This window comes from Carassius auratus, chromosome 19, assembly GCF_003368295.1.
Source record: "Carassius auratus strain Wakin chromosome 19, ASM336829v1, whole genome shotgun sequence".
NCBI classification, from domain to species: Eukaryota; Metazoa; Chordata; class Actinopteri; order Cypriniformes; family Cyprinidae; genus Carassius; species Carassius auratus.
The window spans coordinates 4,768,669-4,837,600 of record NC_039261.1 but is presented as its reverse complement, the minus strand read 5'-3'; the positions used below and the strand labels follow the sequence as shown (position 1 = coordinate 4,837,600).

Below are 68,932 nucleotides of genomic sequence, written 5' to 3'. Positions count from 1 at the left end.
GTGTGTATATGTGTTTTAATGCACACTAATTGCGTCTCTCAATATGAACGTCGCTCAGTACATCAAAACATTCTCAGATGTGGGGGAGGAACCCGAGCTTGACACAAGAGGAAGTTCTTTTGATCCATCCTGTCAGTCACTTCCTCTGTTTCCCACTGACATCCAACCATATTGAAAACAATATGTGTCAATGGACAGGTTCCACGTTCACCACAATGGCAGAAGTACCGACAAATACACCAGTGACCCTTGTGACAAAAAATACTTAACTGCATTGAAAACACACTTGTAGTGTACTTCAAATCTTAGAAGTATATTAAACAAAACTTACATTTGCATATTATATAATATTAATGAAAAAAAAAAAGCCACTTACCTGACTTAAAGAGAGATACTTTCATGACTGTTTCTTTACACACTTAAGTAGTCTTTTAAAAAGAGCACTTTGTAATAATGTCAAATTTCAAATCCTACCTTAAAGTATTTTATGTAAAGTAATTCTGAAATTTAAACTTTAATAGGCCTACATTTAATTTGATTGCAATTAATAAGTAATTAAGTTAAGTAATTACATTCAGTATGTCATATCCATATTGTCCTTTTTTTTAAGTTTGCACAAGTGCACTTCTTTGTTTATAAGGTATGTCAAGTCAAAAAAACTAAACAAACAAACATTATCGACTCATTTCATTCTCCTGAGAGCTTCCTATGAAGGTCAACCGAAGCGTGACTTGCTGCCGCCAATGCAAATGCCTGAGAACAGTGCTGTGTAATACAGATTCATCATTGTCGACTACAGAGCCGCAGAGACAGGTTTATGGTGCTGATGCAAAGAGAATCATCTCCTTCACCCAACCTGTTCAGCAGCTTCCCACAGGATAGGTTTGGAGTCAAGACATCCTGGCATGTGAAGAGAAAATGCTGCTGTCCCTTTAAGGGCCACTGGAATGTGCATGTCCCCTCCACCACCCCCTAAAAAGCTGGCGGAGCGCTGATTACAAACCTGTGCAAGAGCTGTCCGGGGCCTCCACCTACTACATTCCTGCCTCTACAGTCCCACAGTCCCACTGCATGCTGGGACGTACCTGCCAAACGGGAACACGGCAGCAGTCAGGCAGGTCCCTACAGGCATCCTATTCCCATCTCAGAAATCCCTGGTATGCGGCATATCTCCCTGTCTTTCTTATAGCAGCCCTGCATGTGCTTTCAGAGGAATGTGATGGACAGAAAAAATCTTTGTGCCTGAACCTGCCCCACACTGTCAGGTTACAACTTCAGCTGTCAAAGCATTGTAGACACCAACAGCAAAAAAGATATAGGCCTATACTTTAAGATACTTTTAAAAAGAGTACATATTAAGAAAATAATACACTCAATATACTTAACTGAATGCAATGTTTTAGGATACTTAATTGCATGTTATTTACAATGCAGTAAAGAAAATATTATAGTTTAAATTACATTTATCATTATACATACCCCTCCCCATATGTGTGTGTGTGTGTGTGTGTGTATATATATATATATATATATATATATATATACAGTATTGTTCAAAATAATAGCAGTACAATGTGACTAACCAGAATAATCAAGGTTTTTAGTATATTTTTTATTGCTACGTGGCAAACAAGTTACCAGTAGGTTCAGTAGATTGTCAGAAAACAAACAAGACCCAGCATTCATGATATGCACGCTCTTAAGGCTGTGCAATTGGGCAATTAGTTGAAAGGGGGGTGTTCAAAAAAATAGCAGTGTCTACCTTTGACTGTACAAACTCAAAACTATTTTGTACAAACATTTTTTTTTTCTGGGATTTAGCAATCCTGTGAATCACTAAACTAATATTTAGTTGTATGACCACAGTTTTTTAAAACTGCTTGACATCTGTGTGGCATGGAGTCAACCAACTTGTGGCACCTCTCAGCTGTTATTCCACTCCATGATTCTTTAACAACATTCCACAATTCATTCACATTTCTTGGTTTTGCTTCAGAAACAGCATTTTTGATATCACCCCACAAGTTCTCAATTGGATTAAGGTCTGGAGATTGGGCTGGCCACTCCATAACATTAATTTTGTTGGTTTGGAACCAAGACTTTGCCCGTTTACTAGTGTGTTTTGGGTCATTGTCTTGTTGAAACAACCATTTCAAGGGCATGTCCTCTTCAGCATAGGGCAACATGACCTCTTCTATTTATTTTAACATATGCAAACTGATCCATGATCCCTGGTATGCGATAAATAGGCCCAACACCATAGTAGGAGAAACATGCCCATATCATGATGCTTGCACCTCCATGCTTCACGGTCTTCACTGTGTACTGTGGCTTGAATTCAGAGTTTGGGGGTCGTCTCACAAACTGCCTGTGGCCCTTGGACCCAAAAAGAACAATTTTACTCTCATCAGTTCACAAAATGTTCCTCCATTTCTCTTTAGGCCAGTTGATGTGTTCTTTGGCAAATTGTAACCTCTTCTGCACATGCCTTTTTTTTAACAGAGGGACTTTGCGGGGGATTCTTGAAAATAGATTAGCTTCACACAGACGTCTTCTAACTGTCACAGTACTTACAGGTAACTCCAGACTGTCTTTGATCATCCTGGAGGTGATCATTGGCTGAGCCTTTGCCATTCTGGTTATTCTTCTATCCATTTTGATGGTTGTCTTCCGTTTTCTTCCACGTCTCTCTGGTTTTGCTCTCCATTTTAAGGCATTGGAGATCATTTTAGCTGAACAGCCTATCATTTTTTGCACCTCTTTATAGGTTTTCCCCTCTCTAATCAACTTTTTAATCAAAGTACGCTGTTCTTCTGAACAATGTCTTGAACGACCCATTTTCCTCAGCTTTCAAATGCATGTTCAACAAGTGTTGGCTTCATCCTTAAATAGGGGCCACCTGATTCACACCTGTTTCTTCACAAAATTGATGACCTCAGTGATTGAATGCCACACTGCTATTTTTTTGAACACACCCCTTTCAACTAATTCAACTAATTGCCCAATTGCACAGTCTTAAGAGCGTGCATATCATGAATGCTGGGTCTCATTTGTTTTCTGAGAATCTACTGAACCTACTGGTAACTTGTTTGCCACGTAGCAATAAAAAAATATACGAAAAACCTTGATTATTCTGGTTAGTTACATTGTACTGCTATTATTTTGAACAATACTGTATATATATATACATTAGTGTTGTCCAACGATAAATCGCAATTGATTGCATCAAAGTTTTTGTTTACATAATATATGTGTGTGTACTGTGTATATTTATTATGTATAAATACACACACATACAGCATATACTTGAAAATATTTACATGTATTTATACGTATATATTTATATTCATAAAAATGATATCATTATAAAGAAATATATAAACGTAAAATTGTTCTTAAATATATACATGTGTGTATTTGCATATACATAATAAATATACACAGTACACACACATATATTATGTAAATGAAAACTTTTTGTTTTGATGCAATCAATCGCGATTAATCATTAGACAACACTAACACACACACACACACACACACACACACACACACACACACACACACACACACACACACATATTTACATTTAATCATTTAGCAGAAGCTTTTATCCAAAGCAACGTACAAATGAGGACATTAGAAGCAATCAAAATCAACAAAAGAGCAACTATATGTATGTGCAATTGACAAGTCTCTTTTAGCCTAACGCAGTACACGCAGCAAGGTATATATAGGCTACATATATATATTATAACAATATAAACTTCACAATCATCGGGAAAAAGGAGGCGGGAACTGGCGGACATTCAAATGAAGAGTTTAATAATCAAATAAACACAAAACACAAGACTGTCACGCACAAAAAAAAACCAAACACGAAATAAAGTCCAGGCCTGGTCCTCTCTCGTCCTTCACTGTCGTCGCTCCTCTTTTGTATCCTTCCGATCTCCTCTGTGGGACTCGAGACCGGTGACTGGAGCAGGTGTCACTCTTTTCCCAATCACTCCACCGGCTTCGCTTCGTGTCCATGGTGGCTCTCGGCCCCGCCCCACTCGCCACACACACACACACACACACACACACACACACACACACACACACACACACACACACACACATATAATTTGTAGCACAAACACAAACAAAAAAGTTGTGACCTTGGAACCAATTCATATGATCTTTTATTATATTATATTATATTATATTATATTATATTATATTATATTATATTATATTATATTATATTATATTATATTATATTATATTAAATTATATTATATTATATTATATTATATTATATTATATTATGTTATTATTATATTATATTATATTATATAACTAAAATATAATTTACTGCATTTAATAAAACTATATTATGGATTTATTCATGTATGTAATGATAAAGCTGCAATTTAGTACAATTTAGTACACTTATTAAAAGTTGACTTAAGTGTGTTAACAAACAGCTATGAAAGTCTCTCTCTTTGAGTACACTTACGTGGACTTTTATTTCATTTCAGTTTAAAAATAGACTTTTAACATTCCAAGTGACTTCTAGTGTAATACTTATTTTCTACAAGGGTTGGCTGGGGACGTTTAGATTTATTAAGTACACGCTAAATAGTAACCTGATTTAAACTAGCAGACGTTTCAATAGAAGACCTTGACTTTTGTTATGGGTTACAAAATTTTGCACAAGTAGTCTTAAAGGAGCCCTGTCTGCTATAGGTTTCTCTTGTGTATACATACAGACTATAATCCAGTCCTATTGTTGCGTTCTGGCTCTCTGTACATCCTGTTTTACTGTGGGCAGTCCAGGCAAGGTGAGACAGGCTTGCGGTTTTTCTGCATTAGCCATAAGCCTTCGGGCAAAGCTCTGAGAATATCATTTTGAGACCCCACCTGTATTTATTTAGTAACTTCATTTGTACTCAGTAGTGAAAACACCAGGTGCTCTCAAAGTGAGATTAGAAAAGATGGGCTGTAATCATGAAGACATGCTAAACACTCATATCAAGATCAAAAACATGGTCTAAGTGGATCTACAGTACTGTGATGCTTGATCTGATTTTATCTATTTAGTCCATGCTAATTTTGCCAAAAGCAATTTTATTAGTGGTGTGGTGTCTGCCAAGCCGAGGATCACTGTTATTATTGCTCATACACTTGAGGTTCGTGATTTCAACCTCTAAGCCTATTAAACTTTGGCACATGACTCATCTCGTACCTTTGTGCTACAGACATGAATGAGACCTGAAATAATGCTAAAAAGCACAACTTATCAGTTAGGATTTAGCAAAGGAAAAGCCCTGGCAACTTTTGCATGGATCAAATTTTCTTTGTAAATGTAAATTTTTGGCTATATTGCAGTGTAGTTACTGTTACCTGAAAAACTAAAGCTGTTTGGCCTAAAAATACAAAATCATTTTTGGTCATTGAAATGAAATAAAATATAAGTGAAATTTAGAAAGTGAAAAATGTAAGTTGTTAAAATATAATTTGTTCATATATTGTATTTTTTTTGTGTGCAAATATTTTTTTTTTAAATAATTTAGCTTTAATTCATTTTTTATAGACATTTTCATGAATTTTGGGTGACCAAAAGTCCTCTTTTTACCAGACATCTCCTGATCTTAGTTTAAAGTTTGAGTAATTTTGTCATGTGCTTTTGTCATTTTTATTCTCTTTTTTTATTTTTATTTAGCTTCATTTATTTTTTATTTGAGCTTATGTTTTAGTAATTTTATGGTGACCATATGTCCTCATTTTCCTTGACATATGCTGGACTTTTGTCCACATCCTGTTATTTTAGTTTAAGTTTTAGTAATTTTGTCATTTGCTTTTCTTTTCTTTTTTAAAAAAAAAATGTATTTAGCTTTAATAAATGTTTTATTTAGTAATTTTAAGGTGACCATATGACTTAATTTTAATGGACATATCCTGGACATTTGTCCATGTCCTGTAATTTTAGTTTTTTTGTATTTTTTGTAAAATTGTAGTTTTAGTAATTTTGTCCTGTGCTTGTCCTGTGTCTTTTGCTTTTGACCTTTTTTATTTTACCTGTATATTTATTTGGATTATATATATATATATATATATATATATATATATATATATATATATATATATATATATATATATATATATATATATATATATATATATTACATTCATACATCCTTGTTTTCCCGCAGATGTCCTGGCCAGGATTTATAAATTACCAGAAATGTCCAGGTTTTGTCTTTGCTCTCTTATTGACGTTCTCTATACAGTCCTCATACATTATATGTGGGAGTTTTTGCATTGCTCTAAAGTCCTCTCTGGAGCCCACCTACTCTCAAACAATGATTGGTTGATTTTGCACAAAGCCTGCATGCTATTGGTCAAACTGCTTTTCAAATATAACCTTCAGCAAGTATGTAAACAAAAGCAAAACCAGGACATTTAGAAAATTTTGAGAAAAAAAAGAAAGGAAAAAGAAAATCCTAGCCTGGACATGTCCAGTAAAAGATTACATATGTTCACCATTAAATAACTAAAATGAAATTGTCCCTTTATTTATGCATAATAATAATAATATTTTATTATTATTATTAAAATTAATAGTATAGATCTAAAACTAAAATTAACTAAAATATCACTTATATACTGTAAATATGCCTCCTGTTTACTTTGATACAGTCTAATAACAGCTCAGAAATACCATTACCTCCATCTACCATCATCTCTTTGAGAGAGTCTTGCAGTTAAATGACAAAGCAGCCAAACTTTGCTTCAGTGTCCTCATGTACAGTCAGTAGTCCTTGAGCATCCAGAGAGCATCCAGAGAGCATGAGGTCAGGTCAGGGGTCATCAGAGAGGGCAGATCGTGGAGATGTTATCAGACCCTTCCCAATCTGACCCCCTCTTCTTCAAGCAGGGAGCCATTGTCTCTGACCCAGGTTTTTTTATTGCTTCTCTTGAATGGCTGAGCTGTGCTCAAAACAAAGGCCTGTGTTTGCTTGCCCAAGGTGTCAGTCTTCAAACTCCCTCTCAATGGATGCCCAGTGTTTACACTCCAGTGAACTGATGTTCACCAAAGCTACCCAAATTGGTTTGTTTAGAAGGGGTAATGGCAAACATTACATTATCTCACAATAGGTTCATTAAGGTGACAATAACCCTGGGTAAACAAGTTATTATGCTCTCCCTACAGTGCCCCACTATCATGATGGTCTCAGAAACACTGAGCAAGGCTATATTCTGCATTTCAGTAAAAAAAGGTACATTTGTGGCCAAAGGTTTGGAATAATTAAGATATTTGAACACCAAGTCTTCATTCAATATTATTCAGTATCATTGTGAAATATCAATGCAATTTAAATTAACTGTTTTCTATGTGAACATATTGAAAAATGTAATTTATTTCTGTGATCAAAGCTGTACTTTCAGTATCATTACTCCAGTGTTCAGTGTCACATGATCCTTCAGAAATCATTCTAATATGATGATTTGCTGCTCAAGAAACATTTATTATTATTGTCAATGTCAAAACCGTGATACATTACCATTCAAAAGTGTGGGGTGAGTTTGAAAAGAAAGAGAAACAAAGGGAAGGATGCATGAAATGGTTTAAACGTGACAGTAAATACATTTATGACATTACAAGAATCAAAAAAAAAAAAAAAAAAAGTTTCTTATGTCCCATGTCCTGTCATCGAGTGATGTGACTGTGTACCTACATGTCCACACCTGACACTCTAGAACAAAAGTGTCCATGTTCCAGGGCCTGAAGACCACAAAATGCAACTGACTTATTAAGGAACATATACTGACAGACTATACTATTTGACCTCTACGCATGACCGTTCTTGATGATTTGAATTTCTGAGGAATCAAAATAGGATGTGTGTTATCTCTTGTGGTTTTACCCAACTGTAAACCTGTGAGCCACTCTTTATAATATTAACACGTAACTCAAAGAAAAATTCATTATTTTGTGAATCGAAACCCTTTTTGATTTCCAGCTTCTCCGGGAGAGTCCAATATCATTGCAGTTGGATAATAATAATCCAGCCTTTTGTGGTTGAGAGAAGAGCCACATCCAATATTCAATCAATATTTCACAATAAAAAGTTTCTTTCACAGCGATGCCATAGAATAGAAGAACCCTTTTGGTTCCACAAAGAACCATCTCTTTCTTACCTTTTAATAATCTGAAGAACCACAAAGAACCTTTTGTGAAACAGAAAGGTTCTTCAGATTTTAAAGGTTCTTTATGGAACCGTTTAGACAAAAAAGGTTCTTCTATTGGATTGTGAAGCACCTTTATTTTTTAAGAGTGTACTTACATTTTGTCCTCTCAGGTCTAAATATTTGGTTACAGTCTGGTACCAAATACCAAGGTTTCAGTTTTCAAAGAGAAAAAAAAGGATAATTGACAAACAACTCGTTTCCAGAGATCACACAAAGGCTTTTTCCATTATCCCCTTTATTTCTAATACAAATCTTAGGCTACAGGTGAGGAGGGTCTTCTAACCTGTCTTCTGAGGCGATAGCCAATCAGCGAGCGACATTTTCTCCGCCCGACCAATCAGAGCGCCGACCCGCCCCTACTTGAACCCAAATACTTTACACAGAAAAAAAGCCGTCAAAGTTTACCTATAGTTCTTTACGCAAACAATAATAACAATAAATGTAGATTTGACATGTAATTACATTTTTTAAAAATATATATAGTTTTTTTAATATATATAAATCACTCGTTGAAAGCTTCGCGAAGGTCTGGCCGGGCGTGCTCAGGTGTTTCCTACCTGCTCCTTCAGCCCTGGAGAAATAACCCGAGAGAGGAAAGTGGATTTACCTGTAGCCCGGGTTCTGGCATCTCTCACTCGCGCTCGGGCTTCTGTTACCTGCACCGACTTGAAAGTCCAGTTTCACAAGGAAGAATTAACGCGGAGGAAGAGGAATATGTCACAGGAGACAGACAGGTAAGAGTCAGGACTGCGACACAATCCTCCGTGACCTCCACACAAGCCTCGGAAACACACCGAGTGCCATTCTGCATGTGTAGCCTACTTTCAGAAAACTTTCAGATTTAACTCATACTAAAACCCGTATTTTATGATGGCATTAGTTACGTTAACGACGTTTAATGATATACAGGTTTTGTCTGGTTTATTGTGGTTTTTATTCATAAATACCACCGCATGAGGAAAGATTTTTTTTTTTTTTTTTTGCGGTCAAAACGCCATTTTTCACGGAGGAAACACCTTGAATATAAACTGCTTGAAATTCATTCCTGTTCATTTACACCTCAAATGAAATGTTTATTTTCTACATGACATGTTTTTTTACTAAAAATAGAGATTTTGTTTATTTATTTATATTTGTGCTGTATTATTTCGTTGTTGTTTTCTATATGTACATCGTTGACGTTCATCCTCACGTAGAAGCGTCACAATACTACGTTTGTGTGTTAGATTTAAAACACACAGTGTGTGTCTTATGCAAGGTTTGAAAAGTTTGTTTTAGCTCGATTGTTTTAATCTATGCAGTGTTAATCGATTGTGTCCTTCATAGTAACACCCAGTTTATTTACCTGTATGGTGATTAAACACATTTTAGTTTAAAATAGGTCAAGTAAATTGCTGTCTGTAATGAGTTGCTGGTCATAATACGAGTCTTGCGCCTCTCAGACATTCATTTATATGTGTGAAAGAGTTACATGGAACTTAATTAATGTGCTATTCCAATTAAATAGGGTGAATGAATGCTTAATATGATTTAGCTCCCCATACTAAACTATAGTAAATACTTAATCGCCTACACTATACGGAAATATTACATAGAAAAAGTGTAATTACCTTATAATCAGAATACATCCTTTTTTTGTTCCTTTGTATGATTTGTCTCAGAATATGTACCTTGTTTTACACTGCATTCCAAATAACAAAAATGATGTCTAAGGACACTAATGTCATCACATATCCACATATATTTCTTTTTAAAATAATGCTAAAGATACATGAGCTAAATTTTTCCACTTTGCCTGTATTGCACCCATTCTTTTCCAGCTCTGTGTGCACTGCTTGTGTCTACATCTCGTGTGTTTACCAGTGAATGACTATTGTGTTGTGAAGTCAATACTGGGACAACTACATTTCTAGAACTTTTTCAGTAAACTAAAGTGAACCCAACTTAGATTTACTTTTACACTCTGTGAATATATTCATAGCACAAAATGTAAAATCGTGAATTACTCACCCACTACTGAGGTTAAGAAAATTTGACAATTTACTTTTTTTAATTTACAGAGACAAATTAAAATAACAGAATCTGAATTTCATTATTTAATCCCATGTATATACACGTTTTTAATTAAAAAATATCATAAAAACAATAGATTATGGATCAATTGAATCTGCACATTTATACACTTCACTGGAAACCTTCTGCACCAGTTAGGAGCGCATGGATCATTTTTTTAACTTTAAATTAAAACAAGATTTGTTACCAAACTAACGTCTAACTAAATCCCAGTAAACAATTATTAAGACAATAGACACAAAACATCCTACATGAAACGAAAAAATATAAATAAAACTCAAAACTATTCAGATGAAAATTCAGTATTAATTTAAAAAGTATAGTGCATGACTATTCAATAAATATGATCTATGTTGTTTATAGACATCATCTGTTATAATGCTTGTGTTATTAAATTTTTATTATAGCCAAAACTTTATTTCTTATTTGGTGTGGCCAAAAAACAGTTTGTGGCCACTCTATGTTGCTGAAACCAGCTAGATATAGATTTAATATGGTATGATATCAAATAGAGAGACTAGAGCCAGCAGTGGCACTTCCTCATGTGTCACTGCATTGAAGCTGAAGTTGTCTGTCAGTCTGTGAAATGCAGAAGGACGTCTGTCAGAGTTAAGTTGGTTAGAAATGCCTGGCATCAATGCACTATACATCCAACAAAAGGCGCAGTGTGCAGGTTTGTTTTCATCAGTATGCAAAATAGAGCTTTTACATGAAGCTTTATCATTTGTGTTTCTGTTTGCTAGTGTGCTGATGTACTGTTTTGTGTCTGTGTGTGTGTCCCAGTAAGAGGCTGGTTGTAGTGGTACCCAATGAGACGTCCTTCCACCCACGCCGGGCCTACACCAGTGAGGACGAGGCCTGGAGGTCCTACCTGGAGAATCCTCTTACTGCGGCCACCAAGGCCATGATGAGCATCAATGGAGACGAAGACAGTGCTGCCGCCCTGGGGCTCCTCTATGAGTACTACAAGGTTGGGGACATCAGCTGAGTCTCTCACCGGCTTCACATTAATCACGTTTGCATGGCACATCATCATTCATTCACTTTAATGGTGTTCAGAACTTTGCTTTCTTGGGTGGAACACAGAAAGAGAAGTTTAGTAGAATGTTCAAGCCGCTCTTTTCCATACATACAGTGAAAGTGGATAGTAACCGGCCCTACAGTATCAAGCTCCCAAAATAACCATTAAAGTACTATAAAGTCAAACAGATTTATGCATTTTAACTACAAAAATTCAATCCATTTGTATTAGAGTTTAAATATAAAATGAGTATAAAATGTCAGTCACTCATAATTGAGTTGCGTGAGAATGAGAATTAAGAAATCATACTAAAATCAGTATGTTTGATTATTTTTGACCAATAATCCAATTTATTACATGTAAACCAGTCTTAATCATTTTAACTAATTGAATTAAGCTTGTTCCACAATTTCTGCTTTCTGATTAGAATTTGAATGCATTTGAAAATATGATTAAATAAAATCAAATGAATGCAAAAACGCATATACTTATTCATAATAAACTATGTCATGGTTGATTTTTTGCAACTTGTTCACTGTATTTCAATGTCAATTCATACGACAGGTTTAGGAAAAGTTCATCTAATCATTTATGTTTGATTAAGATGCAAGTTTCTGATATTGATATCAATTTTCAGTGCATTTATGTCCCAGTGAAATTATAATTTTTGGTATTTTGGCTAAAATGAGTGTAGCAGCATTTAGAGATGTCAACATGCCATGTGGTTACTTTTACACGTTCTCATACTTTCCATCATTTTTCATTCACAGTTTCTTGACTAATGAACGAAAACATAATTATATAATTCCCAGTGCAACCAAGGTACAACTTTATCGCGTACACCTCATTAGCCAAAACGAACAAGCACAGTAAGGACATGATGAAATTATGTTTCTTCGCTGATCCGATATGAAAGTTACATGGCAGAAGACAGTCAGGAAGTTTTCAGTTTATCTCTATGTAGTGCTAAATCTCCTTTCAAGCAGTTATGATTGAAACAGTGCCTACGCTACTATCAGTGCTGCTGTATTTTGATGTATTATCTTCTACAGGTGCCCAAAGATAAGAGAGTTTTGCCCATCAGTAAAGTGGTTGAAGTGTCAGAGGAACCAGAAAAGAGGTCAGTGAAATGATTAAAGCTAATGGAGTTGAATAAATGGACTTATTTCAGCTTTTCATCTCTTATGCTTCAATACTGTCTCAGAAACACTCCAGAGGGAAACAGCGGTCAGATGGAGCCGGAGACGGTGGATAATCACGTCCAGGTCCTGAAATCAGTGCCTGTTAATCTGTCGCTCACCACGGATCACCAGGAGAGTAAACGGGAGCAGTACGGCGTGTCTGCGGGAGAGAGCGGGAACGCTGCGCTGGTGAAGGCTGAGGTGTACACTCCTGTGTTCATGGCTTCAGCCGTTCACTACAGGACGGATGGAGAGGAACCGATGCGGGTCATCTGTGAGCAGACCCACTCGTTCGACACCTCGGCCGTGAGTCACAGTGGATACGGGAAGGATGAGCATCGCAGCAGTCCAGATAGCACGTATGAGGAAGACAGCAATGAAGTGAGAGCAGATTCATATTTGGTGCTTATGAAAGGTTGTTTAAAAACTTGTGTTTAATCAGTGGATGATTGTTTCTTTGATGCAGAAGTATCGCCCATCATCGCTTGGAGCTGATGACTTCATATTTGACCAGTCGGAGATGTTGTAAGTGCTTGTTTGTTTGTTTATGTGGAAATAACATACACGTCCAGTCAGATGTTTCTGAACAGTAAGATTTATTATGTTTTAATGACCCATTTATGATGGGTTAATGATGATCTTTTAAGAAGTTGCTTCTGCTTACCAAGCTTGCATTTATTTGATCCAAAGTACAGCAAAAACAGGAACATTTTGAAATATGATTTATTCCTGTGTGCAAAGCTGAATTTTCAGCATCATTGCTCCAGTCACATGATCCTTCAGAAATCATTCAAATATGATGATTTACTGCTCAAAAAACATTTATTATTATTATGTTGGAAACAGCTGAGTAGAATTGTTCAGGTTTCTTTGATGAACAGAAAGTTCAGAGAGTAATAGTAATCTTTTGTAACATTATACATTTCTTTATCATCACTTTTGATCAATTTAAAGCATCCTTGCTAAATAAAAGTATTAATTTCTGTACCCCCCCAATATATATATATATATATATATATATATATATACATATACCGACTCTTAAGTTTTTGAATAGTACATTGTATAATGTTTCAAAATATTTTTATTTCAGATAAATGCTGATCTTTGGATCTTTTTATTCATCAAAGAATCCTTAAAAAAACTATTGTTTTTTTAGACTTCTATAAAAAAAACATGAAAAATCTTTCTGTTCAGAAACCTTTGGCTGGTGGTGTACACCATAAGGCTTGTAATGTTATGATGAATCACGCTGTTCAACAGAGACACCTTCCAGTACACACTCGAGGCCAGCAGGTCGTTACGGCAGAAGCAGGGTGAAGGGCCTATGACCTACCTGAACAAAGGCCAGTTCTACGCTATTACACTGAGCGAGACCAGTGCAAATAAACGCCTCCGACATCCCATCAGCAAAGTGAGGGTGAGTGTGTAGGCCCGCCTTTTATCAAACCACAGAATCGAAGGAGCTTGCCAATTGAATTTGGGAGCTTTGATTACTAATTGGCATATGAAATAAATTTTTATTAAACATGTTAAGTGATTTTTAGCTCAAAATGAGTTTGTAGATAAAACTATAATAGTTCAAATGTATTTTGTTAAGAAATTGATGATATTATTCAGCAAGGCAAGAACATTCAATTACTCGAAAGTGGCAGTCAAGACATGTATAATGTCAAAGATTTCTATGGAAAATAAATGCTGTGTTTTATTAATCAAATAATCTGGAAAAAATGCATCAGGAATAAATTACATTTAAAATGTATTAAACAAGAATTCAGTAATAATATTTCACGATAATACTGTTTTTGATTAAATTAATGCGGCTTTGGTGAGACCTTGAAAATGTCCATCAAAACACAATCCTAGACTTTTGAACAGCAAGGGCTTGTGTCCAATAAAGTGTTTTTTTTTTTTACAAAGCTAGGATATAAAAAAAAATGTTTTTAATAATTTTTTTTTAAATGCCAGCAGCGTGACGAGTGCTGAGTGTCTTTTTCATGCTGAACGCTTGTGTGCTTTTCTCTCGGTGCGGAGAATTGATGTTAACTTTGGATAAACTGTCATCACTGTCACTTTTTAGTCAGCCGTCCAATCCCAGTGGAGGAGGGGTGGGACTAATAACACACTGACTAACTGTCACACATTACTACAGATAAAAAAAAATAATACTTGTAATATTTAATTCACGATGCATCTGCCATATTATTTCTGTGAATTTTCCATATCATAGCAAGACTGCCTGGGGTTTTCAGCTGGCTTAAAATGCTTTGGTGGACACATAGCCTAATGCATGACTATATCTTCCATTCTTGTTATGCTAATAACAATGCTAGTCAGCTCTAGATTGTTTGGAACTGGTATGAATTAACTGAGTGGACTGTGATAACCTCAGTTGACCTCCTTTCTCTCATTTCCTCTTTCAGAGTGTCATCATGGTTGTATTCAGTGAAGATAAGAACCGCGATGAGCAGCTCAAGTACTGGAAGTATTGGCACTCTCGCCAGCACACGGCAAAGCAGAGGGTTCTGGACATCGGTGAGGTTTCCTCTCCATTACTCAGGTCAAAGTTCAGGCTTGATTAGCTAGTTTGGGTGTGTTTGATAAGGATTGGAGCTAAACTCTGCAGGACAGTGGCACCCGGGTGAAGGATTGCACAGCCCTGCATTAAACAGAACAGGTTGCTTTAGCTATAAGTATATCAGCAGCAAGATTATCTTCAAACTGTAGTTGATGTGAAAGAGTAAACATTTTTTAATGCAGCGATGCGTGAGATTTGAGTTTGCATAGCTGAAAGAATTTGTGTTCTTGTACTTATGTAGATTATGTATCATTCTTTCCAAAAATCATTAACCAAGCTACTACTCAACACACTTTGGTCTAAATCGACTTATGTTGAAAGTACTTCTTGTCGTTAAAATGGTTCATTGTGCATCCGCTGCTAGTTTGAAGACATCCCAGAAGCCCTCAGGGCTCTCAGGAGATTGGTTCCTCTTGGTTTCCCTCCGCTCAAATAATGGGTACTAGGTTGTTAATGGCTATACACACAGATTATACACATTTTAACTAGAGAGTCTGCCCTGAGATTTTTTTTACAGATAGATACAGGGGCCTGCTGCATAAACACAGTCAACATAGTTACTAGCAGTTAACCAACTGACTTATGACCACTCTAGTGAAGAATCAATAAATTAAAATGTTATTGAAATGAATTTATTTCATGCGAAGTATACTACAAATACATTTTAATAAAAATACCCTGCAGTTGTACTTTTAGTGTATTAAACTGGTATATTTAAATTCTGCTAAACTGTAACAACTCAGTTAGTTTATTTGATTGAGCTAAAGTGAAACTATTGCAAGTATACTTTAGGTACACTTTAAACATCTTGCATTTGAAGACCAATTTTATTCAAAGACCATACAGTCCTCATCAATAGTGACATTAAAACAGATTTTAGGCTTAATATTCAGAAATGTACATTGTGCACAGGTAGTTTTCTAAATAATATGTATAATTTATATATCAGCAAGCCTAGAGCAATACGTCAGTGAATAGATTTAAACTATACTTAGTATGAAATAAATATATATTTTTTACTAGGGTAGTCTTGAAGAATTGTTTTAGCTGACTTACCTTTAAGATTAGTCTTAAGTAGTTTTTGCAAACAGCCACAGATCTCTCTACAGAGGTATTTTTGACATTTGGACAGATTTCATTCCTTATTGAATCTGAGGTGTTAATTAGTTATTAATTAGTTCATCGTTTCTTATCCCTTGAGAACCCAATTCCAAAATAAGCAATTTTTTTTTATTTTTACTCAAAAATTCTAAAACAATATGCTATCTTCATGTGCATTGGGTCAGAAAATAATTGGCTTTTTAAAATAAATTACAGTTCTTGACCATTACTGTGTGCTGTAGCCGGGTAATACCAAACTCCGCTACTGCGCTTTGCTTCGTAGACAGAAGTGAAATGAACTTGAGCGGAACTACGAAGTCTGACATAGTCAGGGTATATGTGCTGAGAGTTTGTAAATAGAATTTAAAAGGAGTACAAATAAAAAAAACTGGAGTAAATGTTAATAGATTTTAACACATTAAAAAAATAAATTGAATGCAATTAATTGAAAACTGGACTGTAATATATTCTTATAAATCTCTTTGTGACACATGCCCCTGGTTTCACAGACAAGGCTTAAGCTAGTGCCAGACTAAAATGCATGTCTGAGCGGTCTCAACTGAAATATCTTGTTCTGACATATCTTAAAATACGTGTCAAGATGCACACCTGTAATGTTTTTATCTAAGCCATTTTTGTAAAAGTTGCTTAAATATCTTATTTTAACTAAGGCCTAGTCTTGGCTTAACTAAGCCCTGTTTGTGGAACCGGCCTGGGTTTCACAGTTTTAACTCAAGGGACGTTTTTGAACACACACAAATGCATACATGTATGCATATAAATGCACGTGCACGCACACACACACACACACACACACACACACACCGCATGTCCTGCTTCCTTCTCCCATGTTTTTATCAAAAATTATCCCAATCTCCTCTTCTGGTGAATACTCCTTCTACAGCATGTGCATGTGTTTGTTTTTCTAATGATTTTCTAATGTTTGAATACAGCCCGGTTGGATGTGTTGACGAAGACACAGCTAGTTTAGGAAGGTTATCCACAGCTGCACGCCTTTTTACAATGTTCGTCCTGTTGGAGCAAGTTGGGGTTAAGTAAGGTGCACTGGTGTTAGGAGATCCCAAATATTCTTCAGCTCCATGAGTCACCCCACCTGGGATTTGAACTTGTGATCTTCAGATCACTAGCCCAGCTTCTTATTCAAGTTAAATGAGAGAAGAAAAAAATCATGAGGCCCAAAATGGTTGGAGTCCACTTGGCGTTGGGCAGCTATGAGTCCAAACATTTCACGTCTTATTCTCAGTCTTGTCACACCTTGAGAGAACAGTCGTCCTGAGCCTGTTGTTTCTTGTCCTCCCCTCATCTCCAGTAATCAGACGCTCTGTTATGCCCTTTGTCGAGATTTGGCCCCAAGACTTTCACAGCCTGGGAGCACCCGGAGGGAATATCTGAATCTGAATCTTTGTCTTAAACCATGCTTTCTTAGATGGGTCAAAAATAGAGGAATGTTTTGCTGATGCACTTCAAGGAGAGCTTTTGCGAAGAAAGTGATGGAAGATTGGTGAAGTGGACAGATCTTTGGGCACATGATATATGGCAGTATGCTGAAGCCAATAGAGGAGACAGTGACTGAAACCTGACACCTGCACAGTTGGGATTTGAATAGCAGTTGAGGCTGAGAATTGTTCCTCAGGCTTGGGGCCATGTCACTAGAGCTGGGATTTGAATGGGGCTATTTAACTGGGGGAGCTCGCTTACGGGCATCGTCGGGCGTGCTTGGTAAACCACCCAAAGGAGACCCATTGGGAAGGGTTTCGGCCTTCCTAATCTCCAAGTTACCTCAAAGTAAGACAGGTGTTGGGTTTACTTAACATAGACATAACAGCCCCTGTAATGACAGCTTATTAAATTACAAAGAACTTTGGAACTGAAGAAAGAAACTCTAATTAACCTAGGAAATCACAACTTAAAATTACCACTCCTATCTAGGGTTAATGATTTGAACAGACTTTTTTTTTGAGTCACAACAGTATTTCAAAATTTGGCACAACTTTTCTACGATGAGCATGTGTGTTACCTGTTGTAAGACAATGAATGACACCTTAAATTATGTGGCTAGTTGTACAAATGTCTGCGGTTTGATTTCTAAGTAATCTAATAACTTAAGTAGGGCTGCCGCTCTAATAGTCCACTACGTTAGTCGACGAAAAAAAAGGCTTAGTTGACTAAAATTGTATTAGATTAGTTGTAGAAAAAAAAGCTTGTGTCTTTGATGGAGTGATCGTTAATGACTGGTCATTGAGGTAATTATAGTATATCCAAAATGTTTGTTATTGAAACATAAATGTGTGTTATTAGGTGCATATCCAAGTGTTTGTGTGGAGTGTGGATGCTGTTAGCAAGCCACTGCATGACATGGAGGCGCTGGTGTGACTACTTGCATTTTTTTCTGATGACAGTGGAAACAACATAAAATACGCTGTAATTTTTTGCTCATACTGATAAGAGCAATACATCATTCAAAACTCTCAAGGGTTTTACTTTTATACCAATATCAGTAAAGGTTGTGCTTTTGTAAAATAAAGATAAGATATTTAAGTAATTAAAGTAATAAACATTCAGTTAGTTGACTAATGGCTTAAATCTGGGGCATAGCAGTAATTTCAAAAGTAATGGGGATGGAAATGTCAAATTTATGTTTTTTTTTTTTTTTTTCTAAATGACAGTTTAAAAAAATATATTTTTTTGATTCTATAATAATTTTTCCTTTATTTTCCTAATGACAGTTTTATAATTGGCTTACATACAATTTTTATTCCCCATAAAAAAGAAAAATATATATTATAGCTTTAATCCATCTTTTTTTTCCTGTAAGTGTGGGCGCGTCCATGTTATGAGTCTGGCTTCCAGTGTCATTTGCTTTCAGCTATTTTTAGCTGGACAAAACATTTTGCTGCTTGATATTGCAAATATGTGTCTTAGCATATTATTTTAACGTATTATCTTAATCATGAACACACTGGTTTGTAGTGTGTTGTTATTTTTCTCATTATTTTCCTACACCGACTAATAAATCGGAAGTCTTGTCTATAGGCTTACTTCAGTACTTCATGCTTAAATTTATGGACTTAATTGATTTTTTTACTGCACAATTAGTGTATAAAGCAAATTGGGTCCAACTACCAGCAAATATTCAAAGTTTATTCACAAAAAGAGACAGCTGTTACAATTTGACAGGTTATGGCCAACTTAAAGTACCAGCTTTCAGAACTACGAGGAAAACTATGTGTGTGACTGTGTGTGGTGTCAGGCTCTGGAATAACCTGAGAGCCCAACTCGAGCAGTCCCCATCCATTTTATCAATTTAAATCAAAGTAAAAACAAGTCATACTGTCTAATGATTCAACAGAATCATTGGATTCAACAGAATGGTTGTGAGTCATTATTGTTGATTGTATAGTTACTGGAATAGGACAACATAAATATGTGTCAATTGTCTTCTTGATTATAGTAAATGTATCTACTTTTTAAATGTATAAAAGGGCGTCTATAAGCTTAATCTTCTGCCTACTCATTTTGATCATCATATCCACGTTTTTTATTTAAATTTTCTTTTTTTATTATTTACTTATTCATTTGGGCATGTATCCTTCTTTAGTTTTGCCTACTGTGCTGAAACTTGTTATTATGTAGAACTTTGTGGAATGAATTTATTGCCTCCTAAAAAAAAGGCTTCTGTAGTAGCACTGCATTTTTCATATGCTTTATTTATTTATTACCTGGAGATGACTTGAAAAACACACATAAACCACATATATTGTTGTAATAAAAAAAAACATTTCTGCTTTTTATTCAACTTCGCTACAGTGATAGCTGTTTGCCTATCGCTGTATTACTTCTATGAGTCTATTTTGGAGTGTGCGAGAGCGCCCTCCAGCTTCGAGTTTGAATGAAACATAAATTGCATGAGAGTGTTTAGAGCTCTGTGATGTTCACATCGCCTCATTCTGGATATTAATAAAATGTGAGGTCATACATAGACTATCAAATATGCAAATAGACAATACTTGCATTTAAATCTAGATTTATACACTCTGACCATTGAAAACAGATTTATGTTTTATTGAAAGCAATGTATTCTATGCCCAGGGCTTAAATTAACAACTATTAATTGAGTAGAAATATCTTTACTGAGGGGCAGCCCAGACTTTTAGCCTGGTGGACATCAAAACAGACTCTTAGGAATTGCCACTCAAGAATTTAAAGTTAACAGCCGTAGCTAAACTAGCACAGACAGGCTGACTCCAGCCATCGAAACTGTTATGAGGTCACCCGTCCTTAATGGAAATCTATAAAGTAATGGCATTTATGGAGAATCACAGACATGCTCAAAGTGTGAGTGGTCATAAATGGCCTATCAAGTGGCTACTAAAAATCAAATGCTTGTTTACATTAACAGATAGGGGTTATCTAAAGTGGAAGGGGGCTGTTTTATGTACACTCGGCTTATCAGTCTTAAAACCACTCGTATTGGCAGACATTGTTTTAATTTCACCATTCCCAGACACCAGTTCATACATTACTCACAAAATGTAATCGTACACCATATAAGTTGTACATGTCTCTACCGCTGCAAGCATGAGTCTGTAGGTGAATTGTTTGCTGGTCTGGACTGCTTTCCGCAGCTGTGGTCTAGTGCTAGTGCTGCATAGTTGTAAAGTTAGTTTCTTAAACACAACATATCCTGGTTTGCTTTGTTTTTATTTCCAGCAAGTTCGAGAACTGACTTTTCCTGTTCTCTCTCTCTACAGCTGACTACAAAGAGAGCTATAACACAATTGGGAATATTGAAGAAATCGCTTACAATGCCGTGTCCCTTACCTGGGACGTGAATGAGGAGGCCAAGGTAAGTCATCCAGTGTGTGTTTTGGGTTTATGGACATCCTGCTTGCATTAATGGTCATTGATGAAGTGGCAGGTGTAGTTGTTTAACTCAACCAAAGGTTCACTTTTCAGTCCGACTACATCAGTGCATCTATTATTTTTTTCTCTCTCTCGTTTAGGTGCACTATCACCATTGTGTGTGATACACAAAATGTTATTGAGACACAGGGTGTTACGATATCTGATATGTGTATTTTACAGGCCCCGAGAGCCTTGTATAGCCTGATCTTTGATTCACAATACCCTGGTGCATCTTCCCCAGTCTCGTCTATTAATTTAAGCCTCTGTTTTCTCCTGGGTTTTGGGTTTCATCTGTATGCTAGCGAGAGTAGGAAATAGCCCTGGTGTGTGTACCAAACGCACACAAACCCGAGTCCAGATCCTCCCAGCCTCACAGGCAAAGTCCTGCTCTCCTATTGTGGCTCTTCTTTTGCAATACAGCTCCGTTCAAACACTCGCCTCTGGAGTATATTCAACCAAAGCTCTCTGCGCAAACATTTGCTTTTTAATGGGCCAACTCACCTGTTAATGTGGACTGTGTGGACAATGCAGCCGACCTTGAAAGGATATTTAAGTGTTTTTTTTTGAAGCATGCATTGGGGTGTGAAATGCTCTTGGTTTGATCTGATAAGCATCTGATTCTCTGACCTAACATACTCTTGACTTTTATTATAAGTCCTTTCAAAGCTCCTCTCATCAGGCTGGAGTGAGGGAAGCCATAAACTGAGTCTCCATGAGTCATTGACCTGTGAGGAGGAAATTACGTCCTTGTTGTTGTGTTAAAGGGCTCCGTTTATTTAACCAGAGGTCCACAGCTGGACAAATCATTTGAGCCTACAACATTCAACATTTTCTCAAAGACTTATGCTTTTATTTAATCAGAAGCACAGGAAAAACAGTAATATTGTGAAATATAATTACACATTTTCTATTTGAATATTTTTGGAAAATGTAATTTATTCCTGTGATGCAAAGCTGATTTTTCACCATTTTTGCTCCAGTCTTCAATGTCACAGGATCCTTCAGAAATCAGTCTAATATGCTGATTTGCTGCTCATTTTTATTATTATCAGTGTTGAAAACAGTTGTGCTGCTTCATATTTTTGTGTAAACCATTTTTTTCAGTATTCTTTGATGAATTGAACATTTCATTTACTATATTATTTGACCTCGAAATCTGTTATGTATTTACTGACTATTGATCAATTTAATGCATTCTTGTTAAATAAAAGTATTAATAATAAAAAAAAAAAAAAAAAAAAAATATATATATATATATATATTTATATATATATATATATATATATATATATATATATATATAATTCTAAACCAATCGGAATGAGCCCAGTTAGATTTCTGTCAGTGTTAAATGTTTTGCACAGAAATGAAGTGATTTAAGTCGATGCTTCTTAGAGGCTTCTCTGGTGGCATCTTAGAAATGAAAGGTTTTCCTTAAAGTGCTCATTTAGTTTAGTTTAGTCATGCATGCTTCACCTAACTCTGACCTCCTCCTTGTCCTCTGGCATTGGTAATGGTTGATTATATGAAGCTGTTAATAAGAAACCACATCAATATTTAGTGAGCAAGACTCTGTTTCCAAACCTTTGTGGAGTCAGAGGCTCAAAACTGCTTTGGAATTGAAATAAAAAAGATGACGGTTAAGATTAAGACTTGGTCTTACAGTAATATAAAACTATTTCCTTTAACGGGAACATTTGGTGTCCCGTGTAGCTGTTAGTGTGCAGTGTGAGCATTGCTTTCGGCAGCAGTCAGGGGCACAGACGGACGTGTCGAGGCAGGCACCTGTTTTGCGTGTGTAGGTGGATGGTGGGTGAAAAACAAGGTGCGCTTTCAATGGTCAGGAGGACTGCGTAGGTCAAACCGGAACAAGCTGTTAGAAAATATGAATATGGCAGTTCTTATGCAACGGTCTGTTACGTGTGCATCTAGATACCTACATCATCATCTCAGCAGTGGCAGAGTTTTGCTCCGTCAGACACCACTGTAACATGCTTGTTTCCTACACATGAATCCTCACGTGTGGCTGTTTTTGTCTTGTTCTCTGATTGGTAGATCTTCGTCACGGTGAACTGTCTGAGCACAGATTTCTCCTCTCAGAAGGGGGTGAAGGGTCTTCCTCTGATGATCCAGATCGACACCTACAGCTACAACAACCGCAGCAACAAACCCCTGCACAGAGCCTACTGCCAGATCAAGGTCTTCTGTGATAAGGTGAGCCTTGACCTTTCACCTTTGAACCAATGCATGTAGTATCCCAACATATGCGGTGCGTCCGAAATCGCATACTGAGAAGGAACTACATTTACTTCTATATAGTGTGAATGTGGGTAGTAAGAATAAATTCGGACGTACTGCATCCGCCATGTTGTTATTGTCACATGACCGACCCGCATCAGTTGCGTCGCTTCCCAGTCATTCATGAATCCTCTCCCGTGGCCTCATGGGATACTAAAGTACCGCTGAACACGCACTTCAGAATCCGGACGGGAGTAGGTCACCCTGTACTTTTCACCTACTGTTAAACCTTTAAAAAAATATGTAAATATTACAAAGGGTTTCCTGATGTATTTTATGTTGTAGAATATAACCGTTTTCCTCCAGACGTTAAAACCCATTTGAAATCTCATTGAGCAGTAGTGCTAAAATGCTTGAATGATCAAATGTTTCCAGGTTTTGGCACTGTCTATGCACTATCACTTATTTTAATCAGCAGTGAAGGGCTGTTACCTAGTGGGCCATTAGACTTCATAGTAACTGTAGCGCCACCTTGTGGTTGTCCATTAGTGTTACTTTCCACAGTCCTCACAGACTTTCTTTAGTGTTTCTAATTTCTCTTTTCTATCTGTGTTTGTGCGGCTCAGGGAGCGGAGAGGAAGATCAGAGATGAGGAGAGGAAACAGAACCGCAAGAAGACTAAAGGTCTGACTGAAAGTGTCTCCAATTCATACAACAATGATTTTTGATGGGTTTTTTTTGTTCAAATAAAGAGGCTTTAGTTACATCACAGGCTTGAATCATGATGTGCTGTAATAACTAGTGGCAGGTGATATTGGGTAGCATTCGATCGGACAGAAACCTTTATTATCATCAATAACAGTAATTCTTACATGTGCAACTCCTCTCGTCAGGAAAGGATGGCGGCGTCGGGGCGGTGTCTGTCCCGAAAAAATGCGACGCCACCCTCTTTAAAAGGATGAGTGATTTGGATGCCCAGCCGGTTCTCTTCATCCCGGATGTGCACTTTGGGAACCTACAGAGGGCAGGCCAGGTACGAGTCAGTCTGAAAACACCCTCAGTGACCAGAGCTCATTAAAGAAGTGTCATGAAGACCTCAGAGGTCCATTGAGTGTCTAACGAGACTGACACTTATTCGAGAGCGTCTGACCTTTCATAAGGTCACGCTTGCCCTCCTCATGTGTGTGTCTTGATACTAGAGATATCTGTTGAACTGGTCACTGGAGGCTCTGTTTTTAAACTCGTTCTGAACGTTTCAGAGATGTTTGATTCTGAATGTCTACAGGAAGTAAAACTACTAACTTCTGTTTGTGCACAACTCTTCACAGGTGTTTGCATTTAATACAGAGGAGATTGAACGCGAAGGGTGAGTTTGACATCACATCACCTCATAGTTAAGTACTGTCACTGATGGGCTCCTGGAGAACATGCTGAGAGGACTGTGATCATGTGATGGGTCAGCTGTGATTGTGTTTGTGGTAGGAGTGTGCTGGTGAAGAGGATGTTCCGGCCGTCCGAGGAGGACTTCTGTCCACCGCCTCACAAACAGCTCAGAGACGAGACACAGAAGAGAGGTCAGACACACCTACAGCTCCCAAACACATCTCACGGGACAATCAGACTCTTTTACATATCTGTACGTGAACATAATGTTCAAATGAGATTGTACGGATTCATATGAATTAGCCACCAGTTTGCCAAAAATAGTTGAGATTTTTATTGTATTTTCTGCTACTTCACAGAACTGAAAAAATAAGAACAGTTTCAAGACAAGTCATTAACATATATATATATATATATATATATATATATATATATATATATATATATATATAAATAAAGAAAAATTCACTGAACCTTTTGTAGAATTCTAATGTTGGAAAGTCATTTTCTTAAAAATTTGGTGTTGGTTGTAGCAAAATAAATAAATAAATATCCATATGTGACCATGGAGCAAAAAAACAGTCTTAAGTGTAAATTTTTCAAAATTAAGATTTATAAAATTGACAATAAATAGGCTTTATTAGGATCAGACAGTATTTGGCTGAGATACAACTATTTGAAAATCTGGAATCTGAGGGAGCAAAAAAAATCTAAATATGAAGAAAATCACCTTTGAAATTGTCCAAATGAATTCTTAGCAATGCATATTAATAATCGAAAATTAAGTATATATATATATATATAAATATATATATATATGGAAGGAAATGTACAAAATATCTTCATTGTTTTTACATAATATCCTAATGATTTTTGGCATAAAAGAAAAATAGATAATTTTGACCCATGCAATGATGATTTTTCAGATATTGCAAAAAATATAACGTTACCAAAGTGACTTAACACTCCAGGGTCACATACCGTATATATAAATTCTCAGTTTCTTTGGATTTATGCTTTTTTATTTATGTATTTGAATAAAACAACCTTTTTTAATTCTGTTAACAACTGATGACAGTTCTTCCAAAAATTAAATCAAAATGTCATTTAGAGCTTTTTTTTTCTTTTTTGCATAAAATTATAATTCATTAAAATAAGAAAAATATATCTATGACTTTGGTTGGTCAAGAGAAAAAATATATACTAATCCTGTTTTTTTATTATTGTATTTTCTGGACCGCTGAGTGTTTTATTTGGAAGAGAACGCCTCGGATCTGCTGATCTTGTTTACTTTGACGTCTACTCAGTCCATTTAATTATGCTCGTATGAAAACCTTGTCGTTTACAATTGTCGTTTTTCTATTATTATTTTTATTATTAATGTTCGTTTGTTTTTTCCTCTCTTTCCTCCTGTGTTTATATGGGGTTTTGATTTGTGTTCAGAATTGTGTGTAAAGAGGGGAAAAATATATATAATAATGAATTCTTTCAAACTGCAAGTTGTTGTTCTGTCTTCTATCAACAAACATACAAGCGATCCATCTAGTTTTACTGTAGTTTAAAAATCTCCCTGGGTTATCACGGTATTTTGATATTTATTTGGTGACAGGCCAAAATCCTGTCTGGCGCCCGAACTAAGAAATAGATACGGTTTCCAAAAGATCACTAGGGTGCGCCACCATTACACATGTTTATATTCATCTTTAGACAACACAATTACAGTGTTGAGTTAAGAAATCAGTATTTGGTGGAATAACCCTGGTTTTCACTCACAACAAATGAGAACATTCACTACATTCATAAGACTGGACAGAATCTGAACACGGTGTGGAGTTAAATGGAAACAGACTCTGACCTAGTCTAAGCAGAGGTTGTGTTTACAGTGCTCCTGTACGTGAGGAAGGAGTCGGACGAGGTGTTTGACGCTCTGATGCTGCGCTCGCCCACTCTCAGAGGACTCATGGACGCAGTGAGTATCCACATCACTCAATAAGAGAGGGGGGAAATCAATGGTGCATCCATTTGAAAAGGACAGATCAGATGTAAACATCAAATGATTAGCACCAAAGTAATGCAATCTGAGTGAATACTGAACACATTTCCAAAGATCAGATCATCGCTGATGTGCGATTTCTTTCATATCAACAGATTTCAGAGAAGTACGGTGTTCCTGTTGACAGAATGGCCAAGATTTACAAGAAGAGCAAGAAAGGGTAAGTGATTTCTTGAATAAAATCTACATGATGATTGGGCTAATACGCCAGTCGTGATTTTGTGTGTCCTCTCCGTCGCAGGATCCTGGTGAACATGGACGACAATATCATCGAGCACTACTCTAACGAGGACACGTTTATCCTGAGTATCGAGAGCTACGCAGAAGCTTATAAAATCACATTAATGGAAATATGAACGCCAGCACACGTCTTTCTTACTTCAGTATGTTTAAAGCTCAGAGACTTGTTACTTGGAGCTGGTGGGATTCAACATCAGCTGTCCAGCTAAAGCTGACATACCTCATTTTTAACAGCCCTTAAGTATGATTTTTAACGGTCAAAAGAGTTTCAGTGCATCCCAGACATGTCCACATGTGGATGGGAAAGACTTTTGCTATCTTCGGCTTCACTTTTAAGGACCAAACTACAGACTGTTTCACATTTCACTTGATTTTGGAGACCAGCATTAGCACCTGTCTGAAATTTCAGCGTTTTTTTCCAAAGGATTTCACTGGAGCGGAGTTAGATGAGATACATGATCTCCTCATCACATCAAAATGCTGGGAATACAGTACGGATATTCAACAAAAGCAAGCGTCTTTTGGAAATTATAATGCTAAGTACATTTGCTTGCAGCAAAAATATGAATTTGGGACTTTTCTGTAGAGTTTAGGACTCTGCAGAGCGACTTATCTCTGAAATACTGTGTCCAATACTGTCAATGTAATGTTTGTGTGTGTGTGTGTGTGTTCATTAATATTATTGTTAATGTTAGCTTGGTAGATATGATTCAGCTTCTTACTCACTTTTTTCTGAAGCGTAAAGAAGCTGTTTTTATGAGACTGTGCCATTTCAAGTTTTTTTTTGTATGCTTAATAGAGAAAAGCAGGAATTATGTATAAAAACTTTAATGTTAAACTGTACAGTACCGAATCTGAGAAAAGTCCCTTTGGTTTCAAATGCAAAAGATTGCATGACCTTTCGGAGATCTGAACATGTATCTTCACGTCAAGATACAAGCATCTCTCCCAGTTTTAGTCAGGATTTTTGAGTCTTAAAGCCTGGTTCATTTCTAGTGTTTGTGTATAACATTAACGGTGTAGTGCAGATTCAGTTGAGCGGCTCCATTCAAAATCATTGTCTTCCAAACCAAATCATGGAAAAGGGCACTTCATGTATGTAAATAAATGCATTTTTATCAAGATTTGATTGTTTTTTCACACTACAATTAAAGGGATTGTTTACTCAAAATGTGCTGAAAATTTACATTGTCATAAACATAGATATTCACATAAATATCCATTGCTTTCAGCTAAAATACAAGTCCATAATCCATAATAGCAGAAAAAGTCCATCCACTGTTGTTTTCTCACGTCAAAATCAACAAACATATTTGTTTAGAGCCGTTATGGCTTGTTAATGGTGTTTGATCTGTGCAGATCTCTCTCCCGATTCGGACGAGACACAATTTTAAGCAATAGTGTGTGTTAATAGTTGTGTTAAAGATGGATTTGCTTCCCACAAACTCGCAGCTTTTCACTTCACAAGATGTTAACTGATGGACTGGAGAGGTGTGGATTATTGTGATGTTTTTATCAGCTGTTTGGACTCTCGTTCTGACGGCACCCATTCACCGCAAGGGAACCAAGTCTTTTCAGATGAAGAAGTAAACCCAACTACATTTTAATTGACTTTTCCAGCCAATTAAAATTTTGGGGTGAACTATTCCTTTAACCCTGCGTTACGATTGACACCCGATTAATAACTTCTTATATTCATGTAAGACCTTCAGACTCCAAAACATTTTCCTTTTAAGATTTTTATTTAGGATATAACCAACACAGATGTACAGGTTACCATATAAAATCTACAGAACGATAATGACGTATAGTTTGACAGATAACAGTTGTACAGCAAACACTGATTGAACACTGTTTGTTTTGCCATTTATATTCATCTGTGTTTGGCACTTGACCACATGCTGCTGTCTTCTGTGGTTTATAAACGAAATGCCAGATGCTTTAAGTGTTTTCATGAAGGAGAATCTACAAATCTAAACGCTCAGTTTTGAATTCAAGCTCCTTTCACCAGCGTTTCTTATCAGCATGTGGCTGAGGAAAGTTTGATCATCACAACCCCGACTTCACTGAAAGTAAAACCGCAGAGAGTTTCCGATGGTTATCCATCTCTCATGTGGCCTCAGATATGATGTGGTTTGCATGTGAGCGAGTGTTTGTGCATTTATAAATGGACTATATGCCGTCCATTTGCACAGTCCCTTGCATTTAAAACCCTGAGGTTGTGTAGAAATATTCTTACACGTTAACAACTGCTGACCCAAACGTACGGTATGCATAGACAAAACGCTGAATAAACACACAAGTACTCAAAAAGCATCACATACATACATATTCATCCTGAAACGGACAGAAAGTCCCAGTAGATGCAGAGAATACATTCAGTTTGAGGTGGACAACGTGCAAAATGATTTGAGCCGGATATAAAAAGAAAGACCTGAACTGAATACTAAGGCCAAGATTCAGTCAGATATGAATAATTAAACGAGTGCATGTTCACAGCTGATGGAGTGGGCAGAAGATGGACTGAAACAAGCTCTGGATCCAGTAGAAAGTGTCTGGAAAGCTGAGGTGAATGTGTTGGATACATATGTTTTTACTGTACAAATGATTATTTGAAACAAAAGAAAATGTCATTTTATTTTTTTTTTATAATTATTTTTTGTTTTGTTTTGTGGTGTGATAAATTTTCCCTTAGCCATCAAGTTAAACCATAAATTATATCTACAATTTTTTTGTTGTCGCCTAATACTTTTTAATGTTTCTTCTCTTTTGAAGCAGCAAGATCAATATTATTATCACCCCTAAGAAAATATTTATTTGTTTTATGAAATTTTCCAACTATTTGGTTACTGTCAGTCCTATGTAGCGAGTATTAATGTTTAAAAAAAGTAATTTTTTTCACGTTTTTTATTTTATTTATCCTGATGCTCCTTAAAAGAGCGCCATCACGATAAAACCTGACCCGAACCGCCCCTTAAAGACTCTATCACAGGCTTTGACATCATAATGCAGTAAAAAAAAAAAATATTCAAGTAAAAAAACTGTTATGTCGCTTAAGTGACTCTTTTTAAATAGATGTTTGTGATGAATGGAACTGAAATACTAGGAACACTAGGAATGACATTTGTAAAATGATTGAATTTATTTTAAAATAATTCTTAAATAAACTATATTTTGCTGTTTCGAAAAGTTTGACAAAGTGTCACATTATCTGGTGCATTTTGCTTCGACTCCCTCTCGTTTATTCTTTAAAGCTCTTTTCGAAGGGGTTTATTTCAGTACCAAAAGCTTACAACAGGATGTGATGTCACTTGCATCACTGCCTGTTGTGTTGAAATGCAAAAAGCCTTATATGAGGAATTCAAAATCCAGAGAGACACATGGACACGATCTCTGATTGTCCGCTGCTAACCGTTAACGGATCTGTGTCTGTGGGGAAATAAAGTTCTCATGCGTGGTGTTCAGAGGGAAACCCACAGACACTCAGAGATGGGCCTGTGGGTTTGGAGTCCATGCTCTGCTGATATCTGAAGGAGAGCGAACACAGAAAGACTTGAGGAGGAGAGGTCATGAGCGCTGATTCACTGTCCCGCACTGCTGGGGTCGCACTGCAACAGTCGCACGATGGATGGGTCGCTCTTTGCACCCTCAACAAACTCTTCCAGCGACAGCTTACCTGAGGGACAACACAGGGTCAAAGGTCAAAATTAACAGGATTTGGCTGATTAGCATGGATTAGCCATTTGAAAGCACTTAAAGCATTTTTTTTTTTGCGCAAAATGCGAAAAACATTATTTTTTTTAACCAAAGCCTAAAGTGTAGAAGGCTTCTTAAACATACATGTCAATGTACCTAATCATCCTTGTAGAAGTACACTTTCACATACTTTTAAAAAGAGTGCTTATTATTTTGTTTTATTTAATAGCATCAATTATATGAAAAGTATTATAGTTTATGTTAAATACAAAACTTTAGAGGGCTTTCTGACCCACTTTAGTACATATTTATATCATTTCATAATTAATTTCTTAGAAATATGGCACTGACATATCTCACGGAAGTTTGCACATATTTTACACGGAGGCTAATTCGAACGAATTCATACAAACTCACTTGTAAAAATTCATCTTATTTTTGCTAAATCGTACATATTTTACAAGTTGCACAAATTTGTATGAATCTCCTACACCTCACCCAGCCACTAAACCTCACGGAGGTGTAGACAAATCGGACGAATTCGCACCAGTGATTATCGTACGAATTTGCCACCGTGTAAAATATGTACGAACAAGTTGTTGGTATATCTGTGTGTTGTACAAAACATAGATGTAATTAAACACACTGAATGATGAATTCCCAATATAGTGTATTTAAAATACTGCATAGAAACCTTAAATGTAATTATATAAAAAAACTCACTACAGTGAAAAGTGATTTATATGTACTTTAGCATGCAAGTCAACACATCGAAATAAGTGTTTCTTTAAAAAATATTCGAAAAGTAAAACGTTTAATTTGATATTATTACAAAGAGCACTTTATAAAAGACTATTCGAGTGTTAAAAACATGGAAGATTCTCTCTTTAAGTAGCCTACACTTAAGTGACCTTTTATTATATTTATCTGCAAGAACAGTTTTTTTTTATATACTTTAAGTGCACATTCTATACAATTAAGCACACTTCTTTTCCACAAGAGTAAAGGAAGCTCACCATCACGATTGGTGTCCATCTGGCGGAAGATCTTATCCGTGCGTTTCTCAGGTGTGGACTCGTCCTCTGGCATCTTCATCACTGAAGAAACCATCTTATAGATGGCCTGAGGAAGACAACATCACAGATCAGCTTTAGAAAAGGTGCTACCTCACGAAAAACACGATTTTGTTCAACAAGTTCAAAATTCAGCCTAGTGAGATTCGACTGGGTTTATTTCATTTGGTTTTAGCATGTCGCTAAGCTAACAGCACAGTACTTCAACTAGCAGAACTACAAATTCAAAATAATGCATGGAGTGCTGTTTTAGAATCTTCTAGCAGCTGGGTTTTAGAATTCTGGTTTAGAATGTGCTGTCTTTTGGTTTGGGAGTGCAGTTAAGATGCTGTTAGTGTCTAAGCAGGCAGTAAATCTTATTAGAGAAAATTAGAGGACTCTGGGTATTGGAGCCATCACTTCCTAACTTTTTCAAAGTAACCATAGCAACTGCTTTTCCCAGATAATTGCATGAACTGAAAAGAAAATTACAGTCATTTGCTTTGCTCTCAGCTGTCAGATTCAGACAGTGCACTTGGGAAGTTGACGCATTTCACCAATTGCTCCAGCAGCATGAAATTTACCTAAATATGAGCAAAAGGTAATTGCCTGCTGCACTCAGCCCTCCCCAATCGAGCCAAAACATCACGCACAACTGAAAACGGATCATTTTCTGGTCTAAAAAACACGATAATAAGGCACAAGCCTAAAACCAGACATTTCCTGGAAGCATTTTGATTGTATTGGTTTGCCATATCATTCACTGAAATATATTAATATGCGCTATAAGGTTGGAAATATCTTCTCCATAAGTATGAAGTCAAAAGAAAGGAGTTTCTGTGGTTGATTGATAGCGATATCATTTCAGGTGTTTCATGGGAACTTCTCATTTAGGTACTATTTCAACAAGCTTGTGGTATAACACTGAAAGTTAGTTCATTTAAATCAGCATACTCTACACTTGGGTTCAAAATATTCAACATCTAAACCTGATCTAACCAGGGCAGAAAGTACATTTTTAAACCAATCAGAGAGCTGGATTTTGAACCAATTTAGATGTGCGTGTAGAAGGAATTGCAATCAAAATAGACTTCATATGGTTTGGTCATGAACAAAGAATAACACTAAATGACAGTGCAGCCTCTGTGTTGCCAGATCCAGCTATTATAAGCGTTTATGGACTTATATTTGAGCCTCAACTGAGAGAGTCACACTCACACACCTGTACGATCTCCAGCATCTCGGCCTTGCTTATGTATCCGTTACCGTCCAGATCGTACATACTGAAGGCCCACTTCAGCTTCTGGTCCAGACGGCCGCGTGACGTGACGCTCAGGGCGATGATGAACTCTCTGAAATCTATCGTTCCGTCTCCATTGGCGTCGAAGGTTCGGAAGACGTGCTCTGCAAACTTTGACGCGTCTCCATAGGGGAAGAAGTTGCCGTAGATCTTCTTGAATTCCTCCATGCTGAGCGCGCCGCTGGGACAGTCCCGCAGGAAGCCCTTGTACCACTCCTGGATCTCATGCTCAGTGAAGTCGGTGTTTTCCAGCAGGTCCTGTATCACCTCGGGACGGAGCTTGCTGTTCTGCTTTCCCATGCTGACGGTGTGGTTTCAACTACAGGTGAAGGAGAAGAAGAGGAGAACTGTTAGTTAAAGGTCTCACAGTAAGTATATCCTACTCTTATTTGAACTCAGCTATAGTAAATATGAAATAGGTTTAACCTGATCATATTTAATGTAAGATTAAAAACAGAATTCATTAGCAACACGCTCTTAAAAACTAACCAGCTCATTTGAGTGTCTTTTGGTGAACAACGAACCCTTTTTTAACAACTTTTACTACCATTTTTTAAATTCCCATTAGTCTTAAAAACATATTTTGAAGGCAAGTCCATGTCTAGAAATCAAAGATTTAAAATTAGGCTACCTTGCACATCCAAGATTGTGGAAACCCTGTTTCTTCAGAAAAAAATATAAGCACTATATGGATTTTTAGTGGTTCATTTTAGTACTTATTCTGTCTTAAGTCATCTTAAAGCTTGCCAAAACCCTCGCTCTGAACGTACTATAATGAATGCAAAGCACACTTATCTGCTACATTTCTACAATTTCTCTTTCTTTTCCCATCTGTAAACTGAACTTTCCATTGGTAGACCGCAGCGATGCTCTCACCTGCTGCCGCGTGTGTGTGTGTGTGTGTGTGTGTGTGTACAGCTGCACCCGAATCATTTCCTGATGCAAATCTCTCATAAATTCCCACATCCTTGCAGCCCTACACACATATGATCTTGAGAACACATATTAATGTAATTCTATTAAACGAGTGCTTTTCCTGGATGATTTTAATACTGCAAGGAGAAGCTAAAAGTGTCATTAAATATTCATAATAAAACTATTTTTTATATGCATTATAAATATAGACACACATGTTAAAAATACTCTTTATTCTCATCCACAGCCACTGAAAGTGATGGGGGACACAAACTAACATTGGGCAGATTAAGAGATGGAGAAACTGAACTCCTCTTGTAAACAGGAAGCGGTCCATCAGTTTGCCTTTCACTGCTCCTCACGTAGTGCATGTGTCCGTCCAGCTCCACGCTATTTATACAGCGTGCTGATTTAACAAAATGATGTGAAAGGATTCAAATAATGAAAAGAAGAAGAAATTGTACACTCAGATGTTGCTAAAGTGAAAATCTCGTGTCAGGGTTTGGTCCAGAGACTCTCCCAGTGACATCACTTCTGATCCTCCTCAGGACGGGCCGTGTTCTTGCGCCCCTGAGCTTAGCCTGTGTTTTTAAAGCAGATCTCTGATGTTCTTGGACTCCAGGGTCAACAGCTCAAAGATCCCGGTCTCAAATTAACCCTAAGACTCTTAGAGTCGCTGCAGAGACGTCACACTTATATAACGCCGGCCCACAGACACAGGTGGACACAAGACACTGATGTCCCGGGGACAGACGACAAGCTGTTTTCATCAGCGCAACTAGGTTTAGAGAATTATACTTCTGGTTAAAAAGAACATACATATTTCAACTAAAACTACATACAACTAAACATAGAACTCAAATACAAAACTCAAAAGACAAAAAAAACATGATTATTTATTTATTTATTAATTCATTTGGTCATTGCATAAATAAATAAATGGACAAGACGACAAGTTGTTAGAGAATGAGAACATCATTGTAGACAGAGAGAAGGGGTCAGATGTTAAAAGCTGAAATCAAACTCTGTCAACAAATCGCTCAGAGACGAGCAGCAGAGCTCAGCTATTTTCATTTTCACCTTTGCTGCATTCAGCGACGAAACGATTGACTCGTGCATGTGACTTGTGTTGACAGACTTACAGAAAAGCATGAGCCATCAAAAAGATATAAGTGATTATTTTCAGTCGAGAGGCGATACAAGCGATGGAACAAGGCACAGGAAGCTGCAGGTCACGTGATACCAAAGTTGACACCTCCCCTCCATTTCCTCCACCCTTCGAAACCACAGAGGCCGAATAAAACCACACGCTCCGAAACTGAACTATGACTGTGGAACATGGCAGTGCTGCGTTCATCTTTGTGAGGGGGCTACGAAATTCAGACTCATCAAATGCTCTCATAGTTTTCTTGTTCTTTCCCAGGCCCACCAAAATAACCATACAGCGCTGTGTAAGAACAGCACTTCTGTTATCAGGGGCACATCTAGTGACGTTAGTTTCCTTCACATCAGCAGTCAGCGAAAATGTACACTGCTTTGTTCAATAAGTGTATGCTAAAATTACAATCAAGTGAGAGTTAGCAGACCATTGGTTGATAGCTAGCATGCGCAATATGAAAACAAATCAGCTTAATGTTAACTGTGAATTTCATGTATCCAACAAAACTAGTTTAAAACAAAGCCACACCAAATCCAAGAGACAGAGTGGCGTTTAAGTCCTGAATCTGCATTAAAACACAACAACAAAATGAATCGTTTGAGTGACCAATTCAATGATATATTCATAAAACCAGTCAAGCATTCAAGTGATTTGTGCCTAGTGTGAGCGTACCCTAAATCTAAAGATGCAAACACTTTTCTGTGAAATCTATTTTGTTCATTGTCTATTGTTAATAATGTATTGATATATGAAACATAGAAGCCACTTTCAAGCCATGCATCTTTCTGATTGCACAAAATGCATCAAAAACTACCCTTTAACTTCACCTGTTTAATTCCCTTTAGCTAACTAGCTGACAAATCTGCTTTCCCTCACAACCTCTCTCTATCTGTGTGTCTCTGTACCTGCAGGATTAACTCAAGGTTCTGCAGGGCTAATCTGAAGCGCTAGGGTATAAATATAGACTCGTGTCTGTTATGTAAGGGTCACTAAATATCTTATACCAGGTCTTGGTGATAAAGAATACAGCATGCATACTGTACAGATTGGATTCCACTGCTAATGCCTAAAACACAATAGTGTGCGTATGTAAGTCAAAATCACAAATGTGTTGAGACATTCATTACTGTGCATAAATAAGCAACCTCAAGACCACCCAACGGTGCACATATGAAATAAAACATGCATTGTAAAATTAACCTTTTATAATGAAAAGTATTAGGGTTTTATTTATAAAATAAGCTGGAATTCTACATGCATGCAGTGTAGAAAGTCTCTGATTGTTACATGAGGATTTACAGGCCCAGGCTAAAAATGGTGACCTTTTCTCTTCTGCTGAGATCTTTGCCTTCACTAAATGTTTCAAAACTAATGCATGGATCTTTAAATAAGAGAAACATGTCAGATTAACATCTGTGCAGTCAATAGCTAAAGGAAAACGACCTCCTAAACCTTCGCTTCTATGAGAAAAATTCAGTGAATGTACTTGAAAGTAGTTATAAATAACACACACTCTTCGCCTGACAGTACCGAGGTCGTTAAAGGTCCATATTTCCTGTCTGAAGAAACAGCAACTCTATATTAATACCCAGACTTTTGACGTAAAGCATTTTTGTCTCGTTCAAATGTAAACGTCCAGTCATCAGTCTAAAACTGTTAACTGCTTGTAAACTATCCTTGCTCGACCTCGACACGATCCTCCATCCATCTGTGAGAACAGCATCAAGCCGCGCTCCACAATTCCCGCACATGCTCTCAGTCTAAATATTTGCAAAGGTCCTATTTCTGGAAACGTCTTTTCATAGCGTTTACAGTTTGAAATCACGGTCAATTACAGCAATAGAGGCTTCTCATGACGAACACAAACAGGAAATGCCTTTACATTACAGGCTCAATGCACACAAATCGAATGTAGAGCAACTCAAGTGTAAAATCACAATCGCTCGAGTTGACACCACAGCTCATTATAAGTGCCATTACCGTTCTCAGCTGCTGTCACCATGAATGTACGAGCTTGAGCTGAACATGTACTCTCAGTATCATTAAAATACACACAATCCTCTTATGATTCAATTCAGTCACATGCTCCATCATGCTCCACTGATACGCAGAACGCTCTCAGGGTCTAATGAAGCATTTTATCATTCATATGCTTTTACCACCTTTATACTGAAGCTGAAACTCAGAGAAGACATTCATGGACAGCATCGGTCATAACACTCTGATCCCAATCACTGCAACCAGTCTACATGATTTAGACATCTAATGCACCAATAACAAGTCCTTGATTTTTACTTCATTTATTTATGGTCAAAATCAAGATAGTCTAAGAAGGCGGCATAGATACATTCAGTATACTTCAGATTATCATATGTCAAATAATGTGTTGTTTACATCAATTGTTAATATCATTATATATATATATATTTTTTTTATTTTTATTTTATAAAAAAATATATTTTTTTACTTTTTAATGGAGTCTCAGTTAATATGTATAATTAAACAATAAGTTGGAATATTTTGTTAAAATAATTTTATGTCAATCACAGTACATCACAATGCATGACACTATTGTTACACTCTTAAAAATAATGTTTTTCTTTTGGCATCTATTCTTCCTTGAAGAACCTTTAACATCCTTGGAACCTTTCCGTTCCATTTCCTGGTTCTCTACAGTGGAATAAAGGTTGTTCTTCATGCGTTCCGTTCACTGGAAGGTTATCTGAAAGGTTCTTTTCCAGAATGATTCTTCAATGGAATTGCTACGAACGCTCCTTTTTGGAACCTTTATCTTTAAGAGTGTACTGTCTGATATGTCATGCCAACTACTCACAAACTGTTGGGATTTAACAGATTTACGCAGCGTTTTTCGTTATACATACTGTTCCAAGGCAGCTTTACAAAGAAAAGTGCCCTTCGAGCCACGCAAAGCCAAAGCTGACAGCAGCAAGAGAAACACTGACCTCTGACCCACCTTGATGTGAATAATGCGCTTGAGTTTCACCTGCTGGATCTTGTGAAGCCGCCAGCTTTCTTTCCCCCCGTCTTCCCTCTCTAGACCAGCTCTGTGTCGACAGGAAACTCTCACAACAGACACTCCCCTCTCCCTTTCTACATTTCCTTCTCTATCTCTCTGTATTTCTCTCCCTCTCTCTGGGGCTTTACTAAACTCTCTCACGAAGCCGAGCGTCTCTTGTTTCCACATCCCCGCAGACCGTCACGGTTTTCCAAGCGCCCACTTGCGTCTTCTCTCGGAGCAGTATGTGTGCTTTCTGAACAGCCTGTCAGATCTCAATCATAAACGTCACTGGGTAACCTACATGCATGCCACAACAATGCAAAAGTGAAAAAGAAGGGCGCCACAACAACTTCCTGCAACCTGAGATGTTTTCTTAAGAGTTCTAAGAGCAAGTTCGCTTCTTAACCTGAGTTCCCAACTGAGTCGATCTGATTCCTCTTCTGTTTTCAGAGGACTGAGAATGAAGGCATTTAGAGCGAACGGCTCATTTCCTCTTTCACACAAATCCATGTGACTTTGAAACGGTAGAGTTGGTATAACTGCAGTGTGACGACGTCGCACATGCATTTAAGGTTAACACTTTAGTGTAGGGACCAATTCTCACTATTAACTAGCTCTAAATTAGCATGGCTGTGGTTAACTTATTGGCTGTTTATTAGTGCTTCTAAAGCACATATTCTGGCTGATGATATTCTACATCGCTAATACATAAACTTAACAACTACCATACTAACTATTAATAAGCAGCAAATTAAGAGTTTATCAAGACTTAATGGGTTAATGACCATTTGAAATTTTTGCACAGACAATCAAATTTTTTTTAGATGTTTTAGGTTAGAATTGATGAGCTTATGTTAGTCTGTTTGTTGTAGTGAACTTGAACAAAAATCTGAAGGATGATTCAAAAATGTGAAGAATGTTTTTTTTTTTTTAAGTTTTTAAGATTATTAGAGTATGTTTAACAAAGAAGATATGAAAACTGCATGGAAATTCAATGCCGCGGCTCATTTCTGTGCAAATAATTGTATAATTTACTTGCAATTTCTGAGTGAAAATTGCTTCTACACCATTCTTTCTCTAGTGCATGTGTCCAAGCTATTTCTTTAAAAATAAATGATACACTAGTAGTTTATACTACTGTCTACATGGATCTTTAAAGTGCATGCAGTGTGGCTCAGAACTCAGATCAGGTCTTGTTCAGATGATCAGATGTTCCTCTCGTCCCTCCTCTAAGCCTTATGTTCCAGGTTTTATCCAAAGCCAAACGGTCTGAAATCCGTCTTGTGGCACTCTTGTCAGTTCCAGGTTGGATAAAGGAGGGATAAAACCGAACCTTCATTCTCCACACAGAGATGTCTTCATCCTAACAGTTCATATAGCTGCATTCTGTTCACGTTCAAGCAACAGCTTGCTTCCTTTCACCCAAACCTCACAGGATACAGAGAAACTCGGCTGCCTCTTTTCTATCTGCATCGGTGCACAGCCAGCACATACCAGACATCACCTGCAAGAAAAACAGCAAAACAATAGCACAAAAACCACAGAACTCACCTCAGGTGGTTGTTCTGGTGCTGTGCCGTGAGATTTTAGATGGCCATAACCCGGGGAGCTCGGCAGGGAAGAGGCGTTGCGTGGCCTCAGTGCAGCCACAGGTATCAGGAACAAGCTTTGATGCAACCGGCAGCTCCAGCGAGTAACTCCACAAGACTCACCCGCAGCTTAGTTCAGAGCATCAACCTGCCTCTCACAGTGACGTCAAAGCTGCTGGTCACATGACCTGCCTGGAGAGCCTATGAGAGAAGAACTCTGCACTGACTCTTGCTGTCTGCCACTCCTTCAGTACTTCTTAAAAAGTCAGAAAATACAACTACACTGAAAAAATTATTCATTGAATTTACTACATTTTTAATGTGGTTGCAATCAATTTACTTTAGCTACATTTAAATTTTAAATGTATATAAAAAGTATTATTTGCAACCACTCACTTTAAAAATTTTGTATAATTTTTTTTCAGTGTATATAGATAAAAGCAAGGAACCAAATTAATACAGACATATATATATATATATACACACACACACACACACACACTGAAAAAATGATTTATTGAAATAACTTAATATTTTAAGGTAAGTGGTTGCAATGAATTTATTTTACCTACATTTAAATAAACAAATTTAGTTGACACACTTTCAACATGTTTTCAGTTTTTTAAAATGTAGTTAAAACAAATTGTTTGCATCCACTTACCTTAAAATGATACCAACTTTTTTAATGTGAGTGCTTGCAAATACATTATACATTTATAATTTAAATGTAGCTAAAGTAAATCGATTGCAACCACTTACCTTAAAAAATTGAGTATTATTATATATATGATTGAGATACACTTAAAAATGCTCAATGTACTGTACATGCATACATATGATAAATTTGTTAGCTATTTAATGCAGGAACACATGCACTTGTTGCATGTATGATATAGTGTATGCGTTTGGTTTTCTTTTGGTTTTTTAACTTTCTGTTCTGCAAGGACTTTGTTGTCATGATCACATTGTGATGCACAGGACATGAGGAGAGGGTTAGCGTTAAGAGCAGACGTCCCTCACATTGGAGGCCATGCTTTACTTAAGCTGATTAAAGGGAAGTCAAAGCCTCCTCTCATTAGCCTTAATGTACAGACACTTTTTAAGGCTACTTGCTGAGTCAGTCATCTGCATGGCACTCGAATGCATGATCACAAAACACAGGTGCACATGCAAAATACAAGTAATTGCATCTCACGCAGACATTGAGTGTGATTTGCATTCGCAATCTGTGAAACAAAATATGTCATAAAAGTTGCATAACCAGCGCTGTTTGTTGACGTGCGTGGTCATATCCTTGTGCTGATATATGGAAGAGGATTGCACTGCTCAGAGGATGCTCTTTCATAGCTCAGGAGACTTAAGAATGGTTTCATTTAAGAATCAGCTTTGATTGATGACAGATGTTTGAAATGATAATTGAGAACATAGTGAAATTGTTGCATGGTAGACTTTCTTGGCATAACATTGAGGGTCATTAGGAGAAAAATCAGAGAAACGGGAGCCTTATTGTATGCAAAAGTCTCCATTTGATCTCCATTGCACAAGTAAAGTCATGGGAAAAAAACTTCAAGGCTCTCAAGTAGATCCATCTGAGATATTTTTTGATTTTGGATGCTGTTGGCTGGATATAAACTAGCCCTGTCTATCCTGTAATGTTGGCTCTGAGCCGCAGCTCCATCAGCCGGTCCGTGCACATCCACGAGCTCTTATCTTTAGATTACGTCAGCTTTAGCGTGGATAATGAGAGCTGTATGGGATGATCATCTGTTACCTAACCCCACAGGCACAGGTGAAGAGCAGTCCAGGCTACTCTCCTGCTGTCATTGCTCTGTGTGTGAGCAGGTTTGTCCTTTACTCTCTTCGCTTCAAAGACAAGGCTTTAGGGTTTATCCTGCGAACACATCGGAAAAGACTTCAGTTCATGTGAGTTTTCGCAATGTCAGCAAAAAGGTGATGGTGAGATGGTTTCCTCTTGAACTCAGAATGGGGTTTCCATTTATAGATGGTCAGCAGTTCCTGAATATTACATCTAGGCTACACATACTGTAATAGCCTAGTCTACAGTAAATACATTTTAAGGTCTAAAATAATTAATTCTCACAAATGCAGCTCTGTTCATGATCACACGTTTGTAAAAATAAGGTGATTCAGTAAAAAGTGCAATGCCCTGCAGTCGAAGGTCATCACTGCTGCGTGCTGAGAGCCGAGGCTGAGAGCCAGAGAGAGCGAGAAGCTGCCAAAAAAGAAGTGCTCACAAGTCTACTGGATTAGATTGAGTGAGCAGGTGTGTGTGTGTGTGTGTGTGAGCACAGGTGGAGCGATTAGAAACACATCATGGCCTCTGTGTGCACAGGTAGTCTAGGATACTTCAAACATTATAATATATAGTGATAATAGTATTAATGAGATAAAAGACCGGTTAAGTTTCTTCTCACAGTTCAGCTCTCATTTCAACACACTGTGCTCACGATACGATTATATTTCACTGTATGAATGCAGATTTACATTTCATTTACATTTCCGACATATTACAGCAGAAATGATTTGAATGTGTGTGTTTGCGGTCTGTAAACATTGATTGAATTATTGTGTTGGTGCAATGTGAGCAGAGGGGTTTTGTTCTTACCTCTGAAGTCAGGTCATTATCTAATGCTCTAGAGATAGCACACAGGTGAAGTCACTTTGATCACACACACACACACACACACAGAAGCAGAGAGAGTATATTCAATTGCTGAACATTTGTGAAAACGATGTTTGTAGCGTGGCTCTGATCCAGAATTAGACAACAGTTAATGATGCTGGTGACCCAATATGAGGTCAGCTGAACCTGGGAGATACAGTACATTTACATCCTAAAAACATCTCTGCTTTAGTTTAATAAACACATTTCCTTGTGGGAAAAAATAAATAAACAAATAAAACTTAAACTAAAACCATAAAACAGCTAGTTTTCTATGTAGTTATATATATATATATATATATATATATATATATATATATATATATATATATATATATATATATATATATATATATATATATATATATATATATATATATATATATATATTACATTAAGCTTTATTTATTTTTTACATTCAAATGATTAATGTTGCTATACATTATATATATATATATATATATATATATATATATATATAAATATCAACTTTATGTAAGATTACCCAATATATACACCCTGAAATTACTGAAAAAAAAAATCTTAAAAATATATATAATATGCAACAATAATCGTTTTGGTCACACTTTATTTTAGGGTCCAATTCTCACTATTAACTAAGACTTTTGCCTCAATTAACTCCTTATTTGCTGCTTATTAATAGTTTATAAGGTAGTTGTTAAGTTTAGGGTATTGGGTAGGATTATGGATGTCATGCATTATATGTACTTTATAAGCACTAATAAACAGCCAATATTTTAATAATAGACATGTTTATAAGTTATTAGTAATAGTGTGAATTGGACCCTATTAAAGTGTTACCATAGTTTCTTGCTGATACTAAAATAACACCACAAAATACTTGGTAAAACATTAATATAAAAAGATAAACGTTAAATGTAAAGGACTTTCTTTGGCTGAAGCTGATGGTTGAATTGAGTTCAGTGTCATTGTATTTTTGTGGATAATTCTCTGTAAAGAATAGAGAGGTAATATGAAATGAAGGAAAAAAGAACCTCTGGAACTGTTTTGGTTTGTATTCTATTATATAGTGTTTCTCACTGAAAACACTTAGCAGATGATTTTCGCTATTTTTTATTTTTCTAAGAGTCTAGCGTCATCTTGTGGTCATTCATACAATCAATCAACGAACTGAGCTTCAGCAGTTTCTAGTAAAAATATTTTCTTATGGCTTTTTGTGTATTTGTTTAACACAATAAATGACCTCTTGTAACGGACACATTAAGGTTTGATAAAGATGATGTTATCTTTAAATATGCTTCTTATTAACTGATTAATATAGACATCACAAATGTCCTGTTTGTTTTTGTTTTCCCCTGTACTCTCACAGTGATCTAAATCAGGACAGCCATCATTCAGGTCAGAGATGTGCATTTATACAAGTCAACACTTTATCACAAGTATAACATTCAAGTGCTTAAAAGGCCTAACATTGGTATAACATTTAAGTTCACAGCAATGCCTTTTTTTGGTTTCATAAAGAAGCATTCAGTCAAAGGTTCATTCATGCATGGCACCCCATCCTAAAATTTAAAAGACAGCTATTTATTTGTTTCATTTATAAAGACCTCGTTAATAATACTATGAAAAACTAATAATATAAGCATGTGTAAAATATTAATTGGAAATATTTAGTTTTTAATGTTTTTTATTCATTTTTTATACTTGCTATAGTACTTTACTGTTAGATGTGTTATTAAAATCGAATTTATTTACATTTATTAAATCATATTCTATGAATTATTTTAATAAATTTTAACCAATTATTTGTCTAAATCTAATTTACATATTTTTCAAACCATTTTAATTGTAATTAATTGAATGTAATCATATTTATTATTATATAATAATACATTTTTTTAATAAAAAAAAATCTATATGAAAAATACCTGTAATACTTTTCCATATACCATTTACTTAATTTGTTTAACATTTCTTTCTAATAATTAAATTTAAAAAATAATAATAATAAAATAATAATAATAATAAAAAATAGTCCTGGCGCAGGCAAAATAAAAGCAGCTTCTGATGCTTCTCAGTCTCCAATGATTATTTAAAAAGATCCAAATGTCTGCCGTTATATCAGTTGCTCAGCAGTTTCTTTATTTCAGTTGCACGTGACTCTTTGCTATTTTCTGCTCTTCACGTAGAGCCACACACTAAAACTGTATAAATGCCAATGGGTAGCACATTTTTCAATCGATACATTTAATGTTAAAACGTTTTAAAGCATAAAACAATTTACTAATCAAAATCAAAAAGTGTTGTGCCACTTTCGAACCTAAGTGAATGATAACTGATGTGATCCTTTGGGCCGGTGGTTCCTCTGTTAGGACACCTGTGTGCACTTGAGAAGAACTTCATAGGTCAAAATCAGCCAATCGTTTGGGTGTTGGGGGTAACGCATTACAAGTAACGCAAGTTGCATAATTAGATTACTTTACTGAAGTAACTAGTAAAGTAATGCTTTACTCTAGAACTAAATCTCCGAGTCACTTTGTGGTTACAGAATATCAGAAGTGAATGTTTTCTGTCTAGTACGAACGTGGTGGTTGTCGTTTTCTCTCAGACGCAGGGTTCAGTGCAGTGTCAGGTTCCTCCCTCGTGGAGGCTGGTGTTCGGCGGAGGTATCCCACCTCTTCTCTTCTGAAGCACGGCTGAAACATCACGCTTGCATACGCATGTGCCTGATGAAACTCTGTTGGTGTGACCGTTTCAAACATGAACCAGAGAAATCACTGATGGACTGATGTTGAGCGGTCAAACTGCACAAAGCGCTTGATACACATTTTGCTTGTAAAGAAGTGAAATAGTACTGAAATAATAAGCTGTAACTTTTTTTTTTTTTTGCCAAATCATGTGTGCCGTGTCATTTTTCTTTATAACGCTAGTCATGCTGATAGTTCAGTTTTCATCTCTTTCCATCCAGCTGTGGATGTCTCTGGCTCTCTGCCACATGTGTTTCCCAGCAGAGCAGCACTTCTGGTAATGTGACGTAGCTCTGAACCCTGCTGGGACCAGTTGTGTGTGACGTTCTTGTGGGAACAAAGTGAAAACTTTTAAAGCCTCTTCTGCATAAATGATCCTGTTAGCAGTGTCAAGTCGTGTCACATCACGGCTGTCTGAAATCTTCACAGCACAGAGTGGCACAAATGAAATATCAAGCGCTGAATCAAACAGAAACAACCAAGAAATATCCACATCATATACCACCTTTTGGGGTTAGTAAGATTTTGAGGGGTTCATGTGTGTAGCTTGCTAGAATGGTAAAGGATCAGCGATCTCCATCTAAAACTGATCGTGCAGATCAAAACCTTAAGTCGTTGAGACTTGAAACTTGTAGCGATGGTAGTACTCAAGAGTAATAATTATCAAACTAGTTGAACTTTCATGGATTTTTGAAAATGGCCCATCATGCGGTGTGTAACAAAGCTCTAAGTGAATGAAAACATCCTACAAAGTTTCAAATCTGAAAGTGTACCGTGTATGAAGTTATTGTCCCTCAAAAGAAAGCGTCAAGTCTGAATCATTGAAACAAATAATTTGTAACTATTTTTTAACTGTTAACGCTGCACACAAAGCAGCACTGCGCTCACAAACGCTGCTTTTTCAGGCATCACAGCCTCATGATGACATGAAAATGAGACCAATCCGACCAATCATCACAGATTAGTGCCACGAAAAGGAGGGGTTTGCAAAAAACGAATAGTTGAGCGTATTGTTTGGGAGTCGTTGAGCAAGTAAGGTAAAAATAAATGCATATTATAAGACAATAAGTGTTTTTTGAGCTTGCATGCATGTCAACCTGTTGTTAGGGACTCCCAAAACCAAAATATAAACTTTTCAATACCCATAGTAGGGGCACTTTAAACATTTACAATAGCCCAAGCACACCTATATACAGTGCCTATAGAATGTTGCATCAAACAAATTTTGAATGTGAATAATAAACCAACTCCACAGAGGATTCTAAGTGATCAAGGGTGAAGGATGTTCCAGTTCAGTCCATTGCAAGTGCTCCGTCAGAAGTGTGCACTCATGCAATGTAATCAGTGACGTACATGGTTAGAGAATTGGACTCCTAACCATAGGGTTGTGGGTTTGAATCTCGGGCTGGCAATATCATGACTTAGGTGGCCTTGAGCAAGGCATCAAACCCCCAACTGCTCCCCAGGCGCCGCAGCATAAATGGCTACCCCTGTGTGTGTGTGCACTTCGGATGGGTTAAATGCAGAGCATGAATTCTGAGTATGGGTCACCATACTTGGCTGAATGTCACTTCACTAAAATCCACTGTTGGGAACGTTACTTTAAAAAAGTAATTAGTTATAGTTACTCATTACTTGTTCCAAAAAGTAGCTGAGTTAGTAACTGAATTTCTCTATAATAAAAGTAACGCGTTACCAGGGAAAGTAACTATTTGCGTTACTGTAAAAAAAGAAAAAAAAAAGTTGCTATGTGTCACAGAATTTTTTTCTTTTTTTGCAGTTTTCACAAGTCAGATGAAATGAGTAGAACAGACAGGTGTTCGTACATAATTTTCGATATTTACTGCACGTCAACAGACAGCAAGAGTTTTATCCTGCACTTCAAGTATTATCTTTGTAAGAAAAGTGTTTTGGGCCACTAGCTTTGTAGATGCGTGTCACATATTACATGTACACATTACATGCACGTTCTTGCCTTTGACCACAATGAATTTGAAGTAGTGCTTATATCTCCACCTTGAAAATGCCAACTTTTCATCAGTTTGCTCCCGACTCGCCATCTCTGCTGTGCTGTTGCGTGTGTGTGTGGTTGGCGCCGCTGGCGCTGGCGCGTGTGCCGGCATGTGTGTAAAAACACTGGCTCTGATTGGCTACCATGGAACACATGACTCTGCCTTAGCCAATCATAACCGCTTATCTCGTTATTAACCCACCTGCTCACTCGCTGTGTGAGCCAGGGGTGCGTTCGGATTGCATAGTTTATTAAATCAATGCATACATAGTAACGTTAACCGCATTGTAACGACGGGAAAAGTGATTAGTTAGATTACCCCGTTACTGAAAAAATAATGTCGTTACCTAACGCTGTTATTCCAAACACTGCAATCTGGAAAAAAAAACTTTTCAAATGAAAAGATCAGCTTATTAGAATGATTTCTGTTGGATCATGACTGGAGTAATGATGCTGAAAATTCAGCTTCACGGGAATAAATTAAATTTGACAATATGTAAAACATTTTTTTAATCAAAAAAATGTTCCCTTGGTGAGCAGAAGAGAATTCCAAAAACATTACAAATATTTCCAACCCAAAATTTGGAAAAAGTTCTTAAATCTCTCAAACATGGTCTTATTTTGATGTGAATTATGAACTGGACATGTCTTATGAGATTTAACCGGTGTAACATGACACCGTGTGACTAGTTTAGTCTTCAGAGACAAGTAAATGAGTCATTTTTAGCCTGGCGTGTGACTGTTTGGAAGAAGAGAATGAAACGACGCATTATTACAGAAACTAAATGATAGCGGTTTTATTCATGGATCCTACTCTTAGATAAAGGAAAGTAAGACTCTTCAGACACTGCTGCTTTGTTCTGTGGGACTCAACCAAATGCAATGTCTTCATCATTTTTGTACAATCACAATTTTTTTTTTTTTTTACATCTCATAAGGTACACTATGTACACATTGTGAGCACTCCAAGATGTCATTTAACAATCTCACAAACTGGATTAAAGCCCTGTAGATATGATAGGACATTTCAAGTAATTTCATATAAAAATAGAGCATTTCATTTTGCCTCTGAAAAAAAGTTGTCTAAAAATACAATGTGTGAACAGCATTAGAAATGCATAGACGTACTTCAGATCCTGCTGCTTTTTCCAACAAAACAAAAAGCAAAATAAAAAATAAGACAAAATAGGTCCAATGAAATTAAAACCAATCCGAACCGTGGCGATGCGCTGTCCTGCTGATATTACAGCGCTTCATCCACAGTTATATTGCTGGTGTGTGCTGTTGTTCGGAGTGGAGAAACCTTCTCGAGGAGTTCATGCTGTAAACGACTTCTGAAAACACAGGGGTGGATGGGAGAGCATTATGGGATGAAGATCTCTTGCTGAGGTTGCCATGGAGTTAGGAGTCACTGGTTGCTCTTGCTCTGTCGATACAATCACAAATCACAGTCAAATATCTCATATTTCAATCACAATGTTAAAGGGCTACTTCACCCACAAAACACTGACTTGCCCTGGTTTGGTTCTAAACCTGCAGGACTGACACTCTTCTATGAACACAGCAGAATTGCTGACGTTCCCCATTAGGGGCATGGGCTTCTGAGCTCGAAAACACAAGTGGGAACTGAAGCAATTCTCGCTGGTACCCCGTGAACAACTGTGTTAAACATAACAGACAACGAAAGCATTTTTTGAGGATTAAGCCTAGGAATGAGGCTGAATATCGCCAACCCCCCTCATGATTCAAAAATTCACAATGCAATTCGATTCTGTCTCTTCAAATCCATGCGGAAATACATCTACTCTGACTTATCAATAGAAACAGACCAAGCAGGTTTAATATCCCAGTATTACAGGCAACTTTGCATTCACAGTTGCATGCATTTAACTTTAAACTAATGCATGCTGTGCAAATACATTTCTCCTGCCTCTATGCTGCATGCTAATTTTTTAGGGCGATCCCTTTAATTGGCACATTCAGTTTTTCTTTGTAAGCTCTGCCTCTGATTGCCTCTGGTCTATTAGGAATAATAGGTAGTCAATGTCCCATCATGCAGCAGGGACATCAACGACCGATACGGACCAAGCTCTTATGACTACTGTTGCAAAATGGCATTCAGTATTGGTATATTGTTCCCATATATTAATATTTATACCCTTATTCTCCCCTTAGCCTTCAGTGGTTAATTAAAATGATGAGTGAGTTTAGACCAGTGGTCCTCATCCTTTCTGATCCCCTTTGTCTGAGAATACATTGAAAGGCTTTCCTATCTGGGCTGATATGTACTTCTGTTGTAATAAAAATTAAATCTAGGATGTCAGTTTAGTGTTGTACTTTACTTTTTTATTTAATTTTTTTAGTTGCTTTAGTTGAGAAGCACTGGTTTAGACCATTTTGTCTACCTTTATTTCACCTGAATCTTTATTCACCTTCATTAATACAACATTTAGTCAGAAACTGATGGAAGTAAATTACGTATTTTGTTTTGGTTGTCTGTTTTGTTTTCAGAAGCGTGGGAAAATCACAGCTTAAAAATACAAAGACTAATATATCTGGCATCTCACGAACACCTTAAAACTAGTGTGGTTTCTAATATTAAAATCAGCTCTGCAATCCCCAACCAACATACCGCACACACACACACACACACACACACACAATTCAAGTATTATTGCACTGAGGCTGTGCCAAGAGCTACAAAGTTCTGCCATGTATCGATCACCATTTAAGCTCAGAACAAATAAACACCCCTCAAAAGACTTTGCTTTTTTTTGTTTCAATTAGACATTGAGATCACAATTTAATCTCATTCAATTAGAGAAAGCAAACGTCTACATCTGTGGGGGAAAAAAGCAGCAGCAAAACATCACACCATGCTGAAGCTTAGTCTTAAACACCGACAGCCACGGTCATGAGAACAGCAGCAAGCTCCAAACCAGCACATCATCACAGCACACAAGGCCCGTGTCTGACTCTCACGTACAGCCTGAGGATTTTGAGAAGCCCGGACAAGCTCGTCTTTACAAAAATCCTGCAGATGCGCCATTGCTGCCTCATTCGCTGTGTCACGAACAGCAAATACAGCCCAGACTGCAACCACAATACAAGACACAATTACACAACGCTGACCTGACTCAACTCACTGATCAACTGGAACATGACCTCCATTTTTTTAAAATCACTGTTTACAACAATGGGGGGAAATCAGCTAATCATGAAAATGACACATTTTAAAATATCTTCTAAAATAGGCCATCAGAGCGATGATCACCCTCAGTCTGACTGCGTCAGCATCCCACTAACCAACTCAAAGCAACTCGATTTAGATCAGGGCGTCACACCTACGGACGGTTTTCTCAAATCTCGCCCTCTCTGTCTGTCACATGCACCAATTTAGATCACTTGTGATGGGGGATACTGTAAACGCACACAAAATAATCCAAAATAATTATCTGCCACTGTACTGGACAAACACATTTACACAACAACAGTTTGAGCAAAACAAGAAACACTAGCATAAAACAATATGAAGAAGATCCAATTATTATAGGGCTTAATCTCATCTGTGCAAGCTACAGTGAAAAGCCAAATGTTGTGTTATCTTTTCACTGTCTTTATTCTGTAGGTTGTGATATAAGCTGTGTTGAGACAATAGTCTGTACAATTGTGACCGCATACACAAAGCATGTCAAGACATGTCATCAAAGTGATAGCAAACCTTAATATTCACTTTGAAGACCCTGTTTCCACAAAAACTGATGACAGAGAACTTCCCAAAGCCAACATCTGTGAAAGAGCTGCAACTGCTCATACTTCTTCACAGAAACCACTGATGAAATGCAAATAATACGGAGTCGTGAATAAAACCTAAACTGTTTTGTCAGACAAATTGCCTGACAATCAGCTAAGTTAAATATTATTAAACCACTGTTGATTAGTTTCGGAGAGTGGAGTGAGAAGCCTGTTCCCTCTTTCAACAGCGGGAAGATGTTTCTATACACAACATTCAAATGGAGACCATTCAGAAGATGTATGAGTCTATTCTAAGGATTAAAGATGTATAACATCCAAAAGGCAGAAAAACACTTTAATAAAGAAATAATGGATATTTTCCAGGTGTTCAGATTATTTTATCCAACCGCTGTATACTCTGATAACACAAGTCCACAAATGGCTTAATCTCTAAATGGGCCAAAGACTAAATCTTAACCATTCAGTAGTGAGGCACGAGCATCTCGGATAATAAACACCAAGTGACATTATGAGAACTGAGTGGGCTGAGGCATCTGTGGTATTATACGACACTGCATACACATGAACAGACATGTTGAAATGATTCATCGTGTCAATGAGGAGTAGAGCACCATAATAAAAAAATAACACACACATTCCCTCCAGACAGACCAGACAGTTTCACCTTTTTCTTTTCTTATCAGGGTCAGTGATCCTGGGTTTTGTCTGCTTCTGAGTCTTCTGCGTGGGGTTGGACATTTTCTCGTCTCGATGTCTTTTGCGAGCACTGGAGAAATAGAAAATAATAGTGTATATAAGCTTAAAATCGAATACTTGAACACGTAGTTTTAACAAGGTCTCATTTCCAGTAAAAAAACATTTTCCTATTTGCCATCAATAAATGAAGACTCTGCCCAAACAGCAACAAGAAATAAAACAGCAAGTGACAGAATATCGTTGTATTTGTCATGTGGCTTGTTGGGTCAAAACCTCAGATAAACATGGAAGAGATAAGACTTCACGGTGAAGATGGATAATACATGGTGTCAACCTTATGGAAGATGTTTTAATGGATTAATGACACAAATTGGGTGAATCTCATTGCAACATTTAACCCCAAATCAAAAGGAAATAATAAAACGGTAAAAAAAAAAAACTTTGCTTAAAAAAAACAACAACTAATAGGTCTTTTTAGGAACATTTTGATGTTTTGCATGGATACATTATTTTCTTGTCAATCACATTTCTTCCCAAATTTTCATTATCATAATTCCTCTAGATATTGTAGCTTTTATTCTAAAACAAAATGGTTTCATATATTCTTACAGTAAAACAAGATTACTATAATACAGATTTAAATCTGCATATTTTTAAGTAATACCATCATGTATTAAAAAAAAAGAGACATAACTGTATTGTAAGGAGATGTTTGTTTAAAATGTGTGTTAAAAAAAAAACACACCAAACAATGCAAAAATGTAAACAAGGCTCTTTTTCTTAAAACCACATGATATTTCTTAGTCTATTTTGTATGGTGTAATATGACAAATTGACACTCATTTCATTGAGATTCATCTCATTCTAGAAGCAAATCAGTAATCCGACCACTTTAAAACACTAAACAAATGCTAAAATAATCCTGTGACCGGTTGGATAAACTGCCTAGACTAGTCTTACAAGCAAGTCATCTAATTTGTTTTGGAGACGTGTCATTACTTTTTATAGCCATTTGCATAAAACGCAAACTGGCCTAATCTAAATGTGAAAAGTAAGACTGATCACCCATTGGTGAAGTGCTAGCAGGACAGACTAGTTCTTAAGACACAGTCTTAACATAGTAGAGATGTTAGTGCAAGTCAGTGGCAGCTGGAATTCATTTGGAAACTAAATAATCCAGCATCTGAAACCGTGCTTGATGAATGCTGATTCCTTATTGGCAGCATGCATGTTTGGAAACAGAAAATTTATATATATGGTGTCTAGCTACATACTTTGTTCCAGCATCTCTGTCTGATTCTTTATTGGGGGTCTCCAGGCCTGTTTTCTTTCCTGTCTTCGGGTCCATCCCGTCCTCCAGACGAGACAGTTTGCTGCCGTTGAAGCGTTCTGTGCATTTGGGAGGCTGTGGCGGCGGGGGAGACTCGGACAGGGGCTCTTGGTCCTCTCTGGAGAGCTCTCGCCACTGTTTCTGCACACACATGAATATCCAAATCAATATCTTCAGCATCAACACAAACGCAGTACATCTAGTACAGTGTCCGGTTAATAATAACTGTTGGAAATACTCTAGTGATGACATGCCTGCACAGAGGAGTCTCCCATAATGTACTTGGCACCTTCCAGCACAGCCATGTAGGAGAAACGCAGCTGGTCGGGGGTCTGAATCAAACCCATCCGATACTTCCTCATGTCTAGGAGAATCTTTCTGATGTCCACCGCCAGTGGGTCTTTCCTTTTGTCCATCTGAACACATCAGCCATAGCGGAAAAGAAAAGCAGTGGTTAATTACCTCCAAATCTGAGTGGGTGACAGACAGGAAAAAAACACAAGTGCTAAAACTCATGATAACACTGGGTATATGTAGTCTAATCACTTGAGACTGTATAATATCACTGTCTAACTCAAATATGTTAGTCCCAGATGGTTTACCTTTTTGGAAACACTCAATATTTAATAATATTACCTTATCTTCTCTTTGAACACAATATGTTAATATAAAGGCTAAGTGCTTAAAATCAGACATTTCAAAAAGCTTTGGAAGTAATTATATTGTATTTTATGTTTCCATATAACTATAAATCTGACTTTTAGTGACTTACAGTCCATAGCAAAACTGAAAATTGCTATGATGGAAGAAAAATGCATTATTGTATTTGAAGAGTTTGGTTCCAAAATGCAATAAATCAATTTTGCTTAATTTGAGTAAAAATAAAAAGTGTTTTCTTTACCAAGAAATCTTTTTTTTTTTTTTAAGCAATAAATACATTGAAACAATATGGAAGTTATTTTTCATATTAAAACTGATGAAATTGCACAAAATAGTAAGTTAATCCACATATGACAGCCTCTGAACTTGGTCAATATTAATCTTATATAAAGGCACTGGACTAAAAATACATTCATCAGTCATCACTCCCAAAATGAATTCAACGGGTCATCTTGTTAATGCTATAAATTAATTACAGCAATATAATAAGACATCATCATGAACAACATCACATTAGTCCACAGAAATGCCAAAAATGACATTTCCCTTACATTCAACTTCCAAAATTGCATTCATCTTTGCCATGTTACATTCATTTAGTTGACTAGTGCTATGTGTTGTTTTAACAAAAACACATGCCATTCACCTAATGAACGTGATATAGCAAAGCTTGTCACTGATCTACAGCTCTGTGTACTAAATGTATCTGAATAATTTCCATCTGAATGCACGTGATGGAGATTTACTGGTACTATTAATCACAGAACCAACAAGATGTGCATGACAGTCACATGATTTATCAGGCGGCCCTTGTTTGTTGATCACAAAGTACAAAGTAGATGAGGAAAACTAGGAAGCCGGGTGTATTCAAAAAGCTGCCATTACGGTCTAGACTGCGTGGAATGGTGCGCTGTGATTGGTTGTTACTGTCTGGAGAATGTGGAATGGTGCACTGTGTTTGGTTGTTATTGTTTACAGTACGTGGAATGGTGCGATGTGATTGGTTGAGCAGATATATTGCATTCTGCAAAAAAGGGAGAGTGGCATTTGTTTCCGGTTTGGAAAAAAAGGCAGAAAACTTGACGTAATAGCTCTGTGAATATCGCATTTTACGAAAAAAGTAAAATTTTACTTTTCAATACAGACCAGATAACTGTTTTGGAACTAAGCTCTTTATTTATTCCTAGTTTTAGTGATCCAACTCACCAAAACGAGACAAGTGTCGACCAGAGAGAATGTTCCCGATCGGCCGATTCCTGCGCTGCAGTGGACCACTGCTGGACCTTGGTCCATCCCAAGTGATCCCGACTCTCGAACCTTGAACAGGAAATTCAGGAAGCTGGCTGGGGATTCTGGGACGCCAAAGTCAGGCCATGTGGTATAGTGAAAGTGATAGATCTGTCTCGTCTCCCCCGTCTAAGAGGATAAATTAATAATAATAAAAAAATAAATAAACAAAACAGAATAGACAGGATTTGTATATGATATTAATATCACTGCAACATAGAATTGCAATTAAAATCAGCATGAGAAGACTTCAGATGGCATTCTGTGAGCAAGAACGTGACTTTCAGTGGTCAATGTGTGAAACTTACATTTGTATTCTGGAGTTCCAGCACTCTGGTGGTGTAATATGACTTTATGTCCTCTGACACTAGTGTTACCACAAATCGAGTGTCACGGAACGACATCTCTCGCTCTTCTTGTGTCGGCCAATATTGTGCACACTTTTCCTGCAGTAAGGTATGTGTATAAATAATGAAAAGTAGAACAGAAAATGTATTTCCTTTGTTTAAAACTCATCTGTAAAAGCTAACAACTTCCTGATCTTTCCTGAAATGATGTATTGAAACCCAAAGGCTGGTAAAGAAGTAAATACTGCATTGACTGTGTTAAGGTCAGTGCTTAATTAAGATTTAGAAAACAAAGATCCTACATGGAGTCATGAGATGCTTTACTTACGTTCTGTGATAGTCTTATGACTTCACTATAAAAAAGAGGGTCAGTCTACAATGTTCAAAAACATACGACTGTGTGAAGTGAAGACACAAATTATTTTAATTTAGCTGTCTAAGATGTTTTTTACTCATACAGTTTCAAGTACACCCACTAATGGCATTTGACTCCAAATTTGCAATGATAACTACAGATAAATACAGATGAGGAGATGGTGATGATAAAGAAAGATAATCTTAGAAAGACGATCTTTGCAAAAAGGGAAATAACCTTTACAAATATCATGTTTACATTTTTTAAACACTCATTAAATCATGTTTATCAGAAAATATATCAACTGCATTTATGATATTTGTTTTAATTATTTGAATTCGCTTTAATTTTTAGATTTTATTTATTCACATCAATTCACAAATTACTTTATTTTTATATTTCTATTTAGCTTTATTTCACAGCGTAGAGTAATTTTAGCACTTTCAAGTGGTTTTAGTTATTCTATGCTTATTATTATGGAAATGTTCCCCATCTATGTTATTTTAAGTTTTATTTCAATTAACTATTTTCAATAGTTATCAAGATCTACAGTGCACTTCTACACATATATGCTGCTTACATAGACTACCTAAGGCACTGCTGAGCTCTGCAATATGAACTAAGAGACAGACTTTACATTTCATTGTAGTATGAATGAGTGTGGAGGCTGAAAGCTCTTAGAGTGGTGCTTTTAAGGAGAAAAGGTTTGGATCAATCACGCCTACCGAGCCTTTCTCTATTACTCTGTTGAGCATGATAACAGCTTTGGTCTTCTGCTCCCAGATCATCAGCCAAAAGTGACCACAGGTGTTTCTCAGAGGACCCTGACAATACAGAAACACACACACACACACAAGTGAAGAATTAGTTGGGATGGGCCACAATAGACAAAAGAATGTGTCTTATGTAATAGAGAAAATTTGACCCAAACTCCAGACTAGTTTTTCAGAGCTTTCGTAAGACAGATGAGCCGACTATCACTGGTTGATTTTGAAAAGCATGTCTCGCACCATCTCTAGTAGTTACCTATGCAAAAATCAAGTAATGCAAAAAATTCTAGCACACCTACACAACTGCAGAAAAAATATCAAACTCAAACTGCATCTCAAATGGCTGACTAATGTTTTTGAGAGCGTGTGACCTTCGAAATGCTACCCACACAGTTTGGTTGTAACAGACATTTGTAAAACCTACCAGCTGCCTACTTCATCCTGTAGTAACATCTCTGTAAAATAACTGCCAGAGATGCAGCAAAGGTAACTGTATTCTGCTGATAAAGGTTTTATTAAAAGCTGCTAAGTTGTCTACAGTCTTGTTCTGTGTGTCTGAGCAAAGCCATTTCACCACAGGTTTGTGTGGTGTGGAGACCATCCCTGGAATTAGTCCACTGAAAATAACAAAAATATCTGCTTAAGGCATCTTAGTCACAAGTCAAAACAAAACCTTTCTAGCTCTAAAAACAATGAAAATATTTATTGAAGTCCTATGACTGTTTCTGCCCCCGATTTCTCATATTCATATGAGAGCAAGTCTCATAGTTTTAGTGTCAAGCTGTTTTTCCACGCATTCTCATAAAATGCACAAAATAAACAAAATTATCTGTTTTCTGCAGTTTTTAAAAATCAGACTTAAGACTTTCTAAAACCTTTTTAAAGACTGATTTTTTTACAGAATATGTACATATGTATTGAAATCAGTTTATGTACTAATATATCAATAAAAAGAAGTTGATCAACATTGGATATTGATTATGCAATAATGATGTGTTTAAAGAAAGGCTATAAACAGATTAATGTGCTAGAAAAAAAAATTTATATATATATATATATATATATATATATATATATATATATATATATATATATATATATATATATATATATATATATATATACACTGAATGCATAATTTGTTTTATTTCTTCCTTCATGAGCCATGGAAAAAAAAACTACAAGTATTTACTTTCATATTAAATTTCAGATACAGTGTGTCGTGTTAAAAAAAAACACCAAATAAAATTATTGCAAAACAAATTATTGTGAACAACTCTGAACCAACAGGTCTGCAGAATGTGCAACAGAACATGCAACATCCACATTGATTTTATTCGATCACGGCCTTAAGTTTAATTATCACATTAGGACATATCGTGATTCACGTTTTTCTGTAACCTTATTAAAGATTATAATTTTAATGAAATTGGAAATAATGAAACTCTTTCAAACTGCACTTTTTAAGGACCCGCTCACCTGGGTAAGTATGTATCTTCTCTGGGCTTCTTCCATTAACACCAGGCTGGCATTGATGTAGTCATTTTCTGTGTTTTCTAATTTCACTCGACTGTGGTCAACTGATGTGTTTGGGAAAAAGTTAAACAACGTAAAATGGAGGATTACAGGCCAGTTGCATTACAATGACGAGAGATTAATCCGAATCTGACGTTACTTACAAGGGCTCACGTCTCTGTATCGGTTCCGATTGCGATTCTCCGGATACTTGGCCACTTTGAAAGCACATTCATGTGATTGGTTGCGTATTTCCTGGAAAATAAACATTCAAACACTTGAGTATTTTCCGGAAAAGAGCTTCAAAACAACAGTTAAATCAGGTCATCACTGATACATTGATACATGTTCATCAAGTTTAATTTCGGTTAGCTGCCCAAGCCCATGCCCATTACTGTAAACACAGGACAGGAAAAACACATTTAAAATAAATTAGCTGATCACGTCAGTTGCGATTGAACAGCTTCCAGAAGTAGTAACGTAATATTACTGGAAACATAAATCAAGGAAGCTACATGTTGTTTATTTAGTTACAGACAAACTCACTCAACACAATTTTGAATGAGGCCTATATAAGTATATGCTTATTAAATTGTAATTTGAAAACAATTTAATAGACTTTAATAGTATATTTTTAGTTAATTCCATTTCAGCATCTTAGGCTATTCTCATGGCAAACACACACACACACACACAAAATGCAAGCATAATAAATACAATAAAACCCAGCAAATAAGTTACATTACATATGATTTTTAAATACTTTTAAAGTGCCCACTGTTTACGTGTGTAGGATTCAAAATATAAAAAAGACTGCATGTAAGTTTAAATACTGTCCTGTTGTTTTCAGTGATTAGGAACACATTTAGTCAGAGATAATAGGAAAACCTAACATTTTCTGTTTATAATAATAAACCTGTCAGTTAGAAGTAGCGAACAGCTGTTATTCGTATAAACGGAGGGGATGTGTTGCACTGTTGTCATAAAAAGTCAGTTCTAAAAACTAATGTGTTGCCTTCAAAATCGGCCTTTTTGGCCATTAATGTCACTTTAAAATGCTATTTACAGTAAGCAGTTACATTACGATACATTATGATTTCGTACTCTTAGACTATGTCAGTGTGCTTTCTGTTGCTATGATAAAACCATAAGTAACGTTATAATAATGAAGTTAAACAGACTACAATGCCCAGACATGTATACACTCTAGTTGTTTGACTCGGTTTTGGGGCACAGTTACGGTTTCACTCACAACACTGGAGTTTACAACAGAACTAACGTTACCACAATAACATCCCGGCTTCACAGCTTCACTTTCATTTCATTCAACCAAACAGTCAGAAGGAGAACAGTGACAGCACACGGAATTAACGTTTGTAAGGACACAGGGAGATAAAAGGAGACTTCTCTTACGGCTACATGTAGATTGCGTGGCTCATTAGCATGCTAGCTGTGTTAGCTTCACTTACTAAATAAAGGTTCTGCCAGCGGCCCTCTGAGTCTATGTCCTCAAACTCCTGCTCCATGTCTCCGTCAGTTCCTTCGGCTTTAAGCTTGTTGTTGTTTTATTGAGAATGAACGTCACAGCTGTCGAAATCGCTCATTTCTTGTCCTCACACTGAACCGCTGAGAGAGTCTGTCAGTGTTTGTCCGTGTCGCTGACATTTGCGCCGACGAGAAGCCTAGTTCACTGCGCATGCGCTGTGTGAGGAGAGAGGCGCTCATCTGCGCATGCGCATTGAAAGAGCGCCTTCAAGACGTCAGAGCAGAGCGAACATGTCAAACATTTGTCAGTGATTTGGACTGTTGGAAATGCATTTATTTAGTTTTTATTATTTCATATAAGATGATTATTTTGTGTTAAAGTTTGAAATTCACTGCTCAAATGTAATTTTGTAATGATTTACATAAATGGACGAGAGAACATTTTATCTGTCAAACCAGATTATGGAGGCTTTTCTGTATTTATAGAAATGTTCGTATGGGATCTACTATATTAAACAGAATGCTGATTATTATTATAATATTTTGGTATCAGCACCACTATTACTATATAATAAGCCTAAATTAGCCTATACACTTTAATTGGAGCTTCACACACACACACACACACACACACACACACACACACACACACACACACACACACACACACACACACACACACACACACATATATATATATATATAATTTTTTTCTGATACACTTTTATTATGATATCAGTTTGTCATTAGTATATAGGTTAATATTACCACAGTTATTTGTGGTACTGCATGCAAATACTTTTCATTGACAGTATTGAACTTAGAAATATGAACTATAACCGTTGGGGGGACAATATGGATTTTGGCTTTATCAGGTGTCCTTTTGTAGTCTCCAAAGTGTCATTTTTGAAAAGATCAATTTAGCTTTAAAAGACGCTCAGAAAATACAGTATTTCTGAGAAGCTTAAACCAGAACTTTGAAAAATAGTGTTCATACCCTATAAATCAGTCTTAATATTTATTTTCTTGAAAGTATTTCATACAAAAAATGGAGGCTATTTGAGACGCTTTGTCTTTGTGCTTGCTAATTCTGCCGTGAACGTAGGCCTAAATAGCAAAACCATCTTGGCACGAGTGCAGCTGCATCTTAAAGGGAATGGGAGATGAAAATTTTATTGGTTTATTGCATGTTATGCCCAAAAAATACCAATAACTCATTAAGAGAATAGGGACAACCAGTTTAGACCATGCGCCCAGGCCCAGGCGCGCCTCCTGCCTAAAGTAAATGTCAAATGTCAATCTGGAGGTAAAATCAGTGCACTTGCTTCATTTTCTCCCGATAACCTCCTCACATACCTTAAAGCACATCAACAATTGACAGAAATCAGTTGCAAAGTGTATATATTTGTTTTATTATTCTACAAACTTTGAAGTAGGCTATACCAAGCCAAAAGTGTAAAAAAAATAAAAATAATTAATACTGTCAGCCAACGTGAGCATATTGTACCATGTTAACAGAGTGCACTGAATGATAGGTTGTGGTTCCTTACTGACAAGAGGACTTTGTGGTACAGCTGGATTAGAATATGCTACAAACGTTGTTTACCTCCTTTTTCTTTTGTAACATTTTAAAGATGAGGTTTCTGAACATTAAGTGGTACTTAACAAGAACTCTGTTCAAAGCTTTTTTATTTAGAGATATTCAGCTGCATCGCTGTATTCATCCTCCATTAATGAAGATCTTTCACGAGGGGTTGATGAACTTTGACCAGGATTCTCAATTGCCACTTGTTCAGCTTCAGGTTCTTTGCTTCCTGATGCTTGGTGGCAACACTTTATACATTCAATAATAAATAGAGGCACAGAGCTCAGACACAGCATGACCAGAGCCACTATCTGAAGTGAAGAATAGTGTTATATACCATTTAAAGCATGTACAAATTTTATTTAATTTGATGAATCTCATCTTCATCAACACCAGCAGAATTAAATCATCCCATTCCCATTCACCTGTGAAGTATTTCGAAAGCAAACAAATGCCTTTCAGGGATGTTTTCAGAACTGATCAAAGGCTGACACCATGTTGTTGAAGCAGATATATCAGTGTGGACCGTCATTCCTTCCCAGGAGGTTATCGCACAAGCAAAGTACTGTCCATCAAAGAACAGCAGCATGGTCCAAACAAAAACTTGAATGATGCAGGTTATTGTGAAGAGCAAACACTTGGTTTTGCACTGTGGGCTTTGAATAAAAAACATGAGTGCGCTGGAAAAAAGACCAGGAACTAAAAAATATGCTGCAGAAAACACCAGATTCATCTTTGGATCACGAGGACATGCAAAGTCCATCTCCACGAGTTTCTCAAGACCCACCATTAAAAAGCCAATAATTGCATTTAAATAAAAAGGACTCTTCTTCAGCTCTTTTTTAAAGCATGCTATCCATTCCTTGCTCATTGTCTGGGTTGTTAAGATTGTGAGATGCGCAGACTAAAACTGAAAGTGATTGCACATGCATACTTTTCACATCTTCATATGTCTCTGAGACTCTTTTTTGAGAAGCTATGTGGTTGTAATGGAAAATGTCTTCTTTGTGTGTTCAGCAGAAGAAAGAAACTCTTTCAGGTTTGTAACAGCACAACGGTGAGAAAATGATGACAGAATTTTCCTTTTTCGGGTAACAATGCAGGATCAGATGCTTCAGATGATTTTCTTTCACATGGTTTAAAACTCTCATTATTATTATTTACTCTTTAATAATCCAAAACAGATTATTGGATTTCATTCCTTAGAAAATTATTTCCTTGGAATTATTTTTCAAATCTGTGCATCAGTCTTTTTGGCATACTTTTTAAATAGCATGTTAAATGATTCATGAGGTTGTTTGTTGTACATATCATGATAGTTTAGGAATTAAGTGATGCTTAAAAGATAATATTCTGTAATCATAATCTGTGTGAACAAAAGTTATTGGTGTTTTACTGCCTAATTTCACTGCACTTATCCTGAAAGAACAAGAAAAACACAAAGAACTTTTATTCACATAAATTGTGATTACAAGGGAGATTGTCAGTGAATAATCAGTGCATTGCTGCAGTTTCCAGGTATTAATTTAATCTGCAGTGAATGCGTGTATATGTATATTTTAGCAGTTTTGTAGTTAAGGTACATTCTCCAAGACGAAGGAAAAGTTAAAATCCATTGTTATTTGCACTAAGTGAAAAAAATCAATAAATTCTATTTATCCTTCACTAATGAAAATAGCAGTATTTTCTTAGCGACTTTGCTATTAACACTAAGTGCAAATAGCGGTAGATTCTGCTATTTATTGCAGATAGTAGCAAATATCTGCACCTCTACATTGTAGTACATTATAAAGCATGCAGTAATAACATATTCAGTGTAAATTATATTTTTTATTAGAATTATTAAAGGGGGGGTGAAATGCTCATTTTCACTCAATATCCTGTTAATCTTGAGTACCTATAGAGTAGTACTGCATCCTTCATAAATCCAAAAAGTCTTTAGTTTTATTATATTCATAAGAGAAAGATAGTCTGTACCGATTTTTCCCGGAAAAACACGACTGACTGGAGGCGTGACGTGTGGGCGGGGCTAAAGGATCACGAGCACCAGTAAGCTTTTGCGTTAAGAGCATTTGGAAGCTGTGACATTACCGTGAGGAAAAAACCATCATCCAAAACAAACCATGGCTTACAGTCAGATTCAGTCGTTTATTTATGATCCAGAATCAGATCCCGAGGCTGAAACTGAACGAAAGCAGCAGCAGCAACGACTCGCTCGAACCCGGGTCTCCGGCATGGACCCTTAGGACCCATATAAGGAAATTCCGCTCCATCTAACGTCACACAGAGCCATACTCGAAAAAAACTTTCCGAAACTTGTGACAAACCGGAAGGAGTATTTTGGGAACAAAAATACTCCTTCAAACTTACAACTTAATTTTTGAAACTTTGTCCATGTTTAGCATGGGAATCCAACTCTTTAACAGTGTAAAAAACTCAGTATGCATGAAATAGCATTTCACCCCCCCCTTTAAATAGATGCTGCCTTATTGGGTTAATAAAGCCCTCCCTCCCTACCTACCCTAACCCTACCTTATGTTTTATTCTAAACCTTTTTATTATTTCCTCCTTTCCTTGTTTCAGTTTCCACGTTCAATCCATCTAAATCAATGTTCAGCAATTCAGAAATTAGAAATTTATCATGTGGCTTTCATCAATTTATTTTATTAAAGTATTATAATATAACTCACTGTATATGAAAACCAACCAATACAAACAAACAAAAATACAAAAACAAAACCAATCATTAATCTCCATAAATGTTCACAATTTATTTAAATATATAATATTACCCAGCCGTATAAATGAAATTGAAAATAAAATAAAAATACAAATAATTAAATCTCCAGATGTTCAGCTATAGTATTTACTGGAATTAAAAATGAGAAATTTATAATGGAGCTTCCATCAATTTATTTTACTGCAGTATATGTAGTATATGTGGCTGTAGTTCCCAAGATGGCAGCGCGTCCACACGCGTCATTACGTCTACCTGTCTTTAAGCGTGCATACAGTTTTGAGTTTCTGCTGGATGTCGGCAGAACTGCATTTTTACAGTTAAACTCTGCACATGCAGAAAAGCTGCGGGATCTCAGTCTGCTCCGGAGGCCTACACCATCACCGACCACCTCTACTGCATCTCGCCCACAGCAGAATGCGTATCATTTGGTTCGCATAAGGGAGGGGGATGAGTGGAAGACCACGTTTAATACTCCCAGGGGGCATTTTGAGTATCTGGTTATGCTGTTTGGGCTATCCAATTCCCCCACAGTTTTCCAAGCACTCGTTAACTACGTACTGAGAGACATGGTCGATCAGTTCATAAACGTCTACCTGGATGACATATAGATTTTTTCTTCTTCTCTCCAGGAACATGTTCAGCACATCAGATGTTTGTATGTGTTTGTATTGTATGTGCCCAAATCACAATGATGTATTATGAACAATACCTAGCCTAAAATGGCATTTTTTTTTCTGAGCGTCATAGTCTTACTCACCCTCAAGTTATTTAATAAAATAAAACTTAAGAAATTCACTTTAAAAACAGAACACATTCACTGACTGACTGAAATAAATACAAATCAAAACATAAGCAAAACATATCAACATTAACATGTTGGAAAACAGCAAAAAAAAAAAAAAAAAAAATCTAAATAATTAGGATTATTATTGAGCAAAAATTCGATGTTTTTGTTGTAGGTACCTAATTTTATCTTGACTTATCTAGAACTCTGCGTCATGCGCGTGACGACGCAAATATGATGAGAGCGCAACAGTTATTCACATCCATCTAATGTTACCATGTTTACATTGAAAAGTAACGTTACTGTATATAAAATCGACTTAGAAGCTAGTAATTATATTGGTATGTTGAATCACATTAAATGTTTCATGATTAAAACATACATTTATATATTTAGAGATAAAATAAACATAGTTTTGAGCATCCGAGTCAGCTAATATGAAGCAAGCTAAGTTAACTGCTCCCTACGTTACCTGTTTTTTACACAGGACAATGATAAAACTTCAGACACAAATAGTTGAATGGACCTAAAATAATAATTTATCTGACTTTAATAACTCACCTGAAAAGATGTGCTTGTGTGCTCAAACACGAGTTGAACCAGGCACAAAAGCGAAGTTTCACTCCTCGTCCTCTCTCAGTCCTCGACTTTTTACAAACGCTTGAAAGAAACTCTCGCGATAGTTTCGCAGTCAGAACGTAATCGTTTTGCCGTGATCGATCGAGGTAATTTTGATCAAAATCTAAGAAACTATTATTATTATTTATGAGTGACCACTGGCCAGTGGGGTGGCCGTGATAATTTCCATGGTGGCCATGGCTAGCTCCGCCCCTGCCTTTTAGGGGCCAATAGGGTAATGAAAGGTTCATATTTTGGTTTTGGGAGTCCCCAACAACAGGTCGACATGCATTCAAGGTCAAAAAACCCTTCCATTCTCTTATAATATGCATTTATTTTTTACCTTACTTGCTCAACGACTCCCAAACGATTCGCTCAGCGATTAATTTTTCCAAACCCCTCCTTTGCATGACGCTAATCTGCGGTGATTGGTCAGATTGGTCTCATTTTAATTTCATCAGGTGCCTGTGATGCCTAATAAAGCAGCGTTTGTGAGTGCAGTGCTGCTTTGTGTACTGCTTTAGTGCTCTCCTGGCTCACCCCGGTCTGAAGCATGATCAATATTCCCCTGCATTCACTAATAAATGACCTCTATGACAAAAAGACTGAAACCTTCTGGTGCCAAGGGAAGAAAAAAAAGAAGAGAAGAACAAGAAAACGGGACAAAGACAGAGTTATATAAATAAATAAACTAGATGAGGTAAACTTTATGTTGGCCTAGTCTAGAAAGCCTAGTCTAAAAGTTTAAAATAGCATAATAACAATGTTTTTTAGTATTTGGGTATTTTTTTTTTTATTTGAATCAGCTAATTTAATAATTATTCAAAATAGCAACATTTGATGTAAAATCCACTTGAAGATGTATGTTTTCCAGCTTAATTTGTGGCGACGAAAGAAAGGGCTATAGTTTAGTTGAACATTGCTGCCATCCACTGGAAATTAAATTAAAATTAAAATTAAATTTTTATGATAAACAGTAACTAGAGAAGTGTTCAGACACAACTGTGTTAGTTTTGTTCAGGAAACGATTTTAAAATAAGGTTATTTTTCTGTATCTAACATTAAGAAATGGTATGGCACATATACTCCTTTCATTTCTCTCTTCAGATGCACTTTTGAAATATCTAGCTATGCTGTTTCTGTGTACTGTAAATGTTTAAACTCAATGGTGAATGGGCTGAGGCACGGGGCAAGTGGTCAAATATTGTCTAGGGTGGTAAATTGATTAAATAGTTTTCCAATCTCCTTTGTGCAGAAACCCTCCAGTTTCTGTCTCAGATGAGAAACTGATTTTCTTACATCACCAAAAGAGCTCTTAGTGAATTTGGGGTAATCTGGAGATCCAGGACGAACTGGGAAAAAACGATAACTCTACATAGACACAAAAACAAAGAAAGAAGAAAATCACACAGAAGCAGAAAAAGCTGTAAAGAATAGCCTAAAGATCATGGTGTTACCTGGAGGAAATGTATGTGATCATGTGTGTGTGAAAGCTGCTCCAGCTCAGTGTTTCTCTTCCTCAGTTCATCAATCTCCTGCTCCAGTTGCTTCATGTGTCCTGCAGCTTGACTCACAATAGTCTTTTCTCGATCTATGATCATCTGCTTGACTGAGTCTGAAAGCAGTAGGTATTTTTCTTCTCAAAACTCACCATGTGAGTCCTTACAGCCTCTTCCAGCTCCTGAAGCTTCTTCTCTCTCTCCTTTATTTGCTGCTGGTATTTGCTCTGTGTATTACCCAAATGTTTCTATAGGAAAAAACAAATTATAGAAATATGAGTGATGTTTAAAATCTTTTTTTTTTTTTAGGTCTCCTGCCTTTGTTTATTGATCACACAGAATGTCTCTGGTTACACATGTAACCTCAGTTCCCTGAAAGAGGGAAGACTTTTTTAAATCTTTCCTGAAGCCCAATAGAATCAGGCTAATGCACCTGTTTGGCCAGTGGTGTTCAAGTGGTGTGTTTTTATTTATTTTATTTTACAGTGAATGCCTCATTAGATCAGCACTATCTCAGGGACAGAGAACAACATGCACATTCTTAAGTTTAAAGGGTTCATTAGATGACTATTTTAGCAGAGTTTCTGGGGACTATTTTCTGGTGCTGCGTAATATCACTGCGCCTGCTGCACCCATGGTACAGCAGCAAAGTTCCTTGATTATAATGCTGGAATGAGAGTATAGTTCCTAGCCATATCGGCCTAGAAAATCTCAACTTTTCATTTCCGTTGGTCTAGGTACACGATGTAACTACAGAAGAGTCAAGGTATGAATAGGAAAATTCAGAAACTCTTTGGTCATTTTTAAACGAGATGCTAAAGGTCTAATCAGATTAAATGATCTATGCTAAGCTAAGCTAAAAGTGCTACCGCCAGACCTGGAGATTGACTGAATGGATTCGAAAATGGTAAAACTCAACTGTATAACTCTAGGGGAGTTGGAAAATGAGTCTTTTTTTTTTTTTTTAATGGAGTGTTCCTTTATATGTTAGTTAGCTCTGCTCACCCCAAGACTCTCTTCCGTGCAGGGCCATATTAACCATTTATTCTATATTTGACCTTTGAATGATATGTGCATGTATCTATCAGGTGATTTCTGGCCAGTATGTCTACATTCACCTTTACTCTTCACTTCGGTCTGGAGTAATCTAGAAATGGTTGTGCAAAGAACAATATTCAAAAAGTAAAAATTTCACAAATTCTGAAAGAGAGGGACTCAATATTTTTTTTTTTAACTTGAAATACAAACAGCATGAAAAACATGAGCTATGCTGGGTATACACCAAAAGATTTTTTTCATTTTATAAGATTTTCAAAATATGATAGACCACAAACATGAGGATAAAAAAATCGTTGATTTAACCGTTTTGCTCCTATAGTGTGTTGTGTGCCATGATGTGACAAAGACAGCACACCACACACAAACAGATTTTCAACCAGAGTCTCACTGTGAACACAGGAAGTCTTGCAAAATCTCGCGAAATTTCAGAATAATCATGGGGGACGATATGGAGGAAGACATTTCAATGATAGTGTTTGGAATGATTTTATACACAACACGTTGCACCATGACTGCTTCGGCCTTCCATCATCTCGCTTTCTGATTGGATATTGTTTCATCTCACGTGGGGGGCGGTGTTGGAGCAGTGGATAATACACAACGTATTTTTTTTTTGTGAAAGACCCGGGTTCGAATCACCAATGTGTCCCTGAGCAAGACACTTAACCCCTTGTTGCTCCAGAGGCGTGTGACCTCTGAAATATATATAGCAATTGTAAGTCGCTTTGGATAAAAGTGTCAGCTAAATGAATAAAAATGTAAATGTAAATGTAAAAAAAAAAAAAAAAAAAAAAAAATCTCAAGAGCGCGTGCGTGGTTGTCCTCGGGGTTCCCCCCACACATCAGGATTTCCAATTCGCGAAATCACATACAGGTTTAGAACATAAACTGAATTTTCAATTTTGCGAACAATTCCTCTAAAGCAGCCTAATAAAGCCGTTGTTGCTATTTGTGTTAATAATGTAACTGGTAACTGTGGAGGCCATTTGAGTAAAGTGAACAGGAATCTCAGAACAGCCTGATTTGAGAAAAGGGACTTTAAAACAGGGATGTTAAAAAAAAAAACACTGGGTGGATTTGTATCATTATAAGGTGGAGCTGTACAAACAGTTCCAACACAAATTTATGTTCAAATAACATGTTAAGAGAATTTAGCATCCGGTGTATCCTTTAAGTATATTAATGCAGTAACGGTTCTGACTTCCAGCCACTGGCCTGGCAGGCATAATACTGCATTTTAGTTGTTTTTGCAGTTCTGTGT

General features: G+C 36.7%; 3 protein-coding genes and 1 pseudogene across 8 annotated transcripts; 1 reads left to right on the top strand and 3 right to left on the bottom strand.

The window, feature by feature from the left end:
* Positions 1-8,619: 8,619 nt before the first annotated feature.
* grhl2b (grainyhead-like transcription factor 2b) lies at positions 8,620-28,156 on the top strand. Its single transcript, XM_026288458.1, has 16 exons — positions 8,620-8,972; positions 11,095-11,281; positions 12,385-12,452; positions 12,537-12,894; positions 12,980-13,038; positions 13,777-13,933; positions 14,937-15,048; positions 20,965-21,059; positions 23,174-23,332; positions 23,983-24,040; positions 24,250-24,389; positions 24,685-24,722; positions 24,839-24,930; positions 26,623-26,708; positions 26,888-26,952; positions 27,034-28,156. The coding sequence occupies exons 1-16, from the start codon at positions 8,953-8,955 to the stop codon at positions 27,146-27,148; spliced, it is 1,809 nt and encodes a 602-aa protein (XP_026144243.1). The 5' UTR covers positions 8,620-8,952; the 3' UTR covers positions 27,149-28,156.
* A 599-nt stretch (positions 28,157-28,755) lies between these two features.
* ncaldb (neurocalcin delta b) lies at positions 28,756-39,886 on the bottom strand. 5 transcript variants are annotated; one of them, XM_026288454.1, is made up of 4 exons: positions 39,725-39,886; positions 33,003-33,399; positions 31,745-31,850; positions 28,756-30,708 (listed from the first exon to the last, which is right to left on the bottom strand). In XM_026288454.1, the coding sequence occupies exons 2-4, from the start codon at positions 33,378-33,380 to the stop codon at positions 30,614-30,616; spliced, it is 579 nt and encodes a 192-aa protein (XP_026144239.1). In that variant the 5' UTR covers positions 33,381-33,399; positions 39,725-39,886; the 3' UTR covers positions 28,756-30,613. The 5 variants fall into 5 exon arrangements, with proteins under 5 accessions (XP_026144239.1, XP_026144241.1, XP_026144240.1 ...); XM_026288456.1 differs by lacking the exon at positions 39,725-39,886 and adding an exon at positions 38,580-38,679; XM_026288455.1 differs by lacking the exon at positions 39,725-39,886 and adding an exon at positions 38,118-38,561.
* Positions 39,887-47,957: 8,071 nt separating this feature from the next.
* On the bottom strand, positions 47,958-59,598 carry LOC113119183 (tyrosine-protein phosphatase non-receptor type 2-like). 2 transcript variants are annotated; one of them, XR_003294426.1, is made up of 11 exons: positions 59,371-59,598; positions 58,066-58,156; positions 57,866-57,966; positions 56,342-56,440; positions 55,223-55,360; positions 54,834-55,043; positions 53,222-53,383; positions 52,912-53,108; positions 51,606-51,707; positions 50,172-50,278; positions 47,958-48,611 (listed from the first exon to the last, which is right to left on the bottom strand). XR_003294426.1 is itself a non-coding variant. In XM_026288451.1 (10 exons), the coding sequence occupies exons 1-10, from the start codon at positions 59,425-59,427 to the stop codon at positions 48,587-48,589; spliced, it is 1,182 nt and encodes a 393-aa protein (XP_026144236.1). In that variant the 5' UTR covers positions 59,428-59,597; the 3' UTR covers positions 47,958-48,586. The 2 variants fall into 2 exon arrangements, 1 of the variants encoding a protein (XP_026144236.1); XM_026288451.1 differs by lacking the exon at positions 50,172-50,278 and having other exon boundaries at positions 59,371-59,597.
* A 2,765-nt stretch (positions 59,599-62,363) lies between these two features.
* Positions 62,364-68,932, bottom strand: part of LOC113120176 (tripartite motif-containing protein 29-like) — a 10,156-nt pseudogene continuing 3,587 nt past the window's right edge.

What these genes read in the sequence shown, in the direction of transcription:
- LOC113119183 (XM_026288451.1), bottom strand. Translation starts at nt 59,427, where the DNA reads ATGGAGCAGGAGTTTGAGGACATAGACTCAGAGGGCCGCTGGCAGAAC. An exon ending in GAGTAATAGAGAAAGGCTCG is followed by an intron (nt 55,361 to 56,341) that starts GTAGGCGTGATT and finishes ACCTTACTGCAG; the next exon opens with GAAAAGTGTGCACAATATTG. An exon ending in TGGAACTCCAGAATACAAAT is followed by an intron (nt 55,044 to 55,222) that starts GTAAGTTTCACA and finishes TTATCCTCTTAG; the next exon opens with ACGGGGGAGACGAGACAGAT.
- ncaldb (XM_026288454.1), bottom strand. Translation starts at nt 33,380, where the DNA reads ATGGGAAAGCAGAACAGCAAGCTCCGTCCCGAGGTGATACAGGACCTG. An exon ending in AGATGCTGGAGATCGTACAG is followed by an intron (nt 31,851 to 33,002) that starts GTGTGTGAGTGT and finishes TGTCTTCCTCAG; the next exon opens with GCCATCTATAAGATGGTTTC. An exon ending in GATGGACACCAATCGTGATG is followed by an intron (nt 30,709 to 31,744) that starts GTGAGCTTCCTT and finishes GTTGTCCCTCAG; the next exon opens with GTAAGCTGTCGCTGGAAGAG.
- grhl2b (XM_026288458.1), top strand. Translation starts at nt 8,953, where the DNA reads ATGTCACAGGAGACAGACAG. An exon ending in ATGAGGAAGACAGCAATGAA is followed by an intron (nt 12,895 to 12,979) that starts GTGAGAGCAGAT and finishes TCTTTGATGCAG; the next exon opens with AAGTATCGCCCATCATCGCT. An exon ending in GAACCGCAAGAAGACTAAAG is followed by an intron (nt 24,041 to 24,249) that starts GTCTGACTGAAA and finishes TCCTCTCGTCAG; the next exon opens with GAAAGGATGGCGGCGTCGGG.